The 54,656-nt window shown below is 43.4% G+C and overlaps 4 protein-coding genes across 6 annotated transcripts; 2 read left to right on the top strand and 2 right to left on the bottom strand.

Moving 5' to 3' along the window:
- Positions 1-7,819: 7,819 nt before the first annotated feature.
- On the top strand, positions 7,820-15,252 carry c1ql4a (complement component 1, q subcomponent-like 4). The gene is made up of 2 exons (XM_071524882.1): positions 7,820-8,371; positions 15,073-15,252. The coding sequence occupies exons 1-2, from the start codon at positions 7,826-7,828 to the stop codon at positions 15,250-15,252; spliced, it is 726 nt and encodes a 241-aa protein (XP_071380983.1). The 5' UTR covers positions 7,820-7,825.
- A 3,719-nt stretch (positions 15,253-18,971) lies between these two features.
- On the bottom strand, positions 18,972-27,222 carry LOC139648694 (myosin light polypeptide 6). 3 transcript variants are annotated; one of them, XM_071524892.1, is made up of 7 exons: positions 25,274-25,378; positions 24,845-24,872; positions 22,200-22,343; positions 21,730-21,903; positions 21,197-21,274; positions 20,705-20,735; positions 18,972-19,595 (listed from the first exon to the last, which is right to left on the bottom strand). In XM_071524892.1, exons 1-6 carry the CDS (start codon positions 25,274-25,276, stop codon positions 20,707-20,709), a joined length of 456 nt encoding a protein of 151 aa, XP_071380993.1. In that variant the 5' UTR covers positions 25,277-25,378; the 3' UTR covers positions 18,972-19,595; positions 20,705-20,706. The 3 variants fall into 3 exon arrangements, with proteins under 3 accessions (XP_071380993.1, XP_071380992.1, XP_071380991.1); XM_071524891.1 differs by lacking the exons at positions 20,705-20,735; positions 24,845-24,872; positions 25,274-25,378 and adding exons at positions 24,604-24,631; positions 27,046-27,222; XM_071524890.1 differs by lacking the exons at positions 20,705-20,735; positions 25,274-25,378 and adding an exon at positions 27,046-27,222.
- A 9,134-nt stretch (positions 27,223-36,356) lies between these two features.
- On the top strand, positions 36,357-37,439 carry neurod4 (neuronal differentiation 4). The gene has a single exon (XM_071524888.1). The coding sequence runs from the start codon at positions 36,357-36,359 to the stop codon at positions 37,437-37,439; it is 1,083 nt and encodes a 360-aa protein (XP_071380989.1).
- Positions 37,440-45,068: 7,629 nt separating this feature from the next.
- On the bottom strand, positions 45,069-47,325 carry birc5b (baculoviral IAP repeat containing 5b). The gene is made up of 4 exons (XM_071524859.1): positions 47,200-47,325; positions 45,843-45,952; positions 45,269-45,386; positions 45,069-45,164 (listed from the first exon to the last, which is right to left on the bottom strand). The coding sequence occupies exons 1-4, from the start codon at positions 47,323-47,325 to the stop codon at positions 45,069-45,071; spliced, it is 450 nt and encodes a 149-aa protein (XP_071380960.1).
- Positions 47,326-54,656: the final 7,331 nt, after the last annotated feature.

The raw sequence follows: 54,656 nt of genomic DNA on the forward strand, positions 1-54,656 counted from the left end.
GACAAGGACAAAAGGATAATAAACCAGAAGCAAACACTATACTGTCACCACCTCTACATGCTGCTTCACTGGAGAACATTTGAGGACATAGGCTACTGCCACAAAAGTCATTCTGAGAACGTCCTGCCATGAAGGGGGAGGAGGTAGAGGGAGAAGGATTAGGGTAAGGCAGAGGAGGGCTGGTCATGCAGAGAACGGCAGATAGATAGACAGTAGGAGAAACGAGACAAGTGTAATTCTTGCCCGGCACAATTTATCACGAAGTCCCTGACAGCCACCAGCCATAAGTCACCAAATGATCGCTCTCAATAATTCACAGGGATCCCTCATGTCCTCCCCTCCCTCTCCCTGCCCTTGTAACGCGTTCCCACGACACCGGGTCAAACCGCTGTCCATCGACACTCTGAGCTCTCTTCCACTGGAGTTTGACTCGGCGGGGCCGGGCCGCCGCACCGCTGCAGCGCATGACAACAGGTTAGAGGAAGGTGGAGTGAAAAAGTGGGACATTCCTGCCAGTGTTTCCTTAGTGATTCCGTATCTCGCAGCCTGCATTAATAGGCCATCACTATTGACATCTCCATGGGAACGTCCCACTGCATCGCTAATACACAAGTCACTGCTGTTTTCGCACATTCCATTAATATCTTCCCGTGCTGTGGAGAAGCTGAGAGTCTGTAACCATCTTGTCTCTGGGTGTGCATTTTTATAAACAGCGCAGATGTGAAAAGATACGGAAGATGTGACAGATACGGATGGTAAAGAGGATTCTTATATATGTGGGGGGGGTGGGGACATCATGAAGGTGGGTTTTAAGATATTGCGAAATACCACAAATGCTAGATCACATGGCTAAAAATATCAGTGTGATAGATCGGACCAGCGGGGCAGAAAAACACACAGATCAGTCGTCATCTCTAAACACCACTCTGAACTGGAGGATTACCTGAACGAGGGGAGATAAGGACTAGGCCGTGCTTGAAAGAAATTATGAGGTAGATAGATGTATCATTTTTCCAGGAGCATGTGTCTTGATTGGGATAGTTGGACAGTCCATTCATCCTTGTCATGTTGCTGTCAGAGCCCGGCTTCAGACGAGTGATGACCACTCCTGTCAGACCACACGCTGTCTGTCTCCCTCTGAGTGATAGAAACGTAGAGTGTGTCTGTACGGAAAAGACGGATCAATTTCGTTCACTCTGTCCTCTACCTCTCCGTGCTTTCCCCCCTGTCATACCTTGAAAATCACAGTAATCTCTCCTCCCCTCAAATTGAAGATTTGGACATTTTTTCTCCCCCACCCATCTGAATCTTAATCCACACCTTTCATACATCGGTGCGGTTTTCGCTCTGACATCTGTCCCTGCTGTGTGTCACCGCTCGACCTTTTCTCTGTGCGTGTGTGTCCATCATCTCTTTTGTCTGTGCTTGTTGGCTCGGGTGATCGTGTGTTTGCGGTGTGTGTTTATTTCGCAGCGTGTCACAGGAGGGGATCGCCGTCGACTCGGGGACGCTCTGGAAATGTCATTGTTTGGTTGTGCTCTGCTTTATGACACAGTTTATACAGTGCGGATGATTTTTCCCTCCCGAGAGGCCTTCTGCTTTGTCTGCCTGGAATCAGGAACGGTAAATAAGTGGTAATGGGAGTGAATGGGAGGGGAAGTCAGCGAACGTTTTTCTGTCATCACTTTAGAAGGTTGCGACCCCAAAGCACGGTGGCACAGAGCTGCTAAATTATTCAGGCTGTGTCTCAAGCCCCGATCTCTGGAGAAGACGGGCCTGTGATTGCTGGGAGCGGACTGACTGACATTTGCACATGAAAATCGGCTCTGTTTCCCCCAAACACCCACTCTGCTTAAGGAAAACAGTGGAGGGACCCTGGTTCTCTGTGCGGGGGGCCGGGGGGTGTGGTGGTGTGGGGTGGTGGGGAGCGGCGGGGAGTGGGAGGGCTGGAAGAAGGTGGTGCAATTAGAAGAAACACTGCTGTCACAAAGCCTTACTCGCCACGCCGGAATGGCAGTGTTGCTTTATTCATTTAGCACTCAGCTATGTGCTCAGCATTTATCAATAGTAAACAACGCTAAATTAAGAATCCCACTCAGCTCGGTCAACATGAAACTCTTAAACTCCTGTACACATGCCGGCTCATGCTTGTGCAGCACGGAGAAACAGACTAGGTTTGAGTTATACTGTATGATGAATCTGAAGTTGAGGGTAAATGAATATCCTAAAAGTGTCAATATAATGAGCATAAATGCAGCTTGAAAATTGGAGTGGCAGAGCAGGACCTGGGGGACTGGCTGACTCATAAATCATCTTGCTGAGTGGGGTCAAGGGCCATTTGACTCAGACATGAGCAGAAATGTGATTTTAGTTACGGGAATATTTTCTCACCAATAATGCAAGAATAGGCCTACAGTGTGCACATACCAATATATATATTGACTAAATGCCAAAGTTTTGTTTACAAAAAAAAATCAGATTGCTTTGGTTCATGCAGAAAATAATCAATGTGTTCAAATAGGCCAGGGTGTGCTATCTTGGTTAATGGTTGAAAGTCTCTGTAATGATACATTACACTGTATAAGATGTGTATGCATTGCAATGCCAGGAAATAGCATCATAACCATTCTGTAATTGCAAATCAAGATGTGTTTCATTATAATCTTCAATAGATTTCTACCAAAACACTCAACTCAAATCCAAGTTGTTAACTGTTGCTTGGCCAATTAAAGGCGGAGAGCCTTTGATTAATCACAGACTGCTTCAAGAGTGCACTTAACGTGAGCGAGCGGGAGAGAGTGAGGGAGGAGAGTGAGAACATCCCTCTGTATGCTGGACCATGTTTCTGAGCTGAAGGCGAGTGGAGATGGGGGTGGGGTGGGGTGGGGGTGGGGGGTTACAGGGGATAACTGGCCCAGCCAGGAAGGAGGAGGAGAACAGAGCTACAGAGAGGGGGTGAGAGAAAGAGAGAAGCGGAGGGTGGAGCATTGGACAGATGACAAATTGTGATTAATAAATGTGGTCCAGGACGGCAGTGTGGAGGGTTGTTATTAATAGAGAGAATTAGAGTGGCTGTGCAACTCAATCTGCGCACTGTCACTCTGCATCAGGCCCCATAATCAGAGCCTAATGAAACAGCGCGGCACCAGGATGTAGACACATCCACACACACTGGTTACAAATCTACACTTACTGTACAGTAAGCACACATGCGCAGGTAAGTCGGGGGGAAAATAATGCATTTCATATCAGAATGCAAGAAAAGACGTGGCACATGGATTGGATTGGTATATAAACAAACTTCATATTGATCTTTGAATTATCATGCTGGAAATGTTATATATTTTCTACATGACAAGACCTCTATTTATTTTTTTTCTCACTCCACAGCATCTCACATATCCCTCAGCAGTCTTATTTTCAAGGGTCAAACCAAACACAGAACTACTCTGCTTTTCTTTCTCAAACATTGTATCAGTGATCTACATACACACGTTCCTCTTCATGCCTGCTGCAGACACACAGACTAGGTCATTCCTTTCCTCCGCATCAATGTGGATGTCCTCTTCCAATATCTGCTTCCTTAACTGTACAGTGCCGGTAGCTTCCCTGGTTTTGGACTGGCCCCAAATCACCTCTTTATATCCCTAATGACCTCCAAATTGATTTACACGAGAGCAATCTACATTGCAAAGAATGGGAGCTTGATAGCTGGAATCCCGTTAGCGTTAACTGGGGAAGCTGTGAGCGGCGGCCCCCCTGGGAGCGGCGGCCCTCAGGCAGCCACCTGCCTCTTGGGGACGATATGTCATCATTCCTCAGAACCGATGCTCAGTATGTGTCGGTCACACTCCCTGCTCTGGTGTGGAGAGTGTGACAGTGACGCTCTTCTCAAAGCAAACCACAGTGTGTCATAGTCATAGTATGAATACAGTACCGCCTATTACTACTCTGCTTGTTTTTGTTTGTTTGTCTCCCCTTCCTTTCTTAAGTGAGCAGAATTAAACTGGGTGTATAGTTATCTGAATGTTGCTGCGGATGGCTGAATTGAAGAATTAGTGTGTCTATAACAAACCGTGCAGACAAACCAGTCACAGCAGAAGAGAAATATAACATGAGTAATGTGGCCATAAATAAGTTCCTGCTCCTTCCCCACTTGTTTACACAGAACAGAGGAGAGAAACGGTAGAACCTGAATTATGCAGACCATGCGCACAAAAGACAGACAGAGATTTATACTTGGTATATCATAATATATGAGACCAATTAAACAAACTAACAAGTCTAACGGTCCAATACTGATTCTCCTTTTGCCCTTTTGCTATTGGTGACAATGGAGACTATTGGAGTCACACTGAAGTGAGACCAAGTCGCATCATGAAGCAAATGCATCTAATAAGAAAAAACACATTTCATCAACATAGTGTGTAACGTTCAAATTTTAGGTATGTGTGAATACTAAGGGGAGCAAATCAAGAAGAGAATAGGGAGAGAGGGAGACAGACAGCTCAAAGACATGCGCATATTTCAATATTAATCACCTCAGTAATATTTTAACAGGCTCTAAAAATCCAATCCTGAGCATATTGCCTCTGACTGTTGGCAATGATTATCTGTCCCATCGAGGCTGCTTAGGCCCTCTGAGCACTGTTCTAGTGGGCCAGACTGACTGACCCGCAAACTGGGACTGACACGGCATTTAACTCATCCCTGTGTTGGCCAGCGCAACTCGGCTCTGCCAACATTTCCCAATGGAAATATCTCAGCCCACCGCTCTCCTTCTCCCACAGCCTTCCACGCTCCCCATCTCAATTTCCCACTAAATCCAACCCATCCTTTGGATAACCACCTTAACTTGTTGACTATCCCCCTCTTCCGCTCTGGCGAGATCAGATCAGATGATCCCTGCATCGCCAGACAGTGGTCATCGCATCTGAGGAGAGAGAGGTCGAGCTGGTGGCGCTTGATGAAAAGGGAGTCATCAATACTGTATGCAGACCTATTCCCCTTGCTCCCACTGCTTCGGCCATTAAACTTTAAACTCACAGATCCGTGATTATGCCTGTCAGACAGGTGACACCACACTCCAGGGAAATGATGATATGAGCTAAAATCTCCCAAAGATGTTAAGGAATGTCTTGCTAATAAAATCACCAAGGTATACCAGTGAATGTGACTTGGTGGCAATTAACATTTTAGGTGACATATAGTACAATTGCATTATTTCCCTACTATCATTGGGGCTATAACATTGCAAGACTGAGGGGATTTTGATGTGAGAATAGAAAAATGCTCTATTCACCATTACTGGTGGAGAAAAAAGTCCTTGTATGTGTGTATGCATGGTGCATGTGTGCACGTGCATGTGTACAAGAGTGCATACGAGTGTTTTTGTACGTGTGCACATGTATGTGTTTGTGTGTGCCTGTGTGCAGGTTTAGGTAAAGGAAAAAGAGCAGTACAGTGTGTGGGGCAGGGTGTCTCACTAATGAGGCCTTATAGCTGTGGGATGCGAGTCACACACAGACAATGGTCTGGGGAACGTTTAGTGTCTTCTCTCCATTCCTCACACATCATGCCGAGGCAGCTTTTACTTAGTCACCCTCCTCTGTCCTGCTCCCTTCCCCAGCATGCAGAAGATGAAAACATCTGCCTTCATTTTAAATACTTTATCAAACATTTCTTTGTAAAGAGTTGGCCTCTAACAACAGGTGAATGTCAGACCCACAAAAGATAGATGGGGTGTATCATTTCAGTAGCCTATAGCCCACATTTTTTTTAACAATGTACAGCAAAATGAATTTGCTATTTGATTTTGAAATAGCTCCCTCCCCCCATATAATAATAATAAAAAGGAATCAAGACTAGGTTCGCAATAAATTCCATTATTCTGTATTTGTGAAACTACCTTATGATTTTGCTGTAGACTACGTACAGTTTTTCATTAGAAATAGAAAAATAAAGGTGTTTCTGTGATGTAGGGGAGAGAGAGAGAGAGAGAGAGAGAGAGAGAGAGAGAGAGAGAGAGAGAGAGAGAGAGAGAGAGAGAGAGAGAGAGAGAGAGAGAGAGAGAGAGAGAGAGATGTTACAGGTGTCGGACTCGGCTGCGAGAGCCAGTAGCCTACAGTGGAGAGCCACTGGACAGGAGCGACACGTTACTGCGCCTGCTTCGTTTGGAACTGTGTCAAGAAGTGTTTTAGGAAGTATTTCCTGGAATCTGCTTTTGAAGTTATAGCGACATTTAAACTCCAGTTTTCTACCTGCGGAAGGGGACGGGGGAGAACGAGCTGATTCAGAAACTCTCACCACTTTCTCCTGCGCCCATCGGCTCTCCAGCTCTCCGTTTGGCACTCCAGCAGTCTCAAGTCCTCCAGTCATTTTGGTGGGACGCGGATATTGTAGAATTTCCCCCTCCAAAATATCTTTGGAATATAAAGAGCAGATGGTGAGTTCTTTTTAATTGTAATTTTCTTTTTGTGTATGTGATTTTTTTTTTTTTTTTTTAAACAAGTAACACATGTTCAAAATTCGTTGTTGTGTGAGCGGAGAACCTAAATGACAATTTTATTCCACTCAAGTATTTATCAGTAGGTTACTTCATTATACTATAGGCTACTATTACCGCGTATCACCTTATGAATAATCTAATATAAATTATGTTACATATTTCTATAAAATGCTACTGTCTTTGTATCGCTTAAGGGCAAAAATTTAATTGAATTGCCGTCTCCTGGATATTTTTTTTCTGGCTAATTTACTGAATTCCAAGCACTGGCATTCTTTGAATTATTGCGAGCATATTACAGTGGCAAGGGAATGGCGAATCAATTGTTATTTGTCTTTGCTCTTTTTTTTCCTTTCTCCACAGATATAGCCAGAGGAGGAATCTATCAAAAACACACCCAAGTTGATAAAGGTGTTATTGGTTTCTTGCAAACGGCACCTTTTTAAAGAGGACACTGGACACCGAATAAAAGCCGGGGACCATAAAATGATCGTGTCAGGAAAAGATCTGTGAATGTATGAACTTTTATCACTTCCAGCCATGGCATCCAATGAGACATGCACATGAAGTGAGCTCCTGAGCTGAGTAGGGGGCCTTGAGAGAGAGAAGCAGATTTTTCCCCGAATAAACTGTAAATTATCCTTCATCCAACAAACCAAACACAACCCCCACTCCCTCTTCAATGAGCTGAATTTGGCATCTGCCATCATTTCAGCATACTTTTAATAAGCTCTGGTTTCAAAACAACCCTCTTGCTGCCAGTAATGGTTTCTGTTTGATGCTGAAAATTGAAGTGAACTGGAAGACAACAAAGGAGAACAAAGAAGTTGAACCTGACTCAATGAGATGAATTGTGTTTTCTGTAGTGTCATCCCAATTTTTTGTCTAGATTACCTTAAACATTGTGATGTCTAAAGGTTTCATCTTTTCACCCATAGGCGTTTAAACACCTTGTTCCTGGTCCGCTGGGCGTCTTTGTCATCCCTCTTGGATCCCTTCATCCCCCTTTTGTTTCCTTCCTCCCACCGTCAGCTCTGGCTGTCTGCCATCTTGTGTTCTTTCCCGTACTTTGCTCTCATTTTGTGACCTGAGAACCTCATCCTCATCGCACTGCTTATTCTGACATCGGCCCAGTGAAACACCTTTTCTCCCCCGGTCCTCTCCGCATCCTTCTCCACCTTTTCATCCCATAGTGTTTCTCAGAGAGGCTCCATCCTGGCCGGCACTATTCCAGCCAAGGGGGAGGAGGACTTCCTGACGCTGGCTGCCTCTCGGCTCAGCCGCAGGAAACGCGTCATCGGAGCTGCAGTAGGTGTGGCCATGGTTCTCGTGCTGTTGGTGGCCATTCCCCTACTGGTCCACACAACCAAAGGGGGGAGCAGTGGAAGTGCGGGGAGCCATTATGAAATGCTTGGAAGCTGCAGGATGGTATGTGACCCCTACACCACCTCTCAAACTGGCCAGGAGCTGACAGTGGTGTCTCCACCCCCCCAGGATTACTCTGGGCGCAAGACTAAGACTGGGTTCCGCGGGGCTCCGGGGATCATGGGTCCACCAGGAGCACGCGGGCCCCCTGGAGAGCCAGGCAAACCGGGGCCACAGGGGCCCCCGGGTCCAGGTCCTGGTGGCTATGTCCCCTCCCTCTACACTCCCAAGATTGCCTTTTATGCAGGGTTACGCAAGCAGCATGAGGGGAGTGAAGTGCTGAAGTTCGACGATGTGGTGACCAATGTCGGCAACTACTACGAGCCCACCACCGGCAAGTTCACCTGCCCCCTGCCTGGCATCTACTACTTCACCTACCATGTCCTGATGAGGGGCGGTGATGGTACCAGCATGTGGGCAGACCTGAAGAAGAATGGGCAGGTTAGTGTGTGTGTGCTTGCATGCACGTATGTGTGTGTACGAGAGAGGGTGCGGGCATGTATGCGTATGCACACACACGAACGTGCAACAGATCCCGCATTTTTTTCCACTGTTGACCATCCCCTCTTACCATTGACTCACATTCACCTCTGTAACATTGAACACTTCAAATTCACAGCACATTCCACTTAGAGGGGTGGAAACATGACAGCCAAAGAATGAAATAGCAATCTTCCTCCTCATTAAGGAGAATTCATGCTTTACACTTTAAAATCGCAGCTACAAATATTTGCATTCCCACATGTACAGTAGCTAAATGACAAGTGGCAGAATGCTGCCGCCGCCAAAGGGAGCAGTCTAATTAGTAAGTATCATACACAGAGCTTGATTATCGCCTAAACAGAAGTGCAAAAGAGCACAGGAGAAATGTCTGTCAGTGCGTGGACCAGTCAGTTTACACCTCAGCTAAATAAATAATGAATGTAAAATTGACAGTCCACTCATCCACTCCCTCATTCCCCAGACACTAATTAAAGACAGAGGGGCTGATGGGGGGAAGAGGAGAGAAGAGGTGGGATAAATCACAGGGATTTCGTCGGAGGACTCCAAATTCAGGAAACATTTTCACAAGTCACTTTTTACATTCATTCATCAAGGACTTCAGACGCAAATACATTCACCACAGACCGCATTTCACACACATGTAGTATGCAGAGGATTGTACGCACAAGCTGATACAGGCTCATACTTACACCTCATCACCACAGTTACGCTACATAAAGCAGATTCAGGATGGTTCATTTAGATTAGAATTCAGTGAGATGTAATAAATGTTAAGAAATTGAATAAATCATTCCATCATTAACCATCATTTGACTGTGTGTGTGTGTGTGTGTGTGTGTGTGTGAAATCACAGAGGCGACCATATGTGTTTACGACTGCCTGTCTAATGTCCTATATTGTCATTCAAGTCACCTGAGCCTGCTAAATCATTCATAAATCTTAGATTAGATCCCCTGATCACCAGCTATGCCTTCCTTTTCTAACCCCTCCCCAGCTTGTTCATTGATTCTCCATTAATTATCTTTTCACTCAGCTCAATTATTTAACCTCGCCTAGGTCCATCTGACACCCATCAGGTGGGCCCCTTAAACAGTTCTGTTAATCAGAGCGCTCACCTAACAGGAATCTACCTCAATTGAGCTACTTGTAGATGAAAATGTCTTGAAAATGAAACGCTACAGAGTGCCTGATCATGTTTGGTGTTATGTTGAAGCCCTGAGGCAGGCGGGTACTCTGCCTGAGGCCATATGAGTGTCAGTCAGTGGCGAGTGTTCACTAAATGGGCACAATGTCTGACAGGCTGCATTCCTGACTGCAGAATCAAACAGCCTGTTTTACCATCGCCGTAGGTGCTGAAGCTTTATCAGATGTATTGTCTGCCCATTGGGGTTTTATAAAACTAAAAAAAAAATATATGGAGTTGCCATAGCCGCAAACATTTGCCACTCTCACTTGTGTTGTAGTTTGTCCACCCAAACAGATAAGGTCATTTATAATCTTGTATTTATTAGGCGGCGAGTCAAAGGGATTGAGAGACTCAGTCAGAATGAATGGAGCACAGGAGACGTGACATGACAGGGACATGCTGAGACGTCCACTACATGACAGCGAAAGGGAGAACAAAATAAGACAAGTGAGTTGATGGAAAGATCAGGGGTGGAGGAGAGGAAGATAGATGACTTAATGGAGGTGTGGAGACAGTGGGCCGGTAGACGAGGCATCGGGGAGGCCGCTGGTGAAGGCCGGGATGAGATCAGGCCTGATGACCAATGGACACCCACTCAACATGTCACGGCTTGACAAGTGATCAAGGCCGACCAGAGAAAGAGAGAAAATTGGTCTGGAAATTGTGTTTATGCACCAATTCAGCGATTCCCGATGCCTGTTCGAGACTGTTTAAAATCACTATACTAATTAATTCTGGGACTACCAATAGATTTCTCCTGGGACTATTTCATATGTAACTCCACCTGTATCTTTGCTAATGACTTTATAAATTGGCATACTGTATTGCCACGTTTGCTCCTGGGCTGTGTGTGGTTGCTGCATGGGTGAAACTAACCAGATGGTAACATGTGACATGAGTGTGGTGTGATGTGATGTCAGAATCTCAGGAGGATTAGCTGACTGTTGCAGGGCTTCCGTGTGATTCCTGCAGATCCATTACCTAAATCCCCACTTTGTAAAGCCTATCTGCTTACACCTCAATCTAACATTCACAAATCATTGCCGGGTGACAGGGACTCGGAGTCGGGGGGATTTGTGATTGAAGGGAGTCACACTTCAGTTGCTTCCATGTGTGCAACAAGACTGTAATTGACTTGCAGGACAATTCCACTTGTGTAATGTGTGTGCTTAGCACTGTTACACTCTATTCTTAACTCAACTAACCAATCCCTATATAATAAATCACATGATTTTCTACAGTATTCGCACAGTTATGAAACAAATAAGAGGCATTTTATCAACTAAACATGCCAACTGTGACAGCTCAGCCAGGGGAGATGATGTGTCCATATCATGTCCTTATGATACTTCATGATTTAATGCTGCATTTAGCCTTCCTCGACTTAAACAGTTGATAATGCACTTACTACTGCTGCCACGGCTATTGTAAATGTATATCCTGCTTAATCACTCTATTACTAATTCATTATCAGAGATATATGGGGTGTATGCTACTTTATATGCCAACTTGGTTGCAAATGTTATTAAGTGAGCACAAGTCTATGCTAATGTCAGCATGCTTTATAAGTTGCCAGGGAGGTGGTAATACGTCATGCTTATCTCCTCAACGGAGCATCTCCCCTTCCCCTCATTAACTGCAGTGAGTCTGTTCATGTATTAATTTATACTCCCATAGTGCTCTGCTGTATATCTATATTTGATATCCTTCATACAATGTGCAAAGTAGACAAATAGATAGGGCCTCAGCTCTGATTTAATCTTACCCTTGTTTTTCACCTGTCACAGGCTCCTTTAATAGCTCAGTTAAAGGTCAAGTTATTTCACACAGTAGTGTTAAAATGTCATCACTCGCTGTAATGACCGGTACCTGTATTAACTTCCCCAGTACAGAGACATAGATATGCTACAGTTGAAATATAATTAGCCTTTGGATTAAAGAGCAGGGAGTTAGATACCTAGCACAATTTGTTCTATAAAGACAAATCAAATGGTTGGCTTTTTTAGTGCATGAAAGAGAAAGGGAGATATTTGAGTTCTTTTGAAGAAAGACGTTCATTTAGGTATCTGGACTCATGCTATACACTAATATTACCATTTATGCACTGTAAAGCACAGGATATAATACCAAATGCCAGGTAATAGCAATCTGAGGGAAAGTTGTATGCTACAGTAGCTTGTCTCCACGTAATCCCAGGCCCTCAGAGGAGAGAGAAAACCTATTCAATAAATATTCTATTTCCACGGCCCACCTTCAACAACAACCCCCCCCCCCCCCCCCCCCCCCCCACTGCCCCCCACGGCCCCCCGCCTGCCTGCCATGTGCTGGGGTCCCTTAGGTAAGTTTAACAGCTACTTTTCTATTGTCTCCGCTCTAAGAGGTCAGTATATCACAGCGAATGAATCCTGTCAGTTTTATTACCAGTGGAGCACGGCACCACAGATAAAAAACAAGACTTCATATACCCCCACATCTCCCTGGTCTCACAAAATAGCCTCGCTTGATCAGTCTGTTACTCTAGCCCCCCCCCACCACCCTCAACCCTCTGGCCCTTGTTTTTGTTTTTTCCTCTCTCTCTTTTTTGTCTATCCTTGTCTGTCTTCTGCGCCGCATCTCCGGTTGTATAGAAAATGACACTGCAGCTGCTCCCCGCGCCGCCACCCCTCCCTCCCCCCCTCCTCCCTTCTCGCCTGTGGCCCCCCTATCCTCCCAGGCGTGTTTACCGGAGGCCCTGTAATGAAAGGACCAGGCAGAGACAGAGACAGCCACAGGCGAGCCCCGGGGGCCCCTGCCTCACGACTCACAACCCTCCCAGCCGCGGGATCAGCTCAGTGTGCCGCCTGGTTCACTTGGATCACTCTGTGTCCTCCAGCCGTATCCATCTCCTCTGTCGGCTCCCCATCCTAATCCCACCTCGACTCCCTCATGCCTCTCTGTCTGGGATCTGCATTAATGGATGACTTACATTGTCCCTGCACACATAGGAGCTGTACATCAGCTGAAGCACCAATTCATATATCATGTATTGACAAAATGATTTCTACACTGATTGATGAATATTTGCTCTGTTATACAGAAATCAACAGCGACCCAATGCATTAAGTCATGAGAGTCAGAGAGGGCCTGAGGGGGAAAAGAGCTCCCTCCGTTACACCGTTTGGCAAAATAATGAGCAGGATGACATATGCCTGGTGTCAATAGGAAGTCACAACAACAGCATCATTGTCAGAAGCAGCCAAAGATGCAAATGTGATATTGGCTGTCACTACACATGTCAGACAGAATGACAATATAACCTTTACAGATGACAATGGATTGGTGTCGTTATTTGAGAGAGGGTCTTATGAGGACCTAAGAAAGGCTAAATTATGTTTATTGTATAATTATCCTTATAGGGCCTGTTGAATTAGTCTGATTCTGCAAGAGCTTCTTAAACTGCTGTAGAAATGCCTTAAAAAATTCTGGTAATAAATGTTGTAATATTTATATATACACACTTAAAAAGTCACACTACTCCAGTCAACACAGTCTATTTAAGCACCTGTAACCTACTGACTGTCGATGAGGAAACCTGATAAAGAATGCAGGCGAAATGTGTTGTTCTCTCCTATGTGTTTTGCTGTTGCACTGGAGAACATTAAATATATGAAAATATGAAATGGCACTTCAGTGTGCAGGCTCAAGAGAGCAAATAATTGAATCAGATAGCTTGTTTATGTATGAAGCTATTACCGTAACCACAGGAAGATGTAATACATAGAGTCGACAGAATCCCAGCTCTAATGAAATAGGACTGTTCCTGCAGTGTAACCATAGCTGTGGTCAGTTTTACTGTGTGATAGCTGAGCTGTGAAGCCCCAGGAGATAGACTGCCCCGCTCCCTTAATCAATCTGGTTTAGAGTGGACAGGGACATGCTTAACCGCTGGCCGCCAACATGCTCTGTGTTGGATGCAGCATCCGTGACCTGCATCTCATTTAAGAAGACCTACAGATACTGACCAGGCAGTGGAAAACAACTCCAGGGTTGATACAGGGCAAAATAGATCTGTATAGGGAAAAAGAGCATATTTTCTTAGTTACAGTAATTCAGACTCTGTTGCTCAACGATTGGCTGTTTGCAAATTGATGTGTGTTCGTTGGGGAGAAAGGGCCCCAGTGATGGGGGTGACATGATGGTAGTTGAGTTGCAGATCATATTCTGTGGCTGTCATGGAGATGTGCGTGGCTTGTCTGGCGGCTGACAGAGATTGAGTGCTCCCAGCGTGGATGGACACTGAGCCAGACACAAGGCCACTGATGGCTGACATATGTCTGATGATTGGAGTTGCTACACCAGAATTATTGATATATCCTACTTAGGAGGTTTTTAGGAATGCAGCCTAGCGTATAATTACACTTTGCATTTGTCAAAAAAAAAAAAAAGTAGTACAACAATGAAATGTTTGTACAGGATGTTAAAAGGTTTGTACAGCAAAAAGTAATGTAACCATTCCTTTAGATTTCTCTTATTAAAAATACTTATTCAGCAGTGTGCATGAAGCTGCATGAATGTTTTGTAAGGTCTGCATATATACTTTATAAATAAGCCCCTTACATTTCATGTGGGTTACACTCCAATCTTTATAAAACATTCAATGATGTAGCAATGTAAGCTTGGCAGGTTGCTTATAAAATTTAAAGCCTCTGAAATAGTAACGGAACAAATCCTCTGTTTCCACTAGAATTGTAACTCAATCTAGGCATGTGTGTTTAAATGTCCACATGAGTAAACCCAATTAAATGTGTTAACAAACAAGTAAAGATCCACTGCCGCTGGGTCAATAAGACCAAACGCACAAACAGCATGCAAATGTGAAACTGTCTGGCTCGGGCATAGCCACTCAATATCATGCATATTGAGCTGGCCTAGCATCATAAGCAACAGGTCAATACCTAGTGAAGATAGTTTTGCTCTTTTCCAGGACTAGGTAGCTTCCCCATAGACAATCTGTTGTCCCCTGTGACTCGGCTTATCTCCACAACCCAATCAGATCTCCATCCTCAATCCTTAACTCTGAGCCGAAGCCACAGCAGAGCTGTCCAGCTGATCAATAAGAGGCAGAATGGCTGTATTCTCAGTCCAGCTCTGGGCTCAGAGGTCACAGTTCCATCCATCTGTTTATCAAGCATGTAGACCTCATCAGGAGGTGATGTCAGACTTGTGAGCTCCTCGTTTGAAGGCTGTTGATAGTTGATGGTGATCAAGGATGAAAAAGGAAAATGTTGCCAAGGGAGTCAATGAGAGGTGTGTTGGTTTTAGTAGTAGTAGTAGTTTAAGGATAGATTGTGATTTTAAAGACAAGAGCTGTTGAGTTTGGGAAGGTTGAGTGAGTGGCGGTGACATTTGCAAGTGTTTGTTCGGCTCCGTCCATGTTCTAATTGTCAGTGTGTGTGTCCTCTGTGGGTGACAGGTAAGAGCCAGCGCCATCGCTCAGGACGCTGATCAGAATTACGACTACGCCTCCAACAGTGTGATCCTGCATTTGGACGTGGGCGATGAGGTGTGTGTGCAGCTGGACGGAGGGAAGGTCCATGGAGGAAACACAAACAAGTACAGCACCTTCTCCGGCTTCCTCATCTACCCAGACTGAACCGAATCACACTAAGAGAGAATGGAGTGGTTAGAAAAAACACCAACATGCACATATGCATATGCGGACACACGCAGACACACACATACACACTGACTCATATGCACACATAAGCATGCACACACACTTACACATACACAAACACAGATGCGCGCACGTGGAGATACCTGCAAGTGCATGCATGTGCACACATACACACACATGCACGCATGCGCGCAAGCACACACACACATACACACCCTGAGATTAAAACAGACTACAAAGGCGTGGATCGAGTGAAAACCTGAGAGATAAGTGGAATTAAGTGGAATCGTGTGATATCGAGCCAATCATCATGACCAAGTGCATTTATTGACCCCTTGTGTGTGTAAATATGAATTTCAGAATATGTACAGTATAGGTGCACGTTGTGGCTCTGAAATATCCAACATATTTTAACGTGTTCCATATTAACTGACATTGTGAAATCTACAATATAACCAACACCGTCAGTCTGTTTGTTCTTTAATGCAGTCATGGTGTTGAGGTTGGCGTTAGCTAGTCAAGATTACTGAGCTGGGGCAAAGGCGCACCTTCTGTAATCCAACCTTTACATACATTTACCTGCTGTACATTCCCATGGCCTCTGATCACATGGCCTGCCCATCTTTCGCAACTCTGCTTTACCAAATATTCCTCCCCTGTGCTTCAAATTGAAATACCTCAGTGGAAATAAATAAAATCCCTGTTGTGAATCACCCTGCATCGGGACGACGCGGAACGAAATATGGCCATCTGAATAAACACAGATGGACGACCTTCCTTTCCTGTTCACACCATGACACAGGATATCACATGGCAAGATAAAACAAAAACATATTATAAAGCAGCACAACGCAACACATTTTGTGGATGTCAGTTGAGTTGTGTGTTCTAATTGCCAAGTGCATTATTGACTCCTTGTGTGTGTGTGCGTGTGTGTGTGTGTGTGTGTGTGAGTGTGTGTGTGCGCATGTGAGTGTGTGTGTGTGTGTGTGTGTGAGTGGATATGGACGTAGATACTGTACAAGCAGTGTAGATGTGACAGCTGCAGTGTTTTACTTACATTAAATGTTGTACAATACATTACAGCCATGATACTGTAATCACGCTGCCATACCCACTTTAGTGCATTATTTTTGAGGAACCCTTTCAAAGTAACATCTTATGTATAAACACTGTAATCTTGGGATGGGATACCCGATATGCTGAATAGGTTGAGTAGACAATTGCTATTAAAATATCTATATCAGCACTGTCCATTTCTCTGTTCTTACGTGTTGTTTTGGGGTGGTGAAGGTCAGGGCTGAATAAAGGTTTATACATTGACATTCACACACACACACACACACACACACACACTCACATGGACACATATACATTCACACACCCTTATTCAGTTTTATTTGGAGTGAGCACATGGACTGTCTCTGCTGAATTGGATATATGGCATGACTGTGTGGAATTAGAGGGACTGGGATCGAAGCAACAATGGCTGACCAGAGCCACCGCCTGCTGCACCATGGATTTCCAATATGTCTTAAGACACTGCCTAAGACGCAAACATTAATATATTGATCTGAGCTTATAATACACCCAAGCTCTACAAAATCCAGCCAATATGTACATTTTAAATGGAACAATATCTTCACCAATTGTACAAACACAAAGAAAGTTGGTCCAGTGTTTGATGCTTGCTTGAAATTCTTTAATGAGGATTTGAACCAGCATACTAAAATATTATTTTTTTTTTGCACAGCCTTACAATGACAAGAAATAAATCTAGGGAATCGGTGGAATGCTCCTCAAATAATGATGGTATTTTTCTCTCAACCCAGTGGTATTCCCCACAGAGACTTTAGAGAAATACACGCACACTCACATTTGTCCAGCTTCTTCTGGTGAATCTATATTTCTGAATACATATGTTTAGAGCCATGGTAAATAGTTTAAAATGTCCAACATATTAGTGACCTATTAAATTTGATAAAATTAATCAAACCTTTTTATTATTTTGTGTCTCTTTGTATGTTGATCATCAATATCAGTCTCTTATAGTATAATTTTTCAGCAAATTCAGTAAGGTAATAGGTTGCTCTTCCTATTTCATTAGTTCTCTATTAGCTTGAATAGATGGAACTAGCTTTTCTCTAATAGAAATAATTGTTCATGCGTAATAGCTTTGAGGTGAATTATCTTAACATTGCAACATACTTGTGTCTAGCATAGCATGAACTGAGATAAATACTATATTTGATCCATTTGTGCAATTTAATTAGTTTCATATGATATACAAACTGTTCAAAAATACAGTAACAATCATTATACCTAAACACCATTATGCTTAAATAAAACATGTCTCCTAACAATATTTGATATCATGTGTGATATAAGGTTATGGTGCTGAATTCAAAATAGATCACAAAAATACATTTTAATTTTCTTTTCTATACACATATGCACCTGTTCATTCCAAAGACTCATCATTTACAATTTACACCTTTTAACAGTTCTCAAACCAGGGGGAGGCAGACATCATCTCATGTAAAACAGACAGGATCTTGAATTCTACCTAGGTCATTGGCAAAAAAAAAGAGGAGGGAAATGTCTAATTAGAGTTGAGAGCTGATGGCATTCTGGATTTAAAGGCTTTGGTGAATCTGTTGCTTCTGAGCGGAGGAAGAGGGATGTAGCCGTACCATGCCTGGGCCCAGCCTCCTGGCTCTCTCTCCTGGCAGATTCCAGTTGAAAGTTAATTGGACGGGGAGAGGTCTGAGACAGGCTGCACTGAGGCCCATTAGTGATTCCCCTGTCGAATGCAGAGCCACGAGGATCACAGACTCACAAATAGGCGGATTAAAATAATCAATAGACTTGACTTCCATCGAACACACACACACACACACACACACGCATGCACACAGAGTAATTAGTGGACAACCTATTCAGCAGTGGACTATGATACCCCCCTGAACCTTACCTCACACACATAAGCTCCACACTGCAATAGCTGTGGGGCCTAATGAGGGGAAATAGTTGTGTCTGCTTGTGAGGAGAATGAAGAAAAGGTCAGGGAGCCACCAAACAGCATTCTGCTGGTCATATCCTAGCGCTTTGTCACCAAATCATTTCTATTAAATATTTCAACATGGCCACATAAACTCCAAAAGGCAACCTGTGTTTGACATTGAAATGGCTTCAAAAGCCACATTTAACCTGGGACCACACTGGACATAGCCATTTATGTATAAAAGGCTTAGAGACTCAATTTGCCCAGTGAGCGCCTACTAAGAGGAAAAAAGTTAAATAGAAATTAGATTCTCCTCAGTTTCCTCTTGAGCATCAGAGAAACCTTCCACTCCGTATATAAAGCATGATTTGCTTTATATTCTTGTTAGCTTGATAAATCACAAACAGCTGCTCAAGGTATCCCTTCCTCATACGTTTACATTTAGATATTTTTTTTAATTTGACTCATATTTACTCCAAGGCAATCAACTGAATAGAGCCCTTTCAAATAGCAGATTTCAGCAGCAACACTGCCCTCTTCTGTCAGTGTAAAAATAGTGCAAATACATCCATGCAACGTATATAGTGCCAAATATCCTCACTAAAATCCATTAAAATGAAGCGGCAGCAAATCTTTTTACCTTATTCTATCAAATCAACCTCTGAAAGAAATCAGCACACAACAACCAACATAAGTTTTCAGAAAAAAAAAAACATTTATTTAAATGCGGCAAAAAATGAATGGAAAATTAAAAACATGGGAACCGATGGAAATGTTTTTTTTCTACCTCATGATTGTATGGCTTTTAAACATATTGGTTTACTGCATAGCTCTGGCAGCAGTGAGGGAGGGACATGTTCCCAGCCAAAGCAAGTCTTAGCCAATAATACAGTAGGTCGCTGACAATCACTCTACATACCAATGTCCCAACCAACATCGACACGCTATCAATAATTCTATCATTATACAAAGACAGGTAGTCTTAAGTGCTGCATCTCGGAATGTTATTGCAGACTATGCAAGCACAAAGGCTCCTAATTGCATGCAGGTTGGTCACATGTGTGAATGGGCCTGGCAGCAACAGCCAGGGTCATTTGTGGTCTTAAATGGGGAATGTAAAGGCACTTCTTAAAATAAAAAAATGTGTGAAGATAATCCATGGAAAAAGGCAAGGGGGGGGGGGGGCTGTGGAAGCTAACTGCAAAAAGAGGGTACATGTGACGGGGTAAAAAAGTGAAAAATAAAAAAACAAAAATATAGGGGAAAAAAAGGAATGCTCTTCATCTTCACCCGTTCATGACCATCCTGACCAGTTCTGTGAAGAGAGAGAAGAGAGGGAGACAAACATGAGACCCAAAGCTTATAAGACCGACTCCAACTACAGCATCTGGAGCAAGGTGCCCCTCCTCATCCCACTTTGGTGAGCCAGGGTGGGAGATGCTGCATTTGGAGGACGATCCCCAACATTCTGCCCACTCGTTAGAGGAAAGAAGGAGTTAAGGAGGGGACTGAGAGAAAGAGGTGAGGTAATCATCTCTATCTCCTATTCAGCCAAAGCATATGGATTTGGCCATGTCTAGGATCCAAGAAAAGTTGGTTAGAGAAGCCATCATCGCCGTTTGCTTTCCTCTACTAGAGAAGCAGAGAGAAGGGGAACAAAGGAGCTACAGTCAGATCAGATAGCGCCCAGCTACAAATCAGCTTCCATCAGGACAGAGGAGAGAGAGAACAACCAGCACATGAGCAATTCACTGCCATTATCTGGTTAGTAGAAGGAGGGACTGGTTCACTCTCCCAAAGCTGGTGGATACTCTAATAAAAAACATTTCTATAATACATGATGCTCTATTGTAAACATGTAGAACAGTGTGTGTGTGAAAAGACTGTCACCGAAAGTGGAAAAAAGCCTATTCTAATGTCACCATTCACATGCAAATGTAACTAAAAGAGAGCTGCCTTGTGACCTCCACACCCATCAGTGATAAGGTGGCTCAAATGACTCTAGCCATTGGCCACCAAGCTTCCCCAGCTCTGAGCCCCGAGTGAGACCAGTCGCTTCCCTGTGTGTCTACCATATCCCCCTATATATGGAGGGGATGTCCAGACACATGCAGAGGGGCATGCTGCAGCCAGGGGCCAAGGCAGAAGGCTGCAGGACAGAGAGACAGAACAGCAGGAGGCTACAAATGGGTCAAAGCCTCAGGACTTAAGATGAGAGGGACCACCAGGCTTTCCCCACGGGCAGCTACAGGTCAGATCTACCTTGGGACAGCATATTGTTCTCATGCACGATGGCACTATGGAGAGCAGAACTAGAGCTGATCAGAGTTAAGCTGGCCTAGTGGGAGTGGATTATTAAATGGGGATAAAAAGCAGGAAAGCCTGGGGGTGCCACCTCATGGTATACCCAATGCTCGTACCGACCCTCAGCCTGACATGATGTGGCGGACAAAGGCTGTGGAGGAAGAACAGTGACACAGCATCAACAGTTGATATTCACACAGGGTCATTAATTAACCATGAGAGTCAGGTGAGTGTACATATTATGTAACATGAGACAGTAACCTGGATAGACACCCTCTGCCCACCTCCTCAAAAGAGACTAAATTAAGTTTCAGTTATCAATCAGTTATCAATTGCTTCCAATGGCTGCCTTTAGAATGCCAGCATCTCATACTACCATTTTTTTTCTCTCACACACCCTCTCAGCAGCAGTTACACATTATTTCACATCTCAACACAGCACACATGCAGTGTGTCATGCATGACCAAGGTGTCATAACCATGTTGTCAAGAGCGGTTATGATGGTCAAACTGAGCGGTTTACAGGTTTAAGGCAACGGCATCGCCACACACTGTCAGCCTAATTAGTAGCTAGCATCCCATCCTGTTCCTGTCTATTTCTTTCCCTCTCACCTTCATAATTGATGCAGCCATTTGGATCTTCGTGTCCCGCCAAGAGCGTCTCCACTTCCTCCTCTGTCATCTTCTCACCTACGCGGGTGATATTACCATGAATTCTCAATGTGACAACCAAGGATTTCACATTTCCAGATAAATAAATGGACAATAGAAAAAAAAAACCAAGCACATTCAACAAAAAAAAGTCACTCAGGTGCTAGATTGAGAATAAACAAGCAGAGGAAAAGAATAGACTCCACACACTGGATAGCTCTCGATACAAAATGAATTTATTAACACCGCAGTGAATAAATTCAATGTGAATAAAATAAATGTATTTTGCATCTGGAGCAATCCAGTGTGTGGATTCTATTATTTTTCTCTGCAGATAAATATATGGGCCATGAATAAAATAAAAAGGAAAAATAAAACATTCAGTTACAATATTTTTTAAGTCAATTTCTCTGACATAAATAGTGTGTGTAAAAAATACACCTTAAATAGCTTTTCCAGAGATCTATTAAAAGTGCTGTGAAAATGTAACCTACCTAGCGTGGTGAGGACGTGACGTAGCTCTGCTCCCATTACTGTGCCGTTGCCCTCCTTGTCAAAGACACGCAGTCCCTCGACAAAATCCTCAAAGGAGCCCTGGTCCTTATTCTTAGCAATGGCCTGGAGCATGGGCAAGAACTGCTCAAAGTCTAGCATTTTGTAGTTCATCTCTGCAAAAGACAAGTAAAACAGAATCAATGAGGCAAGTCACAATGAATTTACAGCTACAACACTCATAAAAATGGTGGTCGACAGCACTCCAATTAAAAGATAAGAATTATGAAAAACAAGCCTAAGAAGTCAATACAAATTCTAGACTTTTTCCTAGGGGGAAACTGTACACTGAAAACAGTATCAAATGATTTACAAATAGGACATGATATTCCCATTATATTCCCATTCCTTGCAGACTAATAAAGCAATGACATACTGTATAACCCCAATAAGTTTAGTATCTCCCCCTCACCCTCAGCCTTGGGGTTGCCCAGGACCTTGAGCACCTCAGCGTTGACGGGGTTCTGTCCCAGGGCCCGCATGACGTCCCCACACTGGCTGTAGCTGATCTTCCCATCGCCCGTCCTGTCAAACAGCAGGAAGGCCTCCTTAAACTCTGCGGGGAACACAGACACATGAAGGCTTAGAGCAGGGAATCAATTAGATGCGGAGAGATGAGTCGATATGTATGGAAGGATGATATGGAGATAGGGAGTTAATTGGAAATAAATGAAAATAGAAAAGCGTCAGGACAGATGGTGACAACAAGCAGTCTAGAGAAAGCACAGATCAAGATGAGTGACTTTAGTTTTGTTAATCAATTGGTACTCTTCTTGAAGGCCTACATTTTTAGTTGAACCTCGGTCACCATTATTTTTTTTTACTATTGTAATTGCACTGGCCTATATTGGTCTGTCTTCATCAAGTTGGTTAGATCAACCTGCCCTTTAAAAAGTAAAATGAGCAGGCAGCTCACACAGCACCAGATTGTCAAGCCTTAACAGGTATCATGGGCTGGTCTAGCCAGGATAATTAGAGTGTATTGTTTAAGTGAAATTAGGTTAGAAAAATAGGTGGGGGGAGAAAAATACCTTAGCACTTAATCATGATTCTTTGCAAAAGAAAATAAGACTTTGGCAAGATTAGCCTGCATGTTGTAGGTCTAAACATTAGTAAAACAAATTTCCTACAGATCAACAAATAGTTAAAGGCTTAAACATTAGTTTAATCCTTAGACGTGCTCCACTAAAGTGACCTACAAGTGGAAAGGATAAATTAGAATGATACAGGTCGACTTGTCTTAAATTCCAATCTCAGCCATGTCAAAGCTTCTCCAAACTCCCTGGATATCACAATTAGCACTTAGATTTCTAGCTTGCTGTGAGATTTTAGCAACGGGTGTAATGTTTGACACATACACTCAGAATCAAAACATGCTTCAAGCTTCCAACATTTTACGCTTAGGAGTTATGTTGTGAATGGGATGCTGAAACCTTATTGTCATGTGCATACTGAATGAAGCTTCAACCATCATACTCATACCCACCAGGTTTCAAACCATTTACAGAAAATAGTGCCAAAGATTGAACATAACCAAGGAGTCCACCACATGCAAAATATATATATATTTTTTTTAAAAACCTCACCTAGCTAAACAATCTGCAAATTCATTAATTTGTTTCTGTTGAATGTGCATTTCACTCCAATATTATCTCTAATATCTCATCACTCATTTTATGGTAGCAACCAAAAGACTGACTAATAAGATTAATGCGACAGCAGTTTGACAGAGTGTATTCAGTCATTAGCTCTACCAGTTGGAGCAACAGTCTGTCTGGCAGAATGGTCTCACAGGTGGCTTGGCACAGTTTCTTCTCTACTCTTTAAAAAGCCTCATTTGACACCCCTACTTTTAGCCAACTCCACTCTGATATCAATATTTTATTGTGATGTTGAATAGTCAATAAGGCCTTGAGGTTATCTGAGCCTTCCAAGGCGTTCACATTAACAAGTATTAATGACTATTTTTGTTGTTGTTTAAGTGGAGTAATCTAGCCTTTATCAGCCATGGCGCCATGTTTTCATTTTTTACAAGGTTGATTAATCTAGCTTTATTGTGACATCGGGTAAAGAACGAAACAAAGAGGATCCAAAAAAAAAAAAAAAAAAAGATCTTGCAATCTGAAAAACTGTATTTGGGGATTATGCAATACATAGGCGGACTCTTAAGAGGGCAGGCTGTTTATATAATGGTATGGGATAGGCCATTTAGTGCCAAGCTCAGGCACTGTTGTTAAGTTTTTTCCTGTTCTCAGGAATGTGCCTCTTCCCTTCTGGCCTGTGAGCACTTTTCCCAACACCATATTTGGTATGAGAGGAGTGGAGGAAAGTAGGAGGAGAGTCAGCTAGCAGTAGCCTATTATGTCAACAGTGATTAAACAAACCAGCAGCAGGATGAAAATCATCCACCACTGTGTCCAGCACCAAAAAAGGGCACACTCATGGTGATGACCCGCTTGGAAGATAACAGGCAAATTTTATGGTAAACTGACACAGTCAGGAATGCACAGATCCCAATAGAAAGAACACTTCAGAGAACAGATGTGGCTAAGTTTGGATTTAAGAATGAAATAATTATTGCTATGAATGACTGACCATACATAATAAACAGTGCAACACACAGTCAAAGCTGGTAAGTATTACAACATGATAAATAAATTATGACATATTTCGACGTACCAAGACAGCAGTGCAAAGCAACTCTCACTCACAGAGACACATTATGTTTCTCCAGAAACCAACATGCAGATCACACCCTAAACACTCTGAGATAGCCATCGGTTTTGTGCTAAGATGGTCCCTTATCACTGACTTACCATGAATCTGATCCAGGTTAAACTCAATCTGGAAAGGACAAGCAGTTGCAAGTGGAAAGTGATGAAACAGTACGGAAAGAAAGAAGAACTTAACCACAACTACCGTTAAAGGATGACAGGCGGGCTTAGAGCAGGTGATAGGAGAGAGCTACAGGGCAAAGTGTCATCTGAACCAAGCAAGGATGAAGGCATGCAAAACAAGGAGCATCTGGAAATGTCACAACACAAACTCAAAACTCACCAAGGATTTGATCTTCCGAGAAGTCAGACTGTTCAAAGAGAAATTAGGCTAAATGAAAATGACGGCTTTTGCTACACAGTGCAAAGCTAGCTATCGTTAAGTTAACGAGCTCTAGAGCACATTTTCTAGTTAGTTAGACTTATTGGACCCAAATATTAACTAACACAACACATTCCACAACATCATATCCAGCTAGTTAGGTAGCTTATTGTTATATTAAAAAAGTGTAATTGTTCGCTAACATTAGCTAACCCTGCTAGCTTCACAACTTCCACTTCCGCTAGCGGCTAGCATGCAAGTTGGCGAATCAAAAGATTCTAACTTCATATCTTGCAAAGTTAGACCATCTTCCTAAAGCCATAGCACTAGAAATTAAGACCGTAAGAACGGCGGCTGTGTTTGCTATATCGAGGAAACGGCAAACCCCACCATGTCTGTGTCCGCTGAGGTGTGTCCGAGGCGTCGGCAAACCAAAGAATGTGTGACGGCTCAGCAAGAAGGGCAGGGTAAAGCCTGAGCCCAGCAGTGCGTCATCATAGCTGTGCAGTGCGCACTACGCACAGCACGCAGCAAGGGGGAGCAAGTGTGGCGCATACGGGTCTCTGGTCCGGACCTGGAGTATCTTTGGTGATTCTGATCTCAATGGATGAATGCATGATTGCACTAGGGCATGGCCTGCCAGTTTTAGCAAAGGAACTGGGCATCCGATCGTGCAGGTGTGATGGATCTAAAGTCTGTGATCCATCATGGACTGATGCCCCAACTCTAAAAACCTTAAGTACTATCTTTGCCTAGCAGGAGCTCTGTCCTCCTATCAGGTCTCTGGTCCCACTATGGTCAAAGGCAGGTATCTACTGGGTCAGGGAGGTTATGACATGGCCCACTTATACTCACAGGCTAAATGGGTCAGTCCATAAATCTAGCCTACATAATATGCAGCACACACAAGAGAATAACATACAAAGCATATGGTGATGACAGCAAAGCTAAAGCCCAATTAATGTGCCAAGTCTAATGTGGGCCACACCAATAGACTAGAGCAAGGCCTCCAACTCAAAGCAGTTCTACCTTAATGCATCCAGATTCTTTGACAGTCTGATTGATTGATCTGATTTACCTGATTGACCTACTGTAACATGCCTGCCTTTAACCTGACAAATATGCTATGGTAGTTCCCTATAATGGTGCCCTCAGTAATGTTGAAATGTGTAATGTTTAATTTTCCAGTTAATTGAGATTCAATAGAGATAGAGATACATTTGTCAAGCTCATTTAGCAATGTAAAAAGTTTGACATTTCCACAGACATTCAGTCTATTTCTATAGACATTCAGTCTATGGAAATGTCGCAAGAATGGCCATGATGGTCAAAAAAATATTTATATTGCTTGTATGTTGGAAGTTAAAGATATTTGATATTGGTAGTGATAACCACTATATGCACCACTGCATCATAGCTAAACCTTTAACAACATTGCACAGAACTTGTGATTTGTCTTATGAATGGTTGCCTAAGTCACAGGACAGAAGATTATAAATAGATAGGCCTACTTTCCCTGCATGCAGTTTGTTGTTTTGCCAATGGGGACAAAGTGAAATTGTTGTAGTCTATATTAAAGTAATATGTTTCTCATGCTGAATTTTGAACTGCATTGTTTTTAATATTTGCCTCTTATAGCAACCACAAGTCTGTAGGGCACAAGTTGTACTAATTTAATCGAATCACCCGCATGATGAAATAAAGTTAGAGAAGTAGCACATACTCTAGTAGCAAACAGCCTCTTCCTCCCTAAGGAGGCCACTGACTGACAGGCAGCCTTGCTCTCATCAATGCCCCATTTCTTTTCTTAGCCTGATTCATCCTCATTCCAGATTAATGCTGACATTTTGTCTCTCTAATTAGCCTCAGATTCATAGAAGGCTAGCTGTAAATAATTTTAGAGATATTCTTTTTGAATCATGGCATAATTTGACATCTGATGAATCATTCTGAAACTTCTGAGAGATCATTTACTGTATATCGTTGTCTGAGATTTAAAATGTTTGCTAAGAGAACTAAGCGTTATATTCAACATGAAATGAGCTATTACTTGGTAAACCAGTTAATAAGACCTATTAGATTTCTAAGTATAATCCTAATTTACGAATGCCCACATTAGCTTTGTCACAGACAGTGTAAAGTGCTGCAGACACTCCACTCACCTCCAAGGTGCTGGGGTCAAATGGTGAATCCGAGGGACGCAGCATCCTTGGCTTCTGCTCTGGAGCCGGTCTTGGAGCTGCAGGGGCCGCAGGGAGGCAGGGAAACGGAGGTCCCAGTCTGGGTTGGGCACCTGGTGATGGAGTCTTCTTGATGGAGGGTTCTCTTTTAGGGGCCATTCCTAATGTCCAGGATATCTTAAACTTAGTCCTGCCCTCAGTTCCCTGCACCAGCTGCCGGTGTGGTTGCTGAGAGGAGAGGAGCGGAGGAACCGAGCGATGAAGGAAAGTGTGTCAGATGTGTATATCCTATGAAGGGGCGGGGGGAGGAGTGAGAGGAGGAGGAGGGGGGGGGGGGGGGGTGATGATGCCTGGGGATTGGCAGGTGGATCAGGCAGAGGTGGATGTATGGAGTAGCATGTGAGTGAGTGAAGCGAAGCGTAGGAGGAGTGGAGATGAGAGGGTGAGTGTAAAATAAGGAGGGGGATGGATATAGAGAGAACCAAGCTCAGCTGTATGACTCCAAGCACATGCTTTTATTTGGGTCAGAAGTGTGTGTGTGTGTGGGGGAGTGAAGCAGCAACGAGAAGGATTTTTCTGTCCTATTGCAAGCTCAATACACAACCATTAGCCTGTCTGACATCAGTCTCTTATATCTGTGAAAAGCTGCCAGCAATGATATTACGAACACATATTGTGTGTCTCCTTGATAGGAAGTCAGCTAATAATAGATTGTTCTATTTTGGCTGGTGGAATAATGCATGTTCTCTGCGTCTCTATTCCCCTGATATTCTCTTCCGCCTGCTTCCTGTAGAGCTGCTGACACTGATGCTAGAGGCCCAGAAACAGAGGAATAGGAAGCTAAAGTCATTGGTGGAGTGGGAGTGTAACAATTCAGCCTAAGATTTCAGCCAAATGTAGTCTCTCTAGAATACATTTAACATGGTGGAGGTTGAAGTTTGAATATGGATGATTCATACAGATGATTCTGCCTGTACAAGTGTGCAGGCAACTAGGAGTAGCCTGTGATATTAAACATGCATGCGACATTTTTGCCAAATTGGTTAGTTACCATTGATTGTTTCTGCCAAAATAAGCCAAAATTGTCATTTGGCTTGTTATAGCACAGAGCAATGGAATGAAATTCATGTAAATAAAATCATTTGAAACATCCTTGAAATGAGGAAATATATGAAACAATCTATAAAAATGTTGTATATACTGTAGGTGATAGAGGAACATTCCAGCCAAATGGAGATAGTAGTTCAGATAGTTACCACTAGATGTCAATATCACACAACCACTAGCCTACACGACCACACGAAGGCACTGAATTCAACTCAAATGCAATTCTTTGACAGTTGATTGAATCTTATTTAATGTAATAAATTTAAAGTAACAAGACAATAAGTAGATATTTTATCTTTCAAGAAACAAGGTTAACGAAAAAGTAAGTGAGCTAATCACCATAAAGTAGATTTTTTTTGTCCCTAGGTTTTTAGTTTGGCTGAAATTTGAGATTAAAAGCAGGCTCCACATCTCATATACATGTTTATTTCCTACATTGTTGCTTTACCTAGCTAATCGATATTACATTAGACAAAGTCACAATGTTAATGAAAAATGAAGTCCACTCATTTATTTGTTTTATCTATTTGTCAATTGATTTTATATATCCATCGTGTTTATTTAGTTTATTTATAAGGGGTTTCAAGAATTACATTTTTTTTTCTTAGGGTTTACATTTTTATGTCACTTAGCACAGCAGAGAACAGAGATTTACAACTTCTGGCGTTACTCTGGCCGTTCCTCCAATAATCGATGCTCTCCACTCCTCAGTGGATTTTATGCACAATCCATCGCGCGCTCAATGGGCCTTGAAATCACCGTTTATGTCTCTCGAGCATCAAAACAATAGCGACGTGAGACCCTCGCTGCGAGACCAACGGCACTTCTGGCGCTTTAAAGCAGATCGAACATGCAAAATGAGGAAAAACGACCTCCCAACAAAGTTCCTCCTGCCAAGCCCACTGTCTAAATGAGACAAATTGAGACTGAATAAATAAATGCTAAAAAGTTTTTTTTATTTTATCATGATTTTATTTTTGTTATAATTCTAACACGTTCTGTTCTGCGTGTGCAGCCTATTCATAGCCAGCTGATTGCTGATGAGTCTGCCGAGCAGACAGCGCAGTGTCAAACACTTTAAGCAGATTAGACGACAGTGCCTCACGTTTTCATCATCATCTGCAACAATAATCCACTACCGGCTAATAATAACTGCAGTAGCCTATAGGCTGTCTGTTTTCAAATAGATTGCTGTGATCAGGAAATGGAAACATTATCCTAATTATATTCTGATATGCAGGTCTCTGCATACTTCTAAACACGTCTAAAATTAATTTTCAAAATTATTGGACACTTAATTGGAAAAATTACCACCATAATTTTCCCCCTTTCTTTCATTTTGTGTGGGCTGTTGTGAGAGCAAATTCAATTACTCCAACTTAAAGGAAATGTTTCAACAGATCCTCTGAGGTGCCCCAACTGACTAATGAAATTATGGCAGTTCTCCCACCTAATGCCATTCAAAGTCCCCCCTGCCACAGCAAATCTCCAAACCACCTGATTTATTTTTAATGATATTACACCCCTCAGTCGGCTGTGTCATGGTAATAATCGGGGCTGCTCCAGCTGCCTCTAGATCACATTAGCCAGGCTTAATATTGACAGTGCCGGGCCCACTAAACAATGAGGCTATGGGGATAGGGAGCTTAGAAGCTGCCTAGCCAATGGGCATACTGCAGGAGGTAGAGGAGGTGCAGGCCAGGATGCTCCAGTTCCCTATGCCCTGGAGGACTGGCACCATCATTAGGCAGCTTCTTCTGTAGTCCTGTGGAGCTTTAAACCCACTATACTACCAGATCCAGACCCCACCCAGGCCCCAGACATCAAAACCATACTGACGAGGGACCATGAAACTAGTGGCAACTTGATTCCCTGCTATTCTTTCACCGGATGGAAAGACCTTCCAGGACAACAGCTCAGCAGCTGCACCTTGTGTAGGTTCCTACTGTGACAAAGTCTTTGAAAGAGGCTCAGAACAGACCGCTCCCCGGCTCACCTTGAGACAGCGGATTGGAAGTTCATAAGAGCTGTTTTTTTTTTTTTTTTTGATTCCCGTCTAGACAAATGAAAACATTTCAATGTTCTATTAAAAAATTGAATCTCAAGCACCTATAATATTTCTTAATTAGAAAAAAAACTCTACCCCCATTTTGTCATGTTTGTACACTTTCAATCATGGCCACACACAATAAAACACAATACAATAAAAATCTATATGGCAATCTGATTTGATTAGAAAAGTGCTTTTATCCGTTAGACTAATTTATGTTGCTGGCTTGTCTAGTTGCTGTATTTGCATAATGGTCACACTGGGAATCAGACTAGGCCACTTGTGGGACACTTGCACCTGATCACAGAGACACTCTATGGCTCCTTGCCAATCACACCTACACAGTTCATTCTCCCAATTAAAAAACACCTGTATTTGTTCTTGTATTTGTCAGGTTGTTCAACATCAGTTTGATATCCCTGCGCACTGAGGTTTTATCTTCCATCCCAAATTGTTGTTTGGATCGGAGGGGATTTTGTATGGGGGCCCGCAGATTACCGTCGTTGATTAGTGGTTGGGTGTAATCCTTTCAGCCCTTCTCTCTCCCGCTCTCTCCAAAACACCCCAGGGATATGCCCGTCTCCCTGAGGACCGCTAGCATGGCAGATGGAACCTCCTCCCCCTCTTCTGCCCCTTCTAACAGCACACCCAAAAACACTGTTGATGCCCTGGGATGGAGGTTGTAAAGTATCCTGAATATGAAACCACAGGCACCTTTGTTTAATGGCTCTCTCCCCACTTAGTGAGAATTGCCCCCAGGCCCAATTCCCATTCTGTAGCTACATTTCTGTCCGATTGGAATGTTTTCCAAATCCATTAGCCCAAAGGAAGGGGAATAAGCTGCAAACAATCTGCTCATATTGCCTAAATGTATACTGCTGCTAGATCTTATCAGAACTCACTTTGTGATGCAGTTATGGAGACTATCAGTTGTCCACTCAAAATTGATTCACGGCAACATGTTGGCCAAAAGTTTCAATATGCAGGCGTGAAGTTAATGAACATCAGAATCTATTACCTACACTAACAGATAAAGCTCAGTCCATATAAAGGAATTATCCAACTGCACACTGTTAGACTGTTAGAAATAAAGCTCACTCTAGACCTGTTCTCTTTGGGGCACATCTCTATTCACACACATATAAGTCTACTCGAGTCTACAGCCATCATATGTCTTGTGTGCTGAGGTGCAGGGAGATGTGTTGAGTGGGCTGCAGGTGGCATAGTGTGGAAATTAGCAATTTTACGCTTGCGTTTATGCTGTAGTCTCCATGTATTATATGGCTTTGATTTACACATGGGGACAGACTAGCACTCTCATCCCCTCCTTCAATGTCTGGAAAAAGGATTTTTGGCATGCTATACCACTGTTAACTTGGAAATGATCGAACATTATGGCATTAATATTTGATATAATGTATGTCCTCTCTAATTATCTACAGCAATCAAGTAAGAACCACTGGGGTAAGAGGAGACAGTTTGCATCAAGAGATTAAACTGAGGTTAAAAGACCACGATCCATGACTGTGTGTGTGTGTGTGTGTGTGTGTGTTTGTGTGTGACCACTGACGTTCCCCTGTGTGCAGCAGAGTCAGTAGGGCTGTCAGCCTCTCCCTCAGGAAAGTCTGCTATGTAACCATATTCAGCCTCAGTGAGCAGCAAATGGAGAGAGCTGAGCCCTGGGACTTCTTAACACACACACATTTGCTGTAAAGCATACAAATAAAGGCAGGCAAACTCGAAAACAGTCAGAAACAGAACACATGCGCAGGACACATATATATGCGCAGGAGAGAGAGTTGCTCAAGAAACTTTTTGAACTTTCAAAAGATAGATATTGAACTTTAAAATGTACAGATAAATGTAAAAGGTTGCCATTACCAAACAAACTTTTGATTTCAGTTTGTGAATCGTACAATTCCACCTCTCTATCCTCGCCACCCCACCTCACTTCACCAACCACCCCCCCCCCCCACCCCCCAGCAGCCCAGCCCCTCGCACAAATCCACGCTCCCTCCATCCTTTATGATTACTACAAGGGGCTCAGCTTTCAGGAGTGGCCCGGGGAGCATGTGTGTGGAGCTTTAATTCCTATTGTATTCGTGCAGTCTTGGTGTGTGTGAGTGTGTCTGTGTCTGTGTTTTAGCGAATGAGGCAGAGGGAGATAGAGATGGAGAAAAAGACAGGAACAAGGACCCATCTGTCAGCGCAGCGCACGAATCCCTCCCATTCCTCTCTGAGTCCCATGGGACAAGAGCGAGAGACAACTCACTTGTGGCAGTGGTTTTTGTGAGAAAGGAGGGGAACCCCAATAATAACAACAACAGCACTTAAAGAGCTAATGAGAGAATCCAGACTGGTACTTATTTTGGAGAAATCTTCAAAAAAAAAAAATCTCATACAGAGTGCTTGAATTGAGCATGAGACAATTAAGACAATTAATACCATCATTAAACAAACTGTAGAATTCTCAGCTATAATGTTGCAAATATCAAAAACATATAACTTGTCTTGAAACTCAAAAGCTGTGGAAACGCTATCATATCAACCTATCATCAATGATATGTTTCATTTGACTCTTGTTAATCTATTTAGTATTTTAGGAACCAAATCAATAATACCTTACACGGACATGATTGAAGAAGTACACGACTTCCTTAAAACAAACAAACAAACAAAAAAGGTCTTAAGTTAATTTATTAGACCAGTGTTTTGGACTGAGCACCCAAGCATCAGAAGTTGGTTCTGATCAGGTGTTCAGTCTGACCTCTTCCAGGAGGTTGACTATCTATGTTACTGTTAAAATGGGAGTAGGACACAATTCCCTTCCGTTAGTCAGTCAGTCATTTGGGAAACCGATGGGGATTGTGGGAGGCTGAGAGGTTCCAATTCCCCACGCAGGCTGCAGGTGTGGTGGAGGCCAGGCTCAGGCTCATGGGACAGAAGGGTTGTGTGTGTGTGTGTGTGTGTGTGTGGGGGGGGGGGTGTCGGGGTGCATGTACCTGGGGAGCTTTAGGGACGCAGGCACTTCACATTACCCTACTGTTGTTGCTGTATGCAAAGTCTGGTTCACATGGGGCAACACACACACACACACACACACACACACACACACACACAAGGGCAGAGTTCCTCTCTCCAGTCTACAGCCTCCCTTCATGGCCAGTGAACTGATGAGGAGAGATAAGGGCCGTTAGCAAGCGGGATAATATGCTGTTTCAGCACGAGACATCATCTTGGGGCAGGCGAGTGACGCGTGAGCATCCAAGCAACAGATGCCCCCGCCCCCATCGCTTCCTATATCCAGCCATCTGTTCGGGTCCGTTCAATAAATCGTTGGATAAGTGCCTGTTTTACGCAATGCTGCCGATTAGCCACGTGACCATATCTCAATTCCCAGACATGGAAATATAGCACACTAGGAGCCCGCGGTGCAGTTGGAAAAGTTCAGTCAGAGAGGGAGCGAGCGAGCGGGACAGAGAGAGAGATGAGCGCTGTCTCGAGCACAGATGTGCGCAATCGCGAGCACAATGGGATCAATGCGGGGGCACGTGCGACTCGCGAGACCCCGGCTGTCAATGGCCAGTGATGACAATAGACCCCCACTGCGTAGCGACTCGCCACGCACGAGGACTCGCGGGCGTTTGTTATGCCATGGCATTTGTTGTTAAAATTGGGGGGGAAAGAATATTGGGAGAACAGAGAGATTAGTGTGTATAAACAGTAGGCCTAATCAGGCTATAAATTTAAATCGACTATCATGATATCAAACGGTCTGAGGCCGCCTTTGGTTCCATACAAGTCTAACCTGTAGCCTGGAAATATTAAATCACGTCATCGCTATAATGTTTTGATGAAGCTTTAAAATAATGCACATTTGCTTTGGGTCTACTGGGGGGTTTGTTTGCTGCTTGAGAAAAATAATTCCACATGGCAGAAGCAACTGTAGCGGTCTGCAATACATTTTAAAAATTGAGAAAAACACTTGAAACTGACTCAAAAATACGCTAAGCGAATTAACACTAAGTAGCCTATATGTGCAAACTCTGACGAAAAATCACTATAATATTGATAATGGCTTATAACGGGTCTGTTTTTACTTATTACGTAGGCTATTTTGTATTTTTATTATCCCCTTTGGTTTTAGGCCTAGGATATTCTGTAGCTATAATACCTGTCTATCTATGTATTCCAGGACACCGATCGATTCAGCAATTCTGGTCTGACTCATTGGACAGTCCTCGGGGGCAGAGTATGACGCTAATAAGTGGAAGAAAACAATTGAATGACCGGGTGAACAACGCACACACCTGCTCTTTGCACACCAAGCTGTCAAAATCACTTACATACACCGAGATGGAAGAGCGTCTCTTTACTCAGCTAAGGCTATACTGTGCTTAATTAAGTGGAAAATTCCTAATCCAACCGACTAATGAACAGATAGTGACAATCAATTGAGATAATTATTCAGAATTCACAACACCTTAGGCTACATTAAAGAACAGCAATGGTGTCATCGTTTTATTTTGGTCCAAATTTCTAAATTTGGAGATGCATACAATATAGGCTGCTATTAAGGAGATGTAAAAATGGCTACATGTGCACTCGGGCGCGCGCAGTCCCTCTCTCTCACACACACACATAGGCTACACGCACCCACACACGCACGCACGCACACACACACACACACACACACACACACACACACACACACACGTTTGTTTGGTGAAACTTTTGGCCACGAGCCCGCCACGCGCGTTTGGATCACTTGAACATGGGTGGGGCGCCGGAGGGAGGGGCTTACCCGGCTAAAGGCTTAAGGCAAAAAACTCAGCCCCGGTCCTGCCAGTTGGAGATGAAAGTCCCATGCGCGCCGATGGCTTTCTGAGGGACAGCAGAGTTGGGGACACTGGCAGATGCTCAAAGAGATAAACGCAACGATTGTGGAATAATCACTTAATTTGGTTGCTGGTCTTTGAAATTAGCTGAGGCATCTGCTAATTTGCGCAAAGCGAGCTGTGAATCCAAACAGGTGAGTTTACACATTTCTTCATTTCAAGTAATTCCTGCTGATTAATTTTTATGTATATTTATTTTCATGCATATTGTATGTACGAGCAAAAAAAAAAAAAAAAAAAATCATCGTTATCAGTGAAAATTAGCCTACTCCTTTCAGCAACTTTTAAGGCATCGTTTTGTTGCGCGTGGCAAAAAAAATCCACTAAAGGAGCAACTCTGATTGATATACGGAATTTATGAGTGGTATTTTTCAATTAAGTGAAATAAAAGTTATTTTAATTTCTAATATTATTATGATTTTGCGCATTCGTTTATAGTTCAGACAAGTGTGTGTCAAATTACAGTAAACTGTCCCACTTTTACGCACTACTGCACAATGACAAACTAGGACAATTTTATTCAAAACAATAGCATTTTCTCTGTCCGAGCGCTGCATTTCACTGTTATTTTTTTTATTTTTTTATTAACCATTAAGCCACTGTATTCATTCAAATTCATATTTGCCATTATTCCACCGAGGGAGCAAATTTAAACTATCACATCTGAAAAAAAGAAAAATAGACAAAGCAAATCAACTCACATGTAACTTCTCTAAAACACTATTGGGCCGCTTGTTCCCATGTTTGTTGATTTGCATGTTGCCCCCTATTTAATCTTTGAGCTTTATATGCCGGCTAAATCCCGTCGTGTCCCAGATTGACAGCGTCTCTGTAGCGACGACGACGACATAACAGCAGGGAACCACTCAGTTCATCCTGAGTAGTATTCCATAACATCGCGCCGTTGTAGGCTATATATTTCAAATAACTGTATTTCTCCTAATAGCTTTGGTCTGGTGTCAGAATAAGCAGAGGCATGATAGCTATCTGCAAACTGAGTGAGCTGTCCACAACGCAGTGCTGAAATGAGCGCACTCATACTGTATTTCATGGGATACGAGTTAAAGTCACTAGATAACGGAATTTCTACTACTTTTTGGCCTGAATTAATCTCAATTCCAAAATTAGTCATTACACTGGCATGAGTGGTCACAGAAATGAATTAACTTTAAGTAACATCACTGTTGGAAATGTCTAGTAGATTGGTTAATCAGTGTGCCTTGCTTCTTCAGATCACAATGATGACCAAACCATTTGGGAAGCCGGGGGATGTGAGTGAGCTGGTGAGCTCCCTTGGCTGGCTGGAGGAGGATGTGAGCTCCCAGGACGGAGAGGAGAGCCCAGAGATGAGGGACCGCTACGGGCTGGTTGATGGAGGCCGGATCCGGCTCTCCACGGAACTGGGCAGTGAAGATATGGAGGAAGAGGAAGAGGAGGATGAGGATGAGGAGATTGGACCAAATGGAGAGAAGGCTCCCAAACGGAGAGGCCCCAAGAAGAAGAAGATGACCAAAGCTAGACAGGAGAGGTTTCGTGCCCGGCGGGTCAAGGCCAACGCCCGTGAGCGGTCGCGTATGCACGGGCTGAACGACGCCCTGGAAAGCCTGCGCAGAGTGATGCCCTGCTACTCCAAGACCCAGAAGCTATCAAAGATCGAGACCCTGCGGCTGGCCCGCAACTACATCTGGGCCCTGTCTGAGGTGCTGGAGAGCGGCCAGTCCCCAGAGAGCCATGGCTTTGTGGAGATGCTGTGTAAAGGCCTGTCTCAGCCCACCAGTAACCTAGTGGCCGGCTGCCTGCAGCTGGGACCCAGTCCGATGATGCTCAACAAGCTGGACGACAAGTGCGGAGGCCCGGGGGTGGGCGGTGTGGGGGGTCAGGCCGGCCATCCCCTCAGCTACCCGTCCCCAGGCCTCCCCAGCCCCCCCTACGGCTCCCTGGAGGCCTCGCACCTCCTCCACATGAAGGGCTACAAGGGGCCGGCCTATGACAACCCCTCCCCTAACGAGTGCAGCAGCGGCACCCCCCCATATGACGGGCCCCTCACTCCCCCCCTCAGCATCAGTGGCAACTTTGCCCTGAAGCAGGAGCCCTCTCCCCATGAGTCAGAGAGGAACTACCCCCCCCACCCCGGCCACCCTGCCCACTACCTCTCATCCCACCATTACCCCGCCTCAGCGATGGGCGGCCTGCCAGCGGGGCCTCAGGGCCACACGCTCTTCCAGTCCTCGCGCTACGAGCTGCCGCTGGACATGGCCTTCGACTCCTTCGCTCCCTCTCACCTGGTCACCGCTCAGATGGGAGCCATCTACAGCGAGTGACTCTGCGATCAGACTGGCCAGGGCAGACGCTCTGCTCCTAAATAAACTGCTGTCAGGCCCATGGCCATGCTATCGTCTGTATATCGATTGTATAGAGGCCATGCTATCGACTGTATAGAGACAATGGTTTGCATTTATATTGTCTAGTACTCTGGGAGAGCATGGAATGCTCTGAGAGAGACTCATCACCTCAACTCAATCTACCTGATACAAACGCACCCATAACTTTTAAAAATAATTTATTCCTTTTTTGTTATGATTATTCGTGTCCATATATGGATTATCATTGTTTCTGGATAAGTTGCCCCCATAGTTGTAACCGGATGTAGCTGAAGATTAGTTTACCAAATCAGATATCCAGGTATCAGCACTGCACAGGTTTTTCCATGTGCAGAGTCTCAAACAAAAACATGAGAACTTTGTTGAAAAGATCTGTATGTCTGCAGATCAAGAGAAATTGATCAAAAAGTCATCCAACAGAAGCATGAATTGTGCACTGAGGCCCATAGCCAATGTCCCTCTTGCCATAAGAAAAGCAATGCATCTATTTATATCTGTATTTAATATTTATTTTGATAACGTCTTGTCCTTTTTGTATTTTCTTTTTCAGCACAGTTTTTGTTTCACTGTCTTCTTGGTATGTTGTCAGTCACTGGCAGCTGTACTGATGATGTATTTAAATTATTTATTTGAGGTCTTTCAGGTACTTGTTTCATTTGGTGTCATTCACAATTTTTGTCATACTGTATCATTGTAAATATTTTGCTGTTTCGCACTTAATTGAATAAATATTCTTATATTATATGCTATTTCCATAGTAACACAGTTTGCCACGTGTTTTCTTCTGTTATGCTGCCAACCTCTATTTTCCCATTATAGATTGTTAGTCATGAACAGATATCTCACTTGACAACAGTTCAACAGAAAGTTCAGCAACATGTCTCCCAAAGCTGGCATTTTCTCTCATGACAACAATTAGCACTAACAATAGCTGTAGGTACCTATAGTGTTTCAATACACAGATTAATGTGGGCACCAGTTAGAGACTGATGTCTAGAACAGAGGTTCCCAAACTTTTTCATGACAATGACCCACAAATAGATCCACATTAGACCATGGACCCTGATTGGATAGGACTTTGTCCCAAGGAACCCCATCTGAGATTTTTGTTATTAGTTTCAGTATAGGATTGCTAAATAACTGTCTATATTGTAGTCTGTACTGTAGGTGTGGTGATAGCAGTGGGCAGAGTGAAACCTATAATTAAAATGGACATCCTTGTGCAATCTCACATTGTACTAGCTTCTAGGAAGTGAAATAATAGTGTAATTTAACAATTCCTAATTTTTCTGGAACCCCGTCAGAGATCCCTGGAGGTCCCCAGACCACACTTTAGGTACCACTGGTTGATAAAGAAATTTTTTAGAATTATCTGTAAATTCACTGCTTAGCATTAGTTAAAAAATTAAACGTTTTTTCCAGGTGAATCAATCAAAGCTCCTGTATCACACAGGCCAGTGTTGATATTACTTGCACACACATTCAGTTTCAACTGTTTTCAATTAATTCAGATATCTAATATGGCAATGATTACCTGCAGATTTCTAACAAGTAGCCTATTGTTATAATATCTCTCAATATTATGATAGAGAGACATGTGGTTATGTGAAAAATTCATTCTTTAGATGGATTGAATTTGATACCATTATACAAAAACAAAACAGACACACTAAAAAAGGAATTACTGAAAAAACAAAATGAAGGGTTTGATCTCCATGGCTCTATTTTGCAGCATAATATGTTCCAAAGCACTATGATGATCAATCAAAACAACTGAAAATCCAAAAGACTGACTTGCTGGAATGCTTTCTGGAATAAATGAGCACAGTGTGGCGTGCAAGAGAGATCTGCTGCAGGGAGAGTTTGTCTGTGTGTGTGAATGTGTGTGTGTGTGTGTGTGTGTGTGTGTGTGTGTGATGTCATTCAGAGGCGTGCTCCAGGGTTTCTATCAGGTCAGGCGGGAGGCTGCTGTGGGCCATGGGAAAACCGCTCTGGGGAACAGGTGAATGTGTCACAGAGGCCTTTCTGAGTCTCTATCTTTCTCTCGTCCACATGCCCCATTTTCCCAGCTACCTCATGCCAAAACACTGTAGGGCAAGAACTCATTTTAAAAGAATTCATCACACTGAAAGAAAAAAAAAAAAAGCTACAGCTGCTTTGAAGAAATGACTTTTTCCAAAATAAGCTATTTGGATTTGCTCATCTTACTACTTGTATTACATTGCAAATAACAAATTCACAAACGCAATCTCAGAACTCAGCTCAAACCTAAAATTACACCATATCTCTGTCTGGAGAAACACTGTAGAGGCAATGAAATATGTTTTAACAAGTATTTTCAGTTCAAATGAAACCAGCTGGGGTCCTAACACATTTATATCATTCAACAAACATGACAAAAGTCTCAGTTTTGACTTTAATGATTGTGTTGAAGAACATGATGGCTTTTGACATTAACAAAGAGCTGGGTGGCAGAGCGCAAAGATGGAGTGATGAGAGCAAGAGAGTGTGTGTCTGTGAGTGTGTTTATCATTGTGGTACTTTAGGCAATTGAAAGAAGGGGAAGGCGCCTTGGAGGCTGTTGTCCAAGAGGACTCCCCCTCTTCAGCCACCTCTCCTATAAGGTTTGTCTTTTCCAGTCCTGGCAACAGTGGAAAAAGGCAGGGGAGAAAAAGGGAACGATTGTTTTAGCGGGCGCCACTGGTCCATTGTGAACGCAGCCTGTTCTTTCTCTTGACCTGTGACCTGTATTGTTGTGGGGCTTCTCGTTTGGGGAGGGGAGACAGCTGGGGGAACTGCGGGGGGCTGATGGACAGCTGGGCCAAATTGGAGTGAGACGGAGAGAGAGGGATGAGAGAGGGAAAGGGAAAGGGGAATTAGAGTGAAGGGAAGAAAAAGGGAAAAGAGAGGATAGAGAGGGTAGGGGCAGGAGAGGTGAACAAGGTCCTTGCTCCTCATTCACAAGTGTGTCCTCTCTGCTCCTCTGTGTCAGCCCGGGCACAGGAATGACACATAGCTCTACACACAGGCAGACATTTGGCCTGTGAGAAAGTGCTGCCAGAGTTAGCTGGCGCACACCCTCTTTGTGTCATTGCAGTTTTGTTTCAGCAAAATGGTGGGGGGCAGGGTATGTGGATTATCTTTCTGAGACCAAATACATGAGTGGATGGATATGGAAATAATCCAGTTAAATTAACTTTGGATAAAAGATTACAAAGTACAGAGATGCAGGACAGTATTGGGAGATAGGGGGTAGTTTGAGAGAGAGCCATCAGTCATCATTTATCAACCTCTGTACATGGAACAGTTTAGGAAAAGATATCGAAAAAATATATATCATGAAATAAAAAAAATAAAAAAATTGACGACATCATATTTTAGGTTTAGCATTTTGATATCAATTTTTAATATTCCATTAGCGCAACACCAAAAACATTAAAATACAAGTTAAAAATGTTAAAATAACATTTCACCCATAAACGAATTCTCAGAAAAAGCGCCCCCAGAAAATCCTCCAAGCACTCCACAGTAGGCACAGACACATGGTGGCAACCACAGATTGAGTGTATCAACTGGCTCTTAGCTGTAATAAGGGCATGAGGGTCTCTCAATGGGAAGCGAACACATGCTCTGTAATGCCATCTTGGCCAGCAGGGCAGCGGAGGCAGCAGCCGCGACCTGTAGCTCAGTCCCTTGGGAGACTGAGGTCATGTCAGATATCAATCCACAGAGACGTCTTGGAGAATTATGTAGCTGCTAATAGTCCAACCTCCTGATCCCCAAACGTTTGTGGCATTCGTTTTTATACGTTATTGATATTACCAATATAATCCCTAATTACAGTATCCAGGTGAAATTTATACTTTGAAATCATTTCATACGGTAGAGTAAGCTGACACCAGCTAAATGAGAGAATAATACAAAAGCTGAGCCAAAAGAGAGTCTGGATGAGGAGATGGATGGAAGCTGGGATAGAGAAGAGCAGTCTGAACCTCGCTCTCTCTTCCTCTCTTGCTCCCTCTCTTATATTTTAGTTTCTCTGTGGGCAGCACACTTAATCCACTGGCCAAACAAGAGCGACTCCCACTAAAATGAAAAGGTCCTGATCCATAGGGGCTAGATGGAGGGATAAAGCATTGTGATTAAGATTGTATTAATGGGGCCATAGGAGGCTGGAAGGCTTTAATCAGTGTCTGTGTGCCAGTAATCCCTCTGCCTTTAAGCTGGGGGCGAACACTGTGATCCCCCCTCCTCCTGGGCCGCAGTGCGCATGCACACACATGTACACACAGCTCTGGTGGGGCGCACACAGATATGAGTGCCAAGGTCGAGAGGTGGAGCACCCTGAAACGGAGACGCCCCGGACTCAGAGGAGCAGCTGGTGGAAGAAAGAAGGGGGAGATGGATGGAGGGAAGAGATTTGGGGGAAGACAGAGGAAAACAATGAAAGACAGCAAGACTTGAGTTGGTGTTATGAGAAGATGTTGGGATGGAGGAGAGGGAAATAAAAAAGATGAGGAGTGATTTGGTCATATATCGACATGGTGGTGCCAAATAAACATAACTTTTTTTCTGACTCCACCACAGAGTGTTCATTACTATATCACATCAGCAGACTATCACTATCAACTTAAATCTAGCTAAACATGAGTAGACTTTATAACTGGAAATCATCCTTGTACCAAACAGCCAAGGCTTTCAGTCATGCCTTCTACTTCAGCATTCTCTTGCAATACATAAAAAAACACAAATCCACCTGCTTATCAGATAAGAAACTTCAGGTGAGAACTACTAATTTAGAGAATTAGAGTTAGAGTTAGAAGTTAGAGAAATAATCCCAAGGAAAGTGAAATAAAATAACAGCTTGGTCTACCATGGCAAAGAAGAGAAAGAAAAGATAGTACACGGGGAGGGGAGGAAAGCGCCAGCACAGCAGACTCATTACCTATGGCAGTGGGTGTAAAAGGTGACATTGTGTGCATGAGGATAAGGGGTGGGCCTTCCCCTCCCAGAGTTCTCTGAGAGTATTAGGGTGTAGGAGTTAAAGAGCTTCTAATGGGATCTGGATGCTGTCGTGTTTACCCTGGCCCCCCTCTGCACGCCCACTGCATTGTGGAAGTTGCCCGGCTTTGGGACACCACAATGGGCTGAGTGGAGGGACAGATGGAGGTCCCTTTGGAGGAGGGCACAAAAAACAGCCAAGGTAGGAGGGCCATGGTGTCTGAGAGAGCAGGCAGCCAGCATGGACTACTGCCACAGACATGGGAGAGAATGAGAGGTGGAGGAGGGAGAGAAACAAAAAAAAGCAGAAAAGGGATTTTAGTTACTTCCCAATTATTATGCAAGGAAACGTGTGTAAGTCCCATTGCTTCAGTGTAAGTGAATTCAGCGTGGTCCAGACACAGTTCACATGGCTGTCCTACTGGGTCAAGATCACTCTCAGTCAACTGGTCTGCATGCAGCAACCGAGCCTCCATAATCACTAGTCTGGCAATGTATTTTCTAGTAAGTATTTTGAGCAGAACAAGCCTGCAAAGAATCACATTGTAGAAGATATAGGATTTATAAATTCTGCTCAGCAGTGCTAAAATGTGATAATATGCCGTTCTTTTGGCCATTGTTTAGAAAGGGTTAAACCAGGTCAGGCGAGAGGGTAAATGCTGATGTCATTCATTTAGGGCAGTGCGGTGTAGGGAGCATCAGGGGAGTGGGTCCTGGTGATAGATGCTGATGAGGATGCAGAGGAGAAGCATTGGAGGAGGGTAGAGGGAGGTACCAGGCGCAGGAGCAACAGATGGGGCCTAATGGAAAGCACAGGTTGTAAACTTTCTGTTGGTAACATCTGTCCGTTTGTCCATCTGCTACACTACACGCTAACTGTTTACATACAGAACAACGGACAGTTTGTTTAGCAGAAACTCATTCATTAGGAAACTGCATGAAAGGCCAATGGTGCAAACCCTACGCCACGCTTTATTAACTAGAGATCACAAAATAACCAGATCAGCAGGCAGAAGTGCATCACAGATTCCTATTAGCTTAATGACTCATAGTATAAATACATTTTGATGGGTTTATCCTTCTTAACTGCTTTATAGATGGGAGTGGGGAAAGTATATGAATGCCCCGCTAAAGCAGACCCCCTACCTCAATTACCATCCAATCAAATCAACAGTTTTGCACCATTCCCACAGATAAGCCTGTCTATCAGCACCTGTGCGGCTGAAGGACAGACGTCACGCCACGGCATCCTCTTTGTTCATTTTCTAGAGCACACATCAATAAGTGGATTGACATAAGCCCTGATTAGAGTTACATTAGCAATTACTGTAAACACGCTCCTTATGATCTATGCACTTATGCAAATTCCACACCACTCACCTAACCAAATGTCAAAACCATTATCTCCTCAATCAGTGAATGCTTGGGAATTTACACCAGATGCATATTTACACCAGATGCACACACGACTGCTACATGCATCTACAAGCAAAATACAAATGATTGAGGGAACATCTCACGATAACATGTATCACAAAAAAGATAAGAGCAAAGCGGAACAGTTTCATTAGAAATGTTACATCACCTATGTTTTTTTTTTTGTACTTTTTTGGCTAAAAATATTCTCTCTTCAATTTGGTCTGTGCCGAGTGGATAAAGAGAATTAAGCAGCTGATCTGGGCTCAGTGGCCAGAGTGTTACATTAGACATTAATCCAGAACAGTGGAAGGTCGGAGATGGGATAGCATCTTTTAATCCTGCCCTCCACCCAGCTACCCCCTCCCATCAGACACAGGGAGACTCATTTCCACAAAGTGAGCCCAACATCACTTTCTCTATATATGCTACATAGAAAAAGGCATGGAAATCTCAGGGCTTTGCATCAGCTTTGGAAAATGGGAACTTTAATATTAAAACTTTGTTCTTAAAATGCTTAATAACAAGTATTACAGTATAGCAGAGCTTCCTGAGACTGCAAGAGCACCTATTCTTGAATTTCATTGTCACAATAGCATCCTCTAGTATTTCCTAAATCTCAGTCCCCCTCCACAGACTGGCCAAGTGTCCTGGTGAGCCCTCTCGGTGCACACTGTTCCCCTATATGTAACAGATGTTACTGGGGCAACAGTTGGTATTGAGAGGGAGGGGCTTCAGGCCATCTGTCCAGGGTCAAGGTTTGAAAAGGGGTGGTAGAGATGGTGGCACGTTCAGGAAAATGGTAAGTATTTGGGTGAAAAAAGGAGGAATATAACCCGCATTGTAATCCTGCTCAATGTGGGCTTTCATTTATGATTGCCTTTGTGGAGGTTTGGGTGTGAGATGGGGAAACTTCAGGGTGCCTGTCTCTGCCATGAGAAAAACTGAAGTTGTAGTTTCAGTACGAAGGCACCATCTTGTGGTTAAAGACAATACTACAAACAAAGTGTAATACAAAAATAGTTTATTGCTTTCAGTTTACATTACATCATGCTATTAAGTTGTGACAGTAGGCCCTTGGATTGGTGTGGCATTAAAATCCAGGTGTGTGAGCAAACATTAAGAATTCCTTCCACCAGCTGATGCGTGGAATCAAACGGATGTGGAGACAAAGAGGGATTTCAAGTTCTCAACCGTTTGGTCCATTTCATCCCGCAAATATGCCATCTTCTTATGGCAAACCTTTCTCTAGAAGAAGAAGAAAAGGCAGAATGTGGAACAACCACTGCATAACTATACAAGCACAAAAACTCATTCATTGCAGGAAATCTACATAGACAGCAGACACTCACAAGGTAGACCTTTAGCCTTTCATTCTCCATGTGGTGGAACTCGGCCACTGTCAACTCGGTGAAGTCTTTCTTCATGGATAGGAAGCCACAGTTAGGAGAGCGTTTGATGTGTTCGGACCTACACACCGGAAACGTCAGGGAAGAAATTAGTCGGTCTGCTCAATCAGAATTGGTAAACATGAACAATGCTCTCTGCAAGCCAAGACTTTAATCCAATATTAAACTGCTGCATTGGTTAAATGCATAGGAGCTTTATATTATAGTATTGCCAACAGTTCAAAACTATCTTTACTCCAAGGAAATCATCTTGTGTGCTGTGGCAGTCATCCTTTATGGAGCTGTATATGAATGTAACAGATGATGGGGAGTGACAAGCCTTGCCCTTGTTTTTGGCTATGGGTAACAGCCAGTGTTCCCTAATGGAGACAAAACTGTCCTAGGGCAAATTAATAACATTTAAATTCTGAAGCAGTATACCCTCTTACAGACTTCGAATATTATTGATCAGTAGCTCAAAGCAGCATATGAAAGTGAATAGTGTTGGGGATTAGGGAAGTCAGCATGCTCTCCCTACCAGGGGTTGTCATCTGGCTCCCAGCCCTCCAGCTCTATCAGACAGAAGAAGCAGCAGGCAACGTCAGGCTCATTCTCACTGGGGCAGTGGACAAACCCAGCCTTAGCCATCTGCAGAGACATACAGAAGAGCAAAAGTTGTAACAACAACATCTGTACAGTGTTTTTCTTAAAGTGACAGAGCGCTGTAAAATGAAAATCAAGCATCAAATTATGGGACGTCTTGCGCTGTCAACTCAATTAATGCCCAAGGTGAGTCTAGTGTCAGTGCGAGTGAAACCAGAGGAGGATCTCCACTTGGCTCTTATGGGGGTTAAGAGAAGGTAACATGGTATGTAGTGTTGCTCATCCAGCATGGTGTCAGCACCTCATCCATCATGACAAGATTAGGGTGGGGTGAGGTGGGGTCGGGTGGGCTGAGGGACTGTGCACTGGACACCCGACAAAATGAAACAAAATCTGGCACCTGCTTAACTCTAAATCACATGCTGTGACAGCCTTGGATAAAAGGTTGTGGTATAAAATTGCTGTATAAGCAAGCTCAGGGCAATAAAAACCATCTCAGTGGTATGCGTTAAGCCCATTACCAGCCTTATAATCATGTGTTATGTACTTCAGTTTCAGATTTAGGCGAGCATACATCAGCGCTCTTTGACACAAACCCCTTTCTGAATCGAATGAATGAATTACAGAAGATTGGCAAACATCTGGGATGGGGTGCTTTAGTGTGATTTCCTGTAGGCCTAAGATTTTCATACACTCAAACTAGAGATGCTTCAATTGCAGACGCCCCCCCCCCCCCCATTCCCCCTCGTCTTGATTTAACAGCCTAAAGTGCTATTGGCTTCTCAAAATGTATGCATTTACAATAATTATGAAACGTTTATTTGGAAGTAAAGTTGGGCCTACTTGGGAACATTTAACTATACAGTGAACAAGATTGGAATGTGACAAAACAATTAATAGAAAGTTATTCCAAATGGAAATATTACTATTGGGATTTACATTGCCTGTGGTAGTCTATACTCAAAAGTGAGTAGAACGCTAGAACCTTAGCGTACGATGTTTTTTTTTTGTTTTTTTGTTTTTTTAAATCGATTACAGGATTACTAGGTCTTTTTCGTAAATGTGGAATGCGAAGTAGGCTGGTGATGAAATGCAAATAAGAGAAAGTGTTCCGAAAAACATTCACTGCTCTCTAGCAAAACTTCCAAATAATAGAGAAAGCAGTTATAGTTGAGCTGATAAAATAAAAAAAATCCCAGCTATATTTTGAAAACATGCTGTAGCTCGACAAGAGCCGAAGCGTCAAGGTTTCGTCAGTTTGGACGCCCAACACAGACTCTGCCCTGTCTTACCTTTTCAGGTGTGCATTCACATTCCTCTCGAAACGGCCAGTCTGCAAAGCTTTGTTCACGCAAATCACGAACGTACATTTTATCATATGAGTAAAATCTGTTTTTTAACACATCCATGCTGGCCATATCGTCGATAAAAGGGGAACTCTCCCCGGCGTGAAAGTCAATTAAATCAAGTGTGCGTGTTGCTGTGGATGATGACCCAGGTGTTATTTATTAAGCAGTTTCTCACTGCTGCTCCTTCCCTCTCCACTTTCACCACCACTTGTCTAACATATCGTCACTGCTGCGTGAAAACCTATCTCCAAAATGTCAACATTCCTGGAACTAAAAATAAAAGAAAAGCAGTCTTGTTTTCAACTTGACCACGATGCAATTTTGCAATAGGTTTATCCAATGGGTTTATGGTTTTGAAAGGGTTTCATAAGACCAAGGTGGTAGAATCTTTTCAACTCATAGGAGCAAATCCTTCAATTTAAATTAGGCTAAAACATGAAAATCACCAAAACTGGAGTTACAAAGTTTTCACATAACAACAGCACTTGGGGAGATGCGGTATGAAGAGCAACGTTTACTCAGTCAACAATCAGTTTAATTAAACTTAACAGCAGCTCACTTTTGCTACAGCGCCATCTGCTGGTACAACTATTAACCAGAGTCCATATAGCCTACTGTACATCAATGTTTCCCAACCCAGTCCTGTAGGCACCCCTTGTCCTGCAGGTTTTTGTTCCTGTGTTTACTCGAGCATGCCTGATCCAATTAAGGGCCTAATGCTGATTGGTTGAGCAGTAGAAACAGATCTACCTGCACAGGGCTAGCAGGAAAGTGTGCAGCCCTTAAAGGAATAGTTCACCCAAAAATGAAAATTCTGTCATCATCTACTCACCCTCATGCCAGTTGAAACACAGGTGAAGTTTGTCCATATAACACACAGGGAGGTTGCCAGCACAACTCCATAGCAGCCTTCTCCGAAACAACTGAAGTCAGTGGGGACCAGTTCTTCAGATGATGACAGAATTTTCATTTTTGGGTGAACTATTCCTTTAATTTGATCAGGTGTGCAAGAGTAGAGCTGGAACAAAAACTGGCAGGACAGGGTACTTGAGGACTGGATTGGGAAACACTGGCCTACACGACAGTCTCCTACCAGAAAGTAACTTGGTGGAGAAAGGGAAGAAAGAGGACAGAAGAGGAGGGAAAAAGGAGAGGAGAAGCAGAAAAAATTAAGGGTCATCTACTAGGATCTCTTTGGCCGTCTAGTCTTAGTCTTTTCGTGTTGTGTTTTTCTCTCTGTATGGTCCAGTCATCACACAACAGAGGCATAATTGGGCAGTCCTGGGCACATGTCAAACAATCAAACAATTACATTTCTAGAGAAGATATAATTTGTATCTTCTGTTGGAGGACACTTGTCCATGTTCTTCCCAGGCAACATGGTGGCATGAATATCTTTTCCCAGGTCACAGTAGAAAGGAAAAGGTAGCTGAGGAGGATATTTACAGTTTGGGGACACACAAATGTCAAATTGACACTTAAATCAAATTTAGTTATGCATGGCCCTCATTTGACATTGAGGAAAAGTGAAGAAACATGACTCCCCCCTGCTGGCAGTCTACAGAAATAAAAGAATGCTAAGACCTCTACTTCAGACCTCCCCAACTTTTCCTGTGCTCCACTCAGTGAACTAACTATCCAAACTGGCCTGTTTTCAGGGTTGTCTGTCAACAAAAAAGTTAAAGTATGCAGGCTACTGTTATTGTGGTTTGGGGTGGGTGATGCCAAAACCAAAGGGCTAAATCCAACATGCTCAGCTCAGCTACACAGTCAGTTTAAGCCTATGATGACTTCTCACTTTCTCCTCACTTTCTATTGTGACAATGAAATTTCTCAACCACCTTCCTTGGTTGAGAAACAACTTATATTAAAGGCTGTGTCTGAGTAATGTACACCTGATTATGAATATTATTTATAAGGTGTGTGTACATTGTGTGGCGGAGTGTCAAATACCGAATCAAATGTAAAAGTAAACATGGAAATAATATAAAAATAAATTCATACATCAGGAGGCCATAGATGTTCCCCTATTACTCCCATTATTGAGAAAATGCTTCCCGTAAAGCTAACAATGTGGGGCAGGTGTCAGACCAGGGAGCCAACTGTCCACTTTAATGACTTGTGGTGTGAACTTTACTGTCCTGTTTATTACTGAGAGAGGCAGGGACAGTCCCAGTCCGCAGTGTGTCCCTGTAACTCTACCCCTCAGGCCCCCGGCCGCTGAAATGTGCTTACAACTGTAAACTGCTGTCCTTTTCCCCCTCTAACCTTCTCTTCCGGCAGAGTGCCTGGGGCGGGAGTGTGCTCGTCTGTAAGGCTGACAACGTGTGATGCTTATATGTATGTATATGTGTGTATCGCACTCTGATAGCAAGCAGGGCTATGACAGAGGGGGATGCTGTGTGAGGGCGTATTGAGCTGAGAGTTGGCTCTGGGTGAACTGGACTTCTATACGCGATGACACATTTGCTCCAAGTGGCCTGCACAGTTCTTAGCTGCTTACTGCTGACGCTGTAGGATAACATCCACCTCTGAGTTTCAGCATGTGTGTGTTACTGCTGCCATTCAGCGCTGTTCTATGCATTCAGATTTTCACTGTTTTTCTCAACTTTTCTGTACCATATGTCACGGCTTGTGTATGATTTATGACTTTGCCTGCCTTCATTCACAAGTTTTGTGGTAAAAGTAGCCTTCTATGTCGCGGAAAACGGTTGTGTTGTAGAGATTGTCAGTAATAATGGCCTATAACACCCATTTACAGAGGTGCAGGAATTTACTTTGTTACTTTGCCTCTCCTAACGGTCGGCCCTTTATGAGAGAGAGTTTTTCAACGCTTTTGACCCTCAGATAATTCATGCCGTGTGCCGCACCATAAATCTTCTTCCCGTAGGTTGGATTTTCTCTTCCCTCTGTGTGCTGTATGTCACTTTTCCTCTTCATGCCTTCATTGACACTTGACTCTTCTTTCTCCCTTCATAGCCTCTCCCTCCGCTCCTGCCTTTTATCACTCTGTTCTCGCTCTCCCTCTTCTGACACAGTTGTCCTCGCTTATTAAAGTCTGGTGCGATTAGCTGCTGGAATCTCCTGCACTTGCTTTGTTTTCACACAGGGCTGAGAGAGAGAGAGGGAGAGAGAGAGAGAGAGAGAGAGAGAGGAGGGAGGGAGGGAGGGAGGGAGGGAGAAGAGAGATGTAGAGAGGAGGGGGGAGTGAAAGAGGCAATGTGTTTGTGGTCTCTATTTCCACATGTCCTTTACATTGCAAGCGTTGGCGTAAGACTGCGTTGTTTGCATACGTTCCTCCTGAAATCTCCTGGAATTAATGCGAAAAGCCAGGGATCTCTCTCTCTCTTCATCCTGCTTCCATCCCGAAAGCCCTGAATAGTTTCATGCTGGGAAGGATTTCACACAGGAAATAGTTGTTTCCCAGTGTGCTTGGATAGAGCTGGAGGTTGGAATCACTCAGCAGGAGCAGCAGGAGGACCAGAGGTGCAATCAATGTGGGGCTCAGGTAAGAAAAGAGCCTATTACCTTCTACTGCTGTCTGTCTGCTTCAGTTGGAAATGGTGCAATACTGTCTCTTTGGGGAGCAAGAAAGATATCCAGTACATTGTAGACATGTGGTGTATTTGCTGAGGCTGGATGTGTATAGTGTGGGGTTCAACTTAGAGAGGTACATATGATTTTGTTATCATTTTTGTGATTGTGGCACTATAATTTTGTTTTGAAGCATCACAAAAAAGTCACATACGTTTTGATAAATAATTAGACAAAGATGATAGCACAAAGAATGGTTAAATATGTTGCCGTTGTCTGTCTGTGTGTGTGTGTGTGTGTGTGTGTGTGCCATTGATCTTCATATTGAGTCCTCTTGGCCCAAATATATACACGTCCCTGTGGAACAGAGCTGACAACCATCCTGACAGCTCCACCTGTCCTCTGCTCCACCTCACACCCAAACGGAACACCACACATTTGGGTTAGGCTGATCCTATCGTGTGTGTGTGTGTGTGTGTGTGTGTGTGTGTGTGTGGCGCGGGGGAAGGGGGTGGTGTTCAGGACTAAGGGGTAGGTGTTTGTGTTGGTGTTGTGGTCCATTACTTGTTTATTTGTGTAAGTATGAAGTATTGTTAATGGTTGTGTGTGAGAAAAAAAAGATAAAAATTGGATGTCCCATGCTTGTTAAGCATGTGGCTGTGACAAAACGTTGCAGTGGAGACATGGTTGACCCTTGACTTCCAAGGAGATTTCTTTTCATCTGCCACATCACTCCAAGCTGAGGAATGTCTGGGCTTTAGAAATAGACTCTGGCCTATGGAGAAAGTAATTACTTAAAATTGCAGTGTTCTAAAATACATACGGCATTGCATAATAGCAACTAGGAATGTGTCAGCCTAAAGAATTTAGTCTAGTACATAGGCAGCATTCAGAAATGACTGTTCTCAAGTTAAGGGCCTACTGTTATGAATTTCAGGCAGCGATGGGACAAACTGTGTGATCTGAATGGGGTTTGGAAAGAAAGACGTTCTGTCCTGCAGTGCCGGTGTGAAAATGGCAGGGGTGTGTGAGAGTGTGACAGTCAACATCAACATTCTCCATCTCTGCAGGCAGGGGCGGATTCACAGGGCAGGCACACCCACCTGTGCACACACACACACACACACACACACACACACACACACACACACACACACACACACACACACACACACACAGCTGCAGAAATGCCACAATATCATAAGGCATAAAATTCATCATTGAGTTTATAAAGCAACAAAAATGCCACCTCTTTCCAAACAGTCCAAACACAACATTTATGCCCTGATTTACTTAAGCCTGTCATGGGTACAAAAACATTTAACATGTGCAAAACCAATGGTACAAACCCTGATTGGTCAAACAAATTGTCTTGCACCCATCACAAATCTTAGTGCTGCAAGTCTTAGTCCTGACTGACTTGGGACATTGTAAAGGTTCTTGTACCCACTAAAGGTTTAAGTACGTCTGAGCCTTAGTAATTGGCTATGTCACGTTATTTTAATAGCCAGTTTGAAACAAATGCACAGTATGCATTCAGATACATACAGCTGCCCACATCCCCTGCACATATCCATACCTGATCAATAGTCTAAATTTAGTGTGATGATCATCACTCACAGTTGCAAACTGATATGCTTATCTGTCAGACTCACAGGCTCAGGGTGGTTCAAGGGGAATGCAAAGGTCCTTTCCTTCCTACTGAGCTGGTTTATTTGTAATGTACAATGCATGCTCTTAATTAAGCCATTAGCTTAATTGTGCTGTTGCTATTGTGGTGTGTGTGTTTGTTAATATTGCCATGACAGTCTCATTGTGTTGGTACAGAAAGAAAAGATTGCTTTCCCTAAGCTGTACCTAAGATTTCATGGTCTAATTGGCTGTGGTTTATTGTGTGGTTACCATAGTAAACGCTCCACCACATTATGAGGGGAAGTGCAAGCCTGCTGATGCCTGGTGCTTGCCTGGCCCCCTCACCTTTGACCTTTATAGGCAGACTCTACATTCACCACCACAGCGCCAGGAGAAACCCAAAGCGTGATATATGGCCTCAGTGCAGGCTAAAGGCATCAACACAAAACCTTTTCATTCCACGATGCAAGGCAGAAAAGGTGAAGCAACTTGTCTGGAAAGTCACAAAGTGCCTCAGGCTGAGGTTCATGAAATATGGCTAGAATTTAGGATCAAGAGAGGGTGCAAGAGACCATCCATTTTGACACTGCATCCGAGCTGTTGTAAGGAATTGAGTTACAGTCTGTCTCGCAAATTTCTGCGAGTGTAGATTTACTGCGTGTTTTCCTTCTAGGCAAGAATGTGGAAGAGAGGTCATAGCATTATGGCAATTGAAGTGTTTGATGTACACTCCCTCAGTTTTGATAGATCTCCTGCAGGCTGTTGCTGCACATCAGTTGGCGAAGTCCCTAAGTCTTTCATACTCAGCAATCATTCCTTACACATTTGACCTGCTGCCTTATTCACTATTCTGCCGGTAAAAACTCCTGTAACGATTCTGGCCTCAGCAGCTTTGTCAAAGCTGATGTGCAGATAGATTTCTGCTTGAGTAAGGTATTTTAGATGTCTTCCTGTCTGACAGGCCATCAATATTATACCAGCTGTGCCTCCTGTCTGTTTGGTTCCCTTATTTGTGTGTGTGGACATGGCTCTGAGAACATACTTGGCATCTCAGTTTACATGGGATCCTCTTTCATTCTGGAGCTTAATTTCCAAACTGCTGTCTAGCATCAGGATTGCTAAAGCCAGAGAACTTTGGCAGATTCCTTTCCGCCTATTTACAGAAAATTAATTCTGCATTGACAGGAGTAGACCAGTAGGGGGCAGCACAGGTTAATCACTGCCGAGGCTCAATGGTGGTGTCAATGGACAGACAGCCACATAGCCTGAATGTAAAGTCCTCTCTCTTTCTCCCTCTCTCTCTTGTGTGTGTGTGTGTGTGTGTGTGTGTGTGTGTGTGTGTGTGTGTCTGTTGGCAGAGTGTGTGTAGTGTGTATGTCCATTAGTTCAGCTGGTGATAAAAGGCGGAAGATCACTGGACTCACCCAACGCCACATGACTTTCTCACTCTGATGAGCTGAGCATCAGATTACCTGCCACCCTCACACACACACACACACACACACACACACATATACACACACGCACACTTGCACACAGACACACACACACACACACACACTTTCTTAACTCTCTATCTCTCTCTCTGTCTCTCTCTCTATGTCCTGTCCAACAAAATATTTTTTTTAAATGTGCAGCAAAACAAAATTTCATCTTCTCAGAAATACAATACCTTTGTGTTAACCAAATACTGCACGGACCTTGAAGTTTTATTGTGAGTGGAAATGAATCAGCCTTTGTCATAAAGTAGAGTAATTGCTCTTGACACAAACAAAATTGTCTATTTTAATACTTAAAAAGATACTCTTGCTTTCCCAAGGTTCTCAAAGAAGTTAGAGTCTTTGAAGAGGTATTTGTTATTTGTTACCACACACCCTTTTCCCTCATGGAGACAGATTCCTGAAGAGTGAAGTACCTGTAGGGAGTAAACTGTATGACGCTTAAAAAAGTCCACATAGTGGCCACTTTACATCTGCCCGGTGACACTCTCCCATCCAGAGGTGACAGGGGTCAGCACATCATCCTCAGAGTGATTGATCTGTAGTCAATGCCAGACGGAGGGAGCGAAAAGCCTAATTTCCTCCCCTCGCTCCCCTCTCTTCCTCCTGTTTCTCTTCATCACCCCTCCTTCCACATACCTGTCCGATAATGCCATCTGTCCTTTCCCCAGTGGCCTTCACCCCACCCCTGTCTGCTCGGCCCTCTCTCCTGCCCTGCCTCTACCCTGCCTATGG

Source organism: Centroberyx affinis, unplaced genomic scaffold (genome assembly GCF_046629955.1).
Source record: "Centroberyx affinis isolate AG114_WGS23_722 - 3 ecotype Tasmania unplaced genomic scaffold, CSIRO-AGI_Caff_v1 ptg001245l_1, whole genome shotgun sequence".
NCBI classification, from domain to species: domain Eukaryota; kingdom Metazoa; phylum Chordata; class Actinopteri; order Beryciformes; family Berycidae; genus Centroberyx; species Centroberyx affinis.

Coding starts and splice junctions, on each gene's coding strand:
- c1ql4a (XM_071524882.1), top strand. CDS start 7,826: ATGGTTCTCGTGCTGTTGGTGGCCATTCCCCTACTGGTCCACACAACC. Junction 8,372..15,072: donor ACCTGAAGAAGAATGGGCAG/GTTAGTGTGTGT, acceptor TGTGGGTGACAG/GTAAGAGCCAGCGCCATCGC.
- LOC139648694 (XM_071524891.1), bottom strand. CDS start 27,222: ATGGCCCCTAAAAGAGAACCCTCCATCAAGAAGACTCCATCACCAGGT. Junction 22,344..24,603: donor TAACCTGGATCAGATTCATG/GTAAGTCAGTGA, acceptor TGTTCCCCGCAG/AGTTTAAGGAGGCCTTCCTG. Junction 19,596..21,196: donor TGGCTGCATCAATTATGAAG/GTGAGAGGGAAA, acceptor CTCTCTTCACAG/AACTGGTCAGGATGGTCATG.
- neurod4 (XM_071524888.1), top strand. CDS start 36,357: ATGATGACCAAACCATTTGGGAAGCCGGGGGATGTGAGTGAGCTGGTG.
- birc5b (XM_071524859.1), bottom strand. CDS start 47,325: ATGGCCAGCATGGATGTGTTAAAAAACAGATTTTACTCATATGATAAA. Junction 45,953..47,199: donor GTGAATGCACACCTGAAAAG/GTAAGACAGGGC, acceptor ATGTCTCTGCAG/ATGGCTAAGGCTGGGTTTGT. Junction 45,387..45,842: donor GAGCCAGATGACAACCCCTG/GTAGGGAGAGCA, acceptor TCCGGTGTGTAG/GTCCGAACACATCAAACGCT.